Source organism: Vicia villosa, linkage group LG1, assembly GCF_029867415.1.
Source record: "Vicia villosa cultivar HV-30 ecotype Madison, WI linkage group LG1, Vvil1.0, whole genome shotgun sequence".
NCBI classification, from domain to species: domain Eukaryota; kingdom Viridiplantae; phylum Streptophyta; class Magnoliopsida; order Fabales; family Fabaceae; genus Vicia; species Vicia villosa.
In genome coordinates this window covers 80,083,852-80,155,940 of record NC_081180.1, presented here as the reverse complement: position 1 = coordinate 80,155,940, position 72,089 = coordinate 80,083,852, and the positions used below count along the sequence as shown (strand labels likewise).

General features: G+C 33.3%; 2 protein-coding genes across 2 annotated transcripts; both read left to right on the top strand.

The window, feature by feature from the left end:
* Nucleotides 1-36,064: 36,064 nt before the first annotated feature.
* Nucleotides 36,065-37,562, top strand: LOC131643300 (probable ribose-5-phosphate isomerase 2). Its single transcript, XM_058913490.1, has one exon. The coding sequence runs from the start codon at nucleotides 36,409-36,411 to the stop codon at nucleotides 37,213-37,215; it is 807 nt and encodes a 268-aa protein (XP_058769473.1). The 5' UTR covers nucleotides 36,065-36,408; the 3' UTR covers nucleotides 37,216-37,562.
* A 195-nt stretch (nucleotides 37,563-37,757) lies between these two features.
* LOC131643299 (exonuclease V, chloroplastic-like) lies at nucleotides 37,758-42,261 on the top strand. Its single transcript, XM_058913489.1, has 2 exons — nucleotides 37,758-39,776; nucleotides 40,792-42,261. The coding sequence occupies exon 2, from the start codon at nucleotides 40,806-40,808 to the stop codon at nucleotides 42,033-42,035; it is 1,230 nt and encodes a 409-aa protein (XP_058769472.1). The 5' UTR covers nucleotides 37,758-39,776; nucleotides 40,792-40,805; the 3' UTR covers nucleotides 42,036-42,261.
* The last annotated feature ends 29,828 nt before the right edge of the window (nucleotides 42,262-72,089 follow it).

Genomic DNA, 72,089 nt, shown 5'->3' with positions numbered 1-72,089 from the left:
ATATTTAATTAGATTTTTGTTTTCAAGGATTCATGTTAGGTTGGATTGGGCCTAGATCCATTGCGATTTTTAAGCCCTTTACACTTTTCACACCTCCCTCATCTCTTCTTGCATTTCTTAACTTTCTAATTAATTCCTTTTCATTTTGTCGATTTAGTTTTTATTTTTTAGCTTTTTTTTTCAGTTTATTTATTTATTTTCTTCAATCCATTTAATGTATATACTTTAGTTTATTTTAATACTCTTGTAGCTTAACCATTTCATTTTAATCTAAAAATAAATAAATAAAAGACAAAAAAAAACATCCAAAACATCTAAAAAATTCACAAACCTATCAAATCTATTTTTTCATTCCACACGATAATCATATTCTCCTTCACTCTGTGCGATTAAATTCAAACTCAAACACTTTATTTTATAAATTAAAAGCAACCACATAACAAAAGTCCGAGCTACGAAGACTCTGATTTAATCCTTTTATGAATACATAGGCATAAGGTGTGACGCCTTAGTGAGTCCCCTAGCCTAAAACTAACTCTTTTTCCATTTTACCCTTTTGTAAATTCCCTTTTCATTGTAAATAAAGAAAAGCAAGAAATATTAAACAAGCAAACACACTTAACCCTATAGACTAGAGAAGGTTCCCCTTGAGTAGAGAATGTTCTCCTTGAGTAACAAGCAAACACACGCGACCTTTTTAATAACTTTCCAATTTACCCAAATTAGGTTACTCAAATATCGCCCTAAATCATTAAATACAAATGTAATATTATGAGGAGTTTAGAATTCAGCATACATTAAACTAAACTTTAGATCCTCTCCATTAATATTCTCTCCTTCTCTCTCCTTCCTGTATCTCTCTTAATTTCATTTTCTCTCTTGTTTATTTTATGCTTTTTAGTAATAAGTGAGAGTGAAATTAAGAGAGATATAGAAGACATAAATGAAAAGAAATAAGAGAATATTAATGGAGAGGATTCAAGTCCATTAAACTTTCAAATGTTTCTTTATCATTATTAGCACTTTTTGATTTAAAGAGTTTATCACCTTTTTGAATAGACGTAGTCACGGGAAAACCACTTAAGGGTATTTTCAATATATTATCTTTTAGACAATAAAAAAAATATCATGTGACTTACTATGAAATATTTTGATGCTTAAAACAAACTAAACATTCCAAAGGTGCTTCAAATAAAAGTGGTTACTCAACACAAAATATGTCTCACTTAAAAGGTTAATGCAAGTCCTAGATAGAAGAATATTGTGAGTGTATAACAAAAGAATAATTGAATTGCTCTCACTAGTCTTTAGTTAAACTCTCTCTATCTCAAATTATAAAAGAAATTTATTTTTTTATTCATTGAACAATTAATGTATTTGGTCTATATACAGACTAAATACATTAAATATTCAATGAATCTAAAATGTGAATTTCTCTTATAATTTGGGACGGAGGGAGTATATTAATCTTTGATATTTTCATTGAAACAAAAATAAGTGACAATTAGTTTATATTTCAAATACCATTGTCTAGAAGTCTATTATAATTCATGAAGTATTATATTTGCAAAAGATCTAGTAAAGGTGGGAGGGCTATAGTCCTCAGAAGGGTCGATGATTACATGTCGCTATTTTGGTGGCATCATTTATCCCTAAGTATCTCTCATTCGCGAGTCATGGAAAGAATGAGAAAACATGTTCCATGATTAGAGGGAAGTCAGGGTCAACAAATTGATCCATGTTCAATTGGACATGTGACTCAACACACAAAAGGGGAATGAATTATGTGTTTCGGAAAAATAGTATTTTGAAAAACTTTTAGGATCAATTTTCAGAGTTTAAAAATATTTTAGAAAAGTATTAGAAATAAAATTCTGAAATTATAAAGTAAAGAGATAGAGAGCTAACACTTGAAGTTACAGGGGTTCAGTAAAAAAGAAGCAGACTTAGTCCTCTCCCTAAGATTTTTTCTTGAGAGTATCCAATAAATTTATTAGCTTTTATTAGGTTGAACACTCAAATTCCCTTATTCAAAAAAATGAAGTTACTGCTTAACTTCCAACCAAGTAGCGAACAATGGAAAGAAGTGAGTAGTCTTCCTTCCCAACAACAGATTGAAACGCTTAGTATTCTTTCTAAACATCAACTTGAAGTGGTTAATCCCCAAGTTAAACTGAGATTTCATAAAATCTTATCCCAAATCAAGGAGTGCTTTTAAACCGGGTTGAGCTCACAAACTGAGATGGGGTTGTGACGGGATGACCACGAACCTATGAGATGTTATATTGGGATGATCTCCAACCTTAGCAAACTTTTAAAATGGGATGAGATTACAAACTATACCAAGGTTTTACACGGGATAACCACGAACCAACTTAAGATTTTGATATCGGGCTGATCTCGAACCGATGAAAACTTTTGAATATGCTAAGGCTTCGAACCAAACTAGCAACTTAGTAAATAATCCCTAAACCATAACTTTTAAAGGATTTAGCTTCTAACTAAAATAAGTAATCTCTAGTTGGATAAATTATTTAACCAAGGTGAAAAATGTTCCTTGGTGAATTTATAATATTACCCTTCCAATACAAAGATGCCTCACTTGCAAAAGACTTTTCTCGAAAGCACTACAGATGAATCTCTAAGTGAAAAAAGTGATAAAATATTTTAGAGAGAGTAAGTAGTAAGGTATGAGAACTCACATTTATGGATGTGAAAATATGAGGGAACAAACCTCTATTTATAGGCTATAGGATGGCAAAAAAATTAGGCTATAATTGATGAGCCAATCAATTGGTATCATGCTCCAATCGATTGATTGGCCTAAAACTAATCGTTTAGGAGGTTTTATAATGTAAGAAAAGATATATAGTAGTTATCATTCATTAAGACATTTTCCTAAACATTTAGGGCACATTTTTACACTAAACCAATTAATTGGATATAAGTGTCAATTGATTGGCCAGTATAAAGGCCAGTATAAAAAATTGCCCAAAATTTTTCTTACAACTCCCAATTCAACTGACATGGCTTTAAAATGATTTTAGGAATATTTTCTTAAGAAAAATATTATAAAACTCATTTTAGTGTGTGAGTATGGGGTTAGTCGTATAATTTTACGAGAAAGCCATTATGCTTTTACAATATTATTCACTCAGACACGTCAGGGCGAGCTTTCACACACTTCAAGACATGTCAGATACTTCAATCTTGTAGACACTTACTTGGATTTTACTTTGAGATGAGACTTGGGTTATATTCTATTTAGATGTCATCATTAAAGAATCAAAGCTCATCGAACCCTATTGATCTACTTACATGTTTAATCGCTTTATACTTGACTTTAGTTGTTGTCATCATCAAAAGCATGTTCATCTTTAAAAGAGTCTTCTTGGTCAATAACTTGTAAAACATGGTTCCACACGTTCTCCTAGGAACTATGGAGTCAACATTCAACAATTGACAAAGTGGACGGTTACCCATCCCAAAAGAACCTTATGCCTACAAGCCTCTTTAAAAATCATGCTCTCCACAAATAAAAGATGGATCGTAACTTATACATAATATGACATAATACAAACTAAAGGTATTAAGAAAAATTAGGGGTGTTCATTGATTCGGGTAAATCCGAATTAAACCGAAATCCGAATCAAACCATAGTGTTTGGATTGGACATATTTTTCAATCCGGACAAGAATCGAACCAAACCAATGGAATCCAATGACAATTGGTTTGGACATCAGATTTTCAATTTTCTACCCGCAAACCCAACCCAAACCAAGCATAATTAATTACCATAAAAAATACTACCAATCATTGTTAGTGTATTGTATTTGTAGTAATTGAGCATAGAGTTATGAAGCACATTCATTATCATATTAACTCAAATGACTAATTATAGATCCAAAAGTCCTTATGATAGTTTTTTTTTGTTAGATATTTTTGAATCTATTAGAAAAAAATTGCTAGTCTAAAATTTACGACTAAACACTATTAATACTATATTCTTTTACATTATTATGAAAAATTATTTTTCATAAATAAGTTTTTTTTTAATATTCTTGCATTTTTTTATCTACCTGATTAATCCAACCCAAACCAACTCGTTATTTCTCGGTTCGATTTGATTTGGACTTTATCACAAAAATTTGCAAATCTAATTCATATAACTTTAATCGGGTTGGATATTGGATTATCTCAAAACCAAACAAAACCGGTCCGCGAACACCTTAATAAAAATAACAACACTTATTTTAAAAATATTCTTTTTATAATTAAAATATAATGGAGGAGAAAAAATATATTTTTCAATTATAGCAAGTGTCACTTCAAAAATAAATTTTATTTTGAAACAAATATTATTTAAATCTTTTAATGTAAAAATAATTACTATTTTTTAATTATGCACTTATTTTTTGTAAATTTATTTTCAAACTTATAATAAGAATAATTTAATAAAATTATTTCAACTTTTTCAACAATTTCATTAAATTTCTTAATTTATGTTCAAAAATATTAAACTGCATTCATTTTAAAAAGAGGGTTATTTTTTCAAAGAAAATCTAGGAAAATCCAAACGACAGTAGTTGTTTTTGTTTCTGCATGGCAGAAGATGCATATAGACAAACATGACCCACATGAACAAAAGTGTGATTAAAGCTGTGGAGCTAAATCATGAACCTATCCTAAGAAGATGCTGTGCTCGAATGAAATAGTATAAAGTATTTAATTTTAGTGGTAGTATAAAAAATGTCTATTTTTTATCAAAAAGAAAGAAAAAAGAATTATCATCTTAAAAATAAGAACCGGCCAAATTGCATGCATGAGGTCGTTATCAGACAAGTAAGTTTCCATAGGCTCTTCTTGGAGCAACATAGGCAAGTAGGAAAAGAATCTCCTTCAGGAAAACGACGGCTTTTTAAGATGATCATAGCGTGTGTTTGGTTCTGAGGTTGATTTTGAGTTAATTGATTATGTAAAATTGATTCTGGATAAAAGTGAGATAAAGGTAAAGTGATTTATATTCGGAGAAATTTTTGTAAAAGTGAATTGAATAATAAATTTTAGTGTAAAAATCACGTTTGATCAAAAGCTACAAATCTTAGCTTCAAGTAGAATCAATTCTGTAAAGCAAAATCAATTCTGCTCGAGGTCAATCAAACAAGTCAAAATCAATTCTAGATGTCCAGAATCAATTCTAAATGTCTCAAATATGAAACCAAACAGAAATAGTAATGCAATTTATATAAATAAACTTTAGTTTACTATGTTTATTTTTGCAACATTCTTTAAATTAATATGTAAGTTTACTTTTTAGTCAACTTATTTAATTTTTTTCTAGTGAATTTTTTTGGTTATTCACTTTGAAATGATTTTATAAAATAATAATATATTTTATTTATACCAAATTATAATATTATAATATATAAATATTGAATTTTCCCGACAAATAATAGATAATAGATACTGTTTGCATTTTTTTTTTTAAAATTCTGTTATTCCATTTATTTAATAAAGGGGTGTGCTAACCATAAATTAAAAAATTATTAGTAATGATAAAAAAATAAACTAAATTTAGTTTATATTTAGTGTTTTAATGTCACCCTTAAGATGCAACTCAATGTTTCTGTTATACAAAACATACTATATTTTTATTGTTAATATTTAAAGTAAATTTTATTTTAAAAATTATATATATATATATATATATATATATATATATATATATATATATATATATATATATATATATATATATCATAAATGTTTTTAAAAAAATTAGTATTTTATTCGTTTCAAAATAAATGTCATGTTTTAGAAGAAAAATATTTTAAAAATAAATGTCAATTTTAATTATTAATGTGATTTTAAATTTATCTTTTAATTATACCATATAATTTATATTCTAAATTTATTATTTAATTTATTTACTTTTTATTACTAATTAGAATATATCAATAATAAATAAGAAGAGAATGATAAAATTATATTTTCTCTTGTATTTATTCTAACGTAAAGATGACATTTATTTTAAGACGAAAGAAATTATATGATTATGAAAATGCATATCATTGAAACTCAATCAAATGTATCGAAAAAGATAAAGAATTTTCAATAAATATGTTAAGGGAAAAACACTTCTATTGGTTGTATTGGTCAACATCTCTAACAAAAATCGTGTCTAGTAATGGAATTTGTTTTGGTCAACATCTCTAACAAAAATCGTATCTAGTATTGGAATAACTACAAACAACACTTATGTCAATATGAAAATGAGGAGATTTTATTCTGCCACCCCTACTTTGAAATGGCACTCCCACACGAGACTGCAATTACATTTATGCTTTTATTAAAAAAAATCGGATCTTTTAAAAGTATACATAATTTCCTGATTTTTGTTGAAATAATTTTTTTTTACCAATTTTGTCATTTGGATGAAGAAATACCAGAATTTTAGAAAAATTATCGATAATTTCTAAAAGAATCCCATGTATTGTAAAGGACAATAAAATATTCGATAATTTTTCAAAAATTCTGATATTTCTTCATCCAAACGAAAAAATTGGCAAAAAAAATCAAGCGACCGAGTCATTCTGAGTTTTATTGACCACATATGTCAGATGGTATTTGCTTTATGTCATACAATGATTAGCGTGAGACACAACCCTTGGAGGATCCTTATACTCTAGTTGGTTGACATGTGGATCTCGACTTATGTACTCATATCTATTTGAGAGAGTCTTGCAGTAGGTCGGTATATGTACGGTATACCTAGAGACCCAAATGTTGATGCTCTTGCCTCTTTTAGAGATGTTGATGGAATATTTGTAGAGTATTATGATCATATGGTTCTAGAGGATGCATGTCGCGTGTCAATTCCTCGTCCATGGTGTAGCAACCTGCCCTAAAAATTTAATGTATTAGAGTCGCCACCTATTCTACCAAGGCGAATAGGAAACCTACGCAGCTAAGAGATCAGGGTAAGATACTATATTCAGGTCGAGGGAAGGTGTTAGGCACCCTCAACCCTTTCCTAAAGGCTAACATTGCAAAGATAAGGATTTTATGGCAAGGCTTATAAAGAAAGGTGACAAAAAATTGAGATTTTAGGGAGGGGGACTCGCCTTGTTGCCAAGTGCCTACGTACCTCCTTATGGAGGATCAGAGTCTACGTAGTTCGGGGAAGGGTTGTACGCCTTAGGATTAGAATTGAAGGTGTTTGAAATTGTTTGTGCTTTGAAAAGCGTTTTTGAATTGTCTAATTGATAAGGATGAAAATCCGTAGTTTGTTTTGAAGTGTTTTGAATATTTTAGATTTGGGCGTACAACCCTGATTTGATTTGTACTATTAATCGCGATGATCAATAGGTTTAATCACCATAATTAATAGATTAGCAGGGATTGCTAACAATTCTAATCGATAGGTTCGATTATCACTAATAGCAAATAGATGTGTTTTAATAATTAATTATTGATTTTATCATTATCCCTCATAATCGATAGATTCGATTACAAATAATAACGAGTTTTAAAAGGTATGCTAATCATCGTAACCAATAGCTTTGGTTAAAACCATTTAGCAGAATAAATTGTTATTTTAATTTATACTTAAGAATTAAGTAATTGTTTGATTATTACCCACCGCGATCAATTGATTTAATCGAAGCGAATAAAATTCTAAATTGTTTGTCTAAATACCTAGGTCGGTTGAAAAAAAAAACCTAATCCTAATACCCTGGCCACTGGGATTGAGCGAGTCCTAATATCTTAATACATTTATAGAGGTTTTTATGGTTTTTATAATAAAAATTAGATTAAAATTAATTAAGTCGGATGATCGAGAAAATAATCGGGAACAATCCTAGATATTTATAGCCTTAATCTAATCATATTATTTCAATCTAATTCAGAAATTAAATCATATACATAACAAAAATAATTAAAATTAATACAATTCTACACAATATGGAAATAATTAATTAAAACCTGGCTGGGATCGTGTACTACTGCTCTATAGAGGAGTACCGTGGAGTTCTGTGCTCAGGGCCTTTAGATCTCCATGAGATGATGATCCAACGGAAGGAAACTGGGGGCGCATGATATGTTATCACGGAGCATGTGTACCGGATCCGTGAGTAGCCAATTTGGTAAAAATTATTGTGGTACCCAGGGATCGATCCCAGGACCTTCACCTCGCGTTCCGGCCTTGCCAACTCAGCCAAGCGTGCTTTGTGATATCTCTACACGTTCACTTGTTAACATTAAGAATCTGTAGCGCTTGCTGGGAAAAACGCGCGCCATTTTTGAACCCTCCAATAGCGTCACGCCAGCACTTCATCTTCTCCAATAAAACCTGTGAAAATACTTTTACAGCGCCTCTTTAAATGTTAGTTATAAAAAAACTAGGTTTATAACACCTGTTAATTTGTAAACTCTCCATGCAACCGCAAAAATTAAAACGACGCCACAGATAAACTCGTCTTGTTCGTGCGATTTTGATGGCACCATCAATTCAACCGGATCGTCCCTGTATCAAAAAGCCCCAAAACGAAACCCTAACCCCTAGCAATGGCATATCACGATTTACGAATGAAAACAACGATTTAACTGCCCAGAAACGATCTAAACGTCAAACCAATCAGTAATATGAAATCAAATAGTGTTTATACGCTGTGAACCTAAGAAAACGAACGTAAAATGTTTTCGAGCAAACCGTGATTGTTCCGGCCATGATATATGACGCTTTAACCATTGGTAAGGACGGGATTCGCTTCAGAGAATGTCCAGGAGCGTGTTAGAACCATTAAAACCAATTGAATCCCCCTGTAATGACGAAATCGTACTTCATTTTTTCTTTGAATTTTCAATTCGTTTTGTTTTGTTCTTGGAGGCCAAGATCCGAACCCCCACGCCTCTGGAACTGTTGCCTTTTTATAGAGGATGGATTAGGTCAACATATTTGGATCCAAACCTATGTTTTAAGGAAATTGATACTTGATTGAAAATCAATATTCAAACTTTCCAATTTTGGTTTGATTTTATTCTTTTCTCTCCAATCTCCCTTAATCACCAATTTTAATCTAATTATGTTGATATAATCTTGATGTCTTGATCACATAATAGACTTAACCAAATCTTTGATTTTCTTTAATATTTATTTTAAATTAAATTGACTTTAAAAATGAATTAAATCAATATAAATAAAATAAATAATAAAATGGCATGGTATTGGGCCAAGATTCTTAGGATCATGTTTGGATACAAGGATTATGGGCCCATTTGGAAAAATTTCAACTTTAGTCAATACCTTCTTCATGCGTTCCTCCAAAATTTGACCAACTTCTAAGCTTTGTATCTCCTTCAATTTTAATCATATGAACGCATTCTAGGATTTTTAGAAAGCTCGAAGAGTCCTCTAAATGACCTTTTTAGTTTCAACTCAATTGAAGCTTCCATGCTCAAATTATGAGCTTCGACTCAAAAGGTGTTTTTGTTGACCTTTGTGGAGGACCTATAATGTATTGGACTATATCTCTCAAATGAAGCCTTTCTGGCCTTGGCTTGTGAGAGACAAAGTTGTAGAGAATCAAATTTCCTTCAGAATAGGCTTTGAGTGAGGAATTTCTGATACTCCATGTGAAAGTTATGCCCAGTCAAAGTTGGGTTGACTTTCTCCTGAGAAACCCTAATTTGAACCTTTGTGTATTTGTTCATCTCTGAGTTTCTATTAATGGAATCATGATCAATCTTTGATCAAATGATGGTTATACTCTTATTCACTTTCTGTTGACTCAAAATTGAGAATTTCTGACTGTGCTTTGATCATGGTTGACTTTTTTAGGTCAAATCAGCTGACTGTGGATTACCTGAATCATTAAGGGAGCAAAGCTTTGGATTTGAACTTTGAATCATTATGAATGGAATATGGAAGGCAAATTTTGGGGTATGACACATGGAGTACGATATACGACTACATCTAATGGTTTCATATAGTGTTTCATTCTTACATGACATCAAATGTAGAAAGAGAACTCATAGGCTAGCTCATCAGACGATATTATACGAGAAGCAAGCAAGGGCAAACTATGTTGTTTATGTATTGTTGATATGTCACCGTATTGTTGCTATTGGGGATATACCATATCTAGGAGCGAGTTTGTGGAAGGCACTCCTCAGATGGTCACTCTACGTGTCATATTTGAATAGGCACGTCATGCATTATAGTACAAGACATAGATGAGGAACATAGGCGTCATATATACATAATATTGTCCTTTACTTTGTATTTTAATATTAACATTTTAATATTTTGTATATTATGGTTCGTTGTATTTTATGAACACTGATGTATTTACCAACATATTTGTTTGAATATTTGATTTTATTATCGAATGACAAATGTGCACGGTTTATTATGGGATTGATTTATAAATGACTTATAATGTAAAGCTTATTTAAAAAATGTCAAAATTCTTTCAACTTTCTATCTAAAAGTGTAAAATAATGTAATGGAGTTTGTCCAAATTTTAAAATTCAAACCTTTTTTGACACCTCATTGTAAAGAAACACAAAATGCACAGTCGATGCGTATGATAAGTTCGGAGATTAAAATTTGAACTTTTTTTAGACAAAAATGGTGATGTCTATCTGATTTAGTGATTTTGTGAATAGTAGACACGTCGAAATTTTATAATTTGTATGATACAAAAGACATTTTAAAATTTTCATAGAGTGTGTGATAATTACATAAGATGTAATGCGTGTGTGTGTGTGTGTGTGAGAGAGAGAGAGAGAGAGTGTGTGTGTATGATCAGGATTAAATGACCCGTATGTGTCAAACTTAATATTATGACACCTCCTATAATTTTTTATTGCATATTCATATTATAAAATTCAGTGTTAGATTAAAAGTTATTATCATATAGATCATGTATATATAGTAAAACGTGTTACGAAGAAGGATAAAATATTGAGAAAAATAAATGTGAATCATAAGTGTTGAGAATAAATACGAGGATGTCCCACTTTGATTAGAAAAGGGGATATTGAACACTTTATAAGTGAGAGAACTCACTATTCAGTGGTGTTTTTAGCAAATAATCACAAGTTTGATTCACTTAAGAGATTAAACTCAAAATATCTCAAGGACAATTTGTGTAGAAAAACACAACGTAAAGTGTTTGTGACTGTAACTTAGATGTTTGAATGTTGATAGATTTAACGTAAACTCTAATTGAAATAAGCTTTAGGTGAAGATGATAAACAAAAGGTGTGATGAATGTCATTAAAATAAATGCAGCAATCACAAAAGACTTTAAGAAATAAAAGAGATGACGCAGACTCATACATTTTCTCGCAAACTATTTTTGTTTGTGACTTGGATATTTTAGTTTTATATAGAATACTTAATGAATTTTGCGACCGCTAGCCACAACAATGAGATTAACTTGCATACTAATACAATGTTAACGGTTGACGACTGTTACATCTACAGAACTTGACACGTATCCTTTTACGTGTGCTTCAGACTTCCAATTTACTTTCACACATCTTTATTGTTTAAACTACTGCAAACCCACTATCACTTTGAAAACTGTCTCTGAACCCTCTAACCACCTCTATCGAGAGTCTCCAACCGCTTCCTATAGTGTTGTTGAGACATCTTTTGTTTGACTAATTCTTAGACTTTTCGAGATTCAAGACATGTTTTGAAGTGAGTGTGTTATTAATTTTGTGAATCTGTTTCTAAGACTCTTCCAAACCAAGCCTATCACGTCAGTCGAACCTTTTTGGTCGACGTGACTAGTGTATCAAAGACTAGGTCTCTTAATACTTAGTCATTTTTAAAGGTGGTTACCATCATTCTCTGTCAAATCTTTCATCTATAATTTTTTGACTAACACTCACGCATTTATCACCTTAAAATTTTATGTGAATATGCGGTATGTTGCTCATAAAAAGACTTCAATATAAAAATGCTCTCTCATATTAATTCTCGATTTGATTACCTACAAAAATTTACAAATAATTTTATTTATTTATTTAAAATAAGTTGCAAAATTTTATTTTTATTAAATATTTTTAATTCATCATTGTTATTTTATAGTATGATATTATACCGAAACATGTACTTGGCAAAAGAAATATGGTGCATTAATTGTGGACAACTTCAACATCCATTGCCTCTTTAATATATGCTTGGAGAAACGCGTAAAAGTAACAACCAAGTTGGTGATACCGTCATAATAATTGAAACACAATCGTAGATACATGCAAGATTTTATACATCACACTTACTTATGTTTGGTTACGCGTTCACAACCATAGATGCACGTTTAAATTGAAATTTAACGGAAAAAGAAGAAGCAATGAATGGTAGCTTTTGCATTGACAGTGGTTTTATGCCATACGTTTTCGTAACGTGATGCCAAACTAAACATATACTCATTCTCTTCAATTTACTTAGATTTTTTTTTAAGACAAAGCCTTAAGTTTTTGCATTTAAAGCAAGCAATACAATTACAAGTTAATTGTAGTGCAGCAGATTGGAAGTAGGGGTAGGATAAATATCAGATAAATTAATTTAATATTTGATTGATTAATTAGTTTTAAGAGATGAGCCTATTTGCTACTTATGGTATTTGACGAAGCTATTGCACTGAACTTTACGTTTTGATCAACGATGTTCTATCAAATACTTGGACATATTGAGATAACATGACAAAGATTAATTTTATTGTTTCGGTTTTTTTAAGATTTTATTTCATTTTTATTATTAAAAAATAATTTTAGTATTATAAACATTTTGATTTTTATAATTTTTGTTTGAGGGTTTTGCTCTTCAAGATTATCGATGGCCTTTGCCTTAGGTTTATGACACTTTTCATGTTAGAGATTTTACAAAAACAAGTATTATGACAATTTTCTAACGGGTTTACTCAACGCAACTCATGCATTACTATTTTATGAAAATTTTAAAAAAATAATAATTTTAAAAATTGAAATTCGGACGCACTAAAAACACAAACAAATTTTAGAGATTGAAATAATCTTTAAAATAGGCTATTAAAAAATTTTGAAGCTTTTGTTTAAATTAATATGCATCTTTTTCTCTCCCTTCGCATTTCCATTTCTACAAAAGACCAAAAATTGAGAATACAAAGAAAGATTACTCATAAGTCATAAGTGACTACAAAATCATTTCTCTGAATTTTCAAGCATTTTCACAATTGTCCATTGCATTGAAACTCTGCACTACTATATTGCACTTATTTGAATCTAATTTTCATTGCATTGATAAATTCTTCATTCTCTTTTTTATTTTTTATTTTCCATCAATACATTAACATAAGTATGATATTTTATGCTTAAATGCAATAAAAATGTTTGTTGTGCTTGTCGTGAACTACCTAGCTTTGTGTATTTTGAGCATTATGGCTTATAAAGTTCACATGCTTTGTTTTGTCTTCTCTAACTCTAGTTCGCATGCAGTCCAAATTATGCAATCCGGAGCCTTAATCCGAGATTGAAATTTGGATTTTATTGTTATTTGATTTTTGGTTCAGCATGTTGTTTCTATTTTGATGTTATGACATATTTCTGTTGTGCTTGTTTGATTGCAGAAAAATGTCTAACAAACAAGAAAGATTGAAACATAGTAGAGTGTCCTAATATGCTTTTGTTCGCAGGGAGAAAACTAGACCCTCACGACCTGTTGTTGAAGAGATAGAATGTAGAGGGAGATCCCCGAGTCCAGCTCATCAAAAGATCTTAGAGGAAGAAAAGGTGAGAGTGGATTGTGTCTTTGTTGTGTTATCTGCATGTCAAGGCATTGTGGCTATTGGGAGAGAGGTCGTAACTAGGGACGAGTTTGTAGAAGACACCCGCAAATGGCCACTCTATAAACCATTTTAGCATAGGCACGGAATGCATTAAAGTACCGGCGGCAAAAGAGGAACAGGAGCATCTGATATAGTCAGGAGTCAAATTTTATTTTGTATATCCTTTTGTACCCTGGTTTATACTTTGATTGATTATGACACGATGACATCCTGTATTTGACATTTTGTTGTGTGTGTGTGTGTGTGCGCGCGCGCGTGTGCAATAGTTGTTCTATTTTGATCTACCTTACTTGGATTGATTTATAAATGACTTATAATTCAAGTTTATAAAAAATATATCAAATTTCATCTAACTTATTATCAAAATGGGAAAAATACTATCAAAGGGTAAATCTAGATATTGGAATCTAGATCTATGATACGGAGATTAAAATTTTGACTAATTTTATGACAAAAATGGGATGCCTCGATCATGAAGTGATTTAGTTGAAGAGCAAGAGTGTCCAAAAATTGAAATTCATAGTGTAGAAGGGACATTTTAGAGTTTTCATAAGGTGTGTGATCACTACATAGGGTGTAGGGAACACTACCCTAATTTCCATGAGGATACTATCTTTTTATATAATGTTGGACTTAGTGATGACAAAACAGGATTTGTTGAACATATCTGTTTAATCTGCTTTTTTATAGACCGAGTAAAAGTTTCTAATTTGCTTCCTCCATTATGTTCCATTAATATTTTTTTGGTAGATTTTGACGTAATCAGATTTAAAATGAACGGACGTGATCTTTTGTAAGAGTTAAACTACATGGTACTAAGTACTAACATAATAGATCAAATTCCATCGCACATGTCCTTTTTTTTTACGAGTCGAGCCAAAAATATTTGGAAAATTTTACCCCATACTCTTACACTTATCTTTATACCTCTACATTTTATGAAAAATGTCAAATTTAATCCTTGCATGTTTTTAACTAATTTACCATTTTACTTTTACTATTTATTTAAGATTTTCGAAAAATTATACCCCTAAATATGTGTACCGGAACACTTGGCAAAAGAATACTTTTATCGAGATAACATGACAAAGATTAAATTCATTGTTTTGGTTTTTGTAAAAAAAAATCAATTTTATCTTTAAAACGATAATTTTAATAACTCAATATTATAAATATTTTAATTTTTATAATATTTTGTTTTTAGATTTTGCACCTCACGATTATCGATGGCCTTTCATAGAAATCCTTTGAAAAGGTTTGTGACAGTTTTTTTTTTTAAGATTTTGAAAAAAAACAAGTATTATGTCCGTTTTTCAGTGGAGTTTATTTAACACGCAAATTATGTGTTACTCACTTACTCAAAGAATTTTTTTTAAAAAATAATTCTCAATTTTGGAGATTGAAATCCAAACGCATTTAAAATACAAATAAATTTTAGAGATTAAAATAATTCTCAGTGTACGCTGTTAAACAACTTTGAAGATTCGAAGCCTGACACACCTAAAAGATATCAACTACTTTGAATCAAGACCACACAATTTCCAAACTAATTTAGATTCTAAAGTCTGAATTTAATCCGAAGATTGAAATCCGAACGCTTATGTTAAATTTCCATATTTCTTTCTCCCTTCACATTTTTATTTCTACAAAAGAGCAAAAATAGAAAATACAAAGAGAGAGTACTCATAAGAGATTACAAAGCAAATTCTCATCATTTTCAAGCATTCTTATAACTTTTATCCTTTACATAGAAGTCTTACACCACGACATTGCACTTATTTGAATCTCATTTCCATTGCATCGGTAAGTTGTTTTTTTTTTTAATTTCCATTCATGCATTACCGAAAAAAATCATAAGTATGATTGTTTAGGCTTAAATGCAATAGAAATGCATGTTATGTTTGTCTTGAATTTGAAGGATAGAAAAACACTTAGAAAGGGGGGGTTTGAATAAGTGTAGTCTTAAAAACTTGAACGATAAAAACAAATTGCACAGTTATTTTTATCCTGTTTCGTTGTTAACTAAACTACTCCAGTCCACCCCCACGGAGTGATTTACCTCACCTGAGGATTTAATCCACTAATCGCAACAGATTACAATGGTTTTCCACTTAGTCCGCGACTAAGTCTTCTAGAGTATCCTGATCACAACCTGATCACTCCAGGAACAAATGCTTAGACACAAGCTAAGACTTTCTTAGAGTATCCTGACCACCACGTGATCACTCTAATTACAACTGCTTAGACACAAGCTAAGACTTCCTAGAGTATCCTGATCAACACTTGATCACTCTAGTTACTTACAAATTAATGTAATCAATTCTAAGAGTATTACAAATGCTTCTGAAAAGCTATAATCACAACAGTGATATTTCTCTTAACGTTTAAGCTTAATCTCACTAATATATTACAACAGCAATGTAGTGAGCTTTGATGAAGATGAAGTTTCTGAGCTTTTAATTTGAACAGCGTTTCAGCAAGTTTTTCAGAATAATTTCGTTCAGCATTGGTAACCTTGCTTCTCATCAGAACTTCATATTTATAGGCGTTTGAGAAGATGACCGTTGGACGCATTTAATGTTTTGCGTATTCCGTACAGCATTGCATTTAATGTTTCACGCTTTTGTCAACTACCTCGAGCCTTGTTCACGCTGTGTCTACTGACGTTGCCTTTAATAGCTTCCAACGTTCCTTTTGTCAGTCAGCGTAGCCTGCCACCTGTACTTTCTTCTGATCTGATGTTTGTGAATAAAATATTTGAATATCATCAGAGTCAAACAGCTTGGTGCATAGCATCTTCTTGTCTTCTGACCTTGAAGTGCTTTTGAGCGTGATACCATGAGAACTTCAGTGCTTCTGCTTCTGATCTCAAGTTCTTCTGATGCTTCCATAGACCCATGTTCTGATTCTGCCTTGACCATCTTCTGATGTCTTGCCAGACCATGTTCTGATGTTGCATGCTGAACCTTCTGAGACAAAGCTTCTGAGCGCTGATTTGTGCATACTCTTTATATATTTCCTGAAAGGGAAATTGCAATGTATTAGAGTACCACATTATCTCACACAAAATTCATATCCTTGTTATCATCAAAACTAAGAATATTGATCAGAACAAATCTTGTTCTAACAATCTCCCCCTTTTTGATGATGACAAAAACATATATAAATGATATGAATTTGCGATCAGAAAGAGCAGACGGTTAAAGACAAATTACACAGCTATAGCATAAGCATGTGAATATGTCTCCCCCTGAGATTAACAATCTCCCCCTGAGATGAATAATCTCCCCCTGAAATTAATACTAGAAGAATTTTAATAATAAAAGACTTCCCTGATTATTTCGGTAGAGACGTTCACAGTGCTTGATCTTCAGAACATTCATGACTTCTGATTTCTGCTTCCATAGGACAGCTTCAGAACATTGAATTTCTTTAGATTCTCAGAACATTCACAGCTTCTGACTTTTGCTTCCATCGGACAGCTTCAGAACTTGAATTTCTTTGATCTTCAGAACATTCACAGCTTCTGACTTTTGCTTCCATCGGACAGCTTCAGAACTTGAATTTCTTTGATCTTCAGAACATTCACAGCTTCTGATTCTTGCTTCCATTGGGACAGCTTCAGAGCTTGAATTTCTTCTTACATCACTTCATGCTAGATTGTATCAGAACATTGTTGAATGTACCAGAGCTTCATCAGAGCATCTCTACATCCTGAAATGTTACAGAACAAAACTAAACGACAAAAGTCAGCATGAATGAATCAGAACATAAAATATGTTTCAGAACACATAATATGTATCAGAGCCATATAAGCCATATAGAATGTATCAAAACAAATAGACATTTAGAATTAGATCATATTCTATCATCAGAATATCTGAACATTCTTCCTTCTTGCTTCTGATTCTGAAGCTTCATAGCACTCAGCTTGCTTCAAGAATCCAAGAACTTGATTCATCTTGTTGCTTCTAATGTTGATCTTTAAAGAGAATCTTCAATTCAATTCCTGCAACAACACAACTTAAAGCATAGAACTTTGCAAGTTCTGTTAGTAAAGCAACTAATTAAATCAAATCATTTATCACATATTTCTCCCCCTTTTTGTCATATCATCAAAAACATAAAAGATTCAGATAAAAACAAAAAGAAACACACAGAAGAAAAAGGATGATTTTCATTGAAGTTCAAACAGACAAGTTCAGAAGTACACGAAGAGAAGGAAGACAAGATGCACAAAACAGATACAGCAAAAGCAAAAACAAAACAACAAAGACTCAATCTAAGACGACCCTAGCCTTGACAAGATCTTGGCCAGCATCTCTTGAACCCCATTGTTGTGCTCATTCTACTTCTCTATGAAAGCTCTAAACTCAGCATTGACTGAGCTTTGCTCATCCTGGTTCTTCTGAAGAACTTCCAGAGTCCTTGCAAGACGTGAGGGTTCATCAAAAGAAGCTTCACAGCTTCTATCCACAGGGATGGCATTCTGATCCGCGGCTTCCATAGTCAGATCATTTACAGGATTTTCCTCAACAGGAATTGTTTCATTAACATGATCTTCTACATCTGCTTCTTGCATAGAAGCATCTCCATAATCTGCAGCTGGAATCTAAGAATCTCCATTCTCAAGTGCCTGAAGAATGGCAGCTAGATTCCTGGGGGCAGAAGGACCTTCAACTTCTGGTGGGTCAACAACTTTTGGAATGACCAAGCTTGGGTCTTTCTTAGAAGGGTTTTCCCTCAGAAATTCAAAGAGGGTCTTGAAATCCCCGAGCAGAACTGGATATTGAGGTATCCAGACCACAATCTCCCTGCAAGGATTGGCTTCCAATGCAGCAGCCAGTTTTGCTTCTTCCATCTCATCCACAAACTGCTTCTCCTCAGCAGCAACACAATTTCTGAGAGGATGGTAGTATATACCATTATCAGCCTCCAGAAGGTAACCAGGGTAACCAGGGGCAGCAGCCACTAGTCTTTTCTGTACTCCCATTGCTTCTACTTGAAAATCCTTGCAAAATCTTTTCCAGAGATTTCTTGTAGAAACATCATCCAGACCATTTAGAAAGGCATCCTTCAGAAGGTCTAGACTGCTAATCACCTCATGTCTGAAAAGTTCCAGGTAGGTATAGGGTTCAGGATCAGGCGGATTGAAGGTGAATTTGTAGTCAGGGTAGAGAAGACAGTAGGGTTTGGATTTTCTGGTAGGTAAGGGATGGGATATAGAAGGTGAAGGTGTGGTGGATGAGGAAGAATGGATATCTGAGAGAATGATTGATGAGGATGGAATATCATAAAGGATAGGTTGAGAAGAGGATGGAGTATTTGTAAAGGGAATTTGTGAGAAAGATTTATCAGAAGGAGTTGGGGGAAGAATACTTAGAGGTGTGGGGTTTAGAATGGGAGAGGAGAAGGATGATGGAGAAGGATTTGGTAAAGTGAAATTTACTTTTGGTTCAGATGGAGGTGATTGGAGAGATGGTTTAGGGACAGAAGGAGGTGGAGTAAAAACCTGCCTGGAGATTTGTACAAAAGAAGAAGATCTGGTTCTGCGAAAGGAATCTCTAATCCTTTTATCCCTTCGTTCTTCAGAGTCCACCTTGTCAGGATCATAGGTGACTCTCAACTTCTTGGCTTTCTTAGCCTCATCTTCTCGGGCTTTTCTTTTTAGCCTAGCCTTTAGTTCCTTCTGATCCTTCTTCAGAAGATCAGCCTTGGACGGAAGTACTCTGCCACGGATCCAAGCAGGATCAATATCTGATTGCTTCCTAACACAATCTTCCAGGTAAAGCTTGACAACCTGATGCAGTTCTTTTTGAAACAAAGAGGCAAAACCTTCAACAGCAACTCTTCTTGACAGAATGCCAGGAAAGCTTGTGCACACAGAAGGTACATTTTGAATGAATTCTAGTCTGAACAAATCCACACCATTGAAAATGGGACCTTGAACTACTCCAAGAAAATGGGACGCATTGAGTTTTCTGATGGAGTCCAGCACTTTGCTTTCAATCAGGATGTCTGAAATCAAAATTCCAAAAGGAATAGTCGTTCTTGGAATATGAGGGTACTTTGCCCTTTCGTCTTCTCTTGACTCAAAGATAGAAGTCTTCAGATTCTCAAACAGAATATGAGAGATGTTGATCTCAGTCTTTTTGCCAATGCAGAAAAGAGTATACTTGTGATCTGGACTGATGTAGGAGGAGGAGAGCATCCTCTTTCTATGGTGAAGGGAACCCAGAATAATCTCAGCCCATACTTTATAAAACGGCCTTAAGGTGCCTGTGTTATTAGAGTCAATTCCAAAAGTCTGAGAGATTTGTTGTTCAACTTTAGACCAATCAACTGATGCATGTCGAAAACCAGACCAACCTTCTTCATCATTCAGATTGTACAGCTTCCTGATGAGCTTTTCAGTGATAACCACTTCATGCCCTGGCACGAATGAAATGATGGCAGTTGGGGTAACCGTTGCATGTACCCAGAAATCCTTCACAAGTTCAGGATAAATTGGACCAACCAATCTATCAAGATACTTAGACCATCCTTGCTCAAAGATTCTTGCATCACACTTAAAGCCATTTGCTTTTAGGCTGTTGATGTCCACAGCAGATTCACATAGAACTTCCAGTTCTTTCGTGGGTATTAAGCATGTTTTCAATGGAGCATACTCATATTTGCGTAGAAGGATCTGTGTAGAAGTGAGCCTTTCTTTTGAGTTCGATGAACAAGAAGATGAGTTCATGATGATTATGCTTTGAGATCAAATCAAAAACTAGGGTTTGTAAACAAAATGCAACGAAGGGGATGCACAAGAGAGAGAGAGAAAGAGAGAAAAAGAGGGAATGAAGATGAAGCGGGTTATTTAAATGATTTGAAAATAAAGAAATCATTATGCATTTAATGAGAAATGACATTAGGAGAGAGAACACAGTAAATGAAATGATTTAACACAGTTACCTAGGTCGGCGTCTTTTCAACTGCACGCTTTGTACTAACCGTACATACACGTGTTCACTATCAGATAATAGATGACAGCTGTAATTTTCCTGAATAGACTGTACACCTTCTGATTCTGATCACTGCTTCTGATTGTCATTCTTTAGAAATGATCTTGTTCTGATAGGATCATCTTTCTTCCCAAGGATCACATCTTCTGAATGAGCTGAGGCAAGTCTAGGTGATCTTCTGATAGTTGGCTCTTCAGAAATCCTAAGATTCTCTAAAGATGCAGCAACTTGATCTTCTGATCCATTGCTTCTGAGACTGCCAGCTTCTGCAGCTTTGCTTCTTGGTTCTACTGCTTCTGATATATCAATATCACAATCTGCAAAATTCTCAAACTGCTTTGGTTTTTCAACACCAAGCTTATCATCAAACCTGATATTGATTGATTCTTCTACAATCAATGTTTCAGTATTGTATACTCTGTAGCCTTTAGAGCGTTCAGAATATCCAAGAAGGAAACACTTTTGTGCTTTAGAATCAAACTTACCAAGATGATCTTTAGTATTCAGAATAAAACATACACATCCAAAAGGATGGAAATATGAAATGTTGGGCTTTCTGTTCTTCCACAATTCATAAGGAGTCTTATTTAGAATAGGTCTGATAGAGATTCTATTCTGAATATAACATGCAGTGTTTACTGCTTCTGCCCAGAAATGCTTAGCCATATTGGTTTCATTGATCATGGTTCTGGCCATTTCTTGTAGAGTCCTATTCTTTCGCTCTACAACTCCATTTTGCTGTGGAGTTCTAGGACAAGAGAAATCATGGGCAATACCATTTTCTTTGAAGAACTCCTCAAAGAATTTGTTCTCAAATTCACCACCATGATCACTTCTGACCTTTATGATCTTGCACTCCTTCTCAGATTGGATCTGAGTGCAGAATTCAAAGAACACTGAATGAGACTCATCCTTGTGTTTCAAGAACTTTACCCATGTCCAGCGGCTATAATCATCAATGATGACTAATCCATATTTCTTCCCTCTGACAGATGCTGTTTTGACTGGGCCAAACAGATCAATGTGCAAGAGTTCTAACGGCCTTGAGGTAGAAACAACATTCTTAGACTTGAATGCAGGTCTGGAGAACTTGCCCTTCTGACATGCTTCACAAAGAGCATCTGATTTGTATTTCAGATTTGGGAGTCCTCTGACCAGATTTAGTTTGTTAATCTGAGAAATCTTTCTCAAACTAGCATGTCCTAATCTTCTGTGCCAGACCCATTGCTCTTCAGAAACAGACATAAGACAAGTCACCTTCTGCTTCTCAAGATCAGAAAGATCAATCTTATAAATGTTGTTCTTCGTCTTGCTTGTAAATAGGATTGAGCCATCCTTCTGACTTACAGCCTTGCAAGACTTTTGATTGAAGATTATATCATAACCATTGTCACTTAATTGACTTATGGACAATAAGTTATGCGTTAATCCTTCAACAAGAAGTACATTAGTTATGGAAGGAGAGTTACCAAGACTTATGGTTCCAGAGCCAATGATTTTGCCCTTCTGATCTCCTACAAACTTGACTTCTCCACCTGGTTTAAGCACCAGGTCTTGGAATGTAGACCTTCTTCCCGTCATGTGTCGCGAGCACCCAGAGTCCAGGTACCATGACATTTTGCTTTCTGTCCTCTTTGTCGCCAAGGATATCTACAACAGAAATTATCTTCTCCTTAGGTACCCACAATTTCTTGGGTCCTTTCTTGTTAGTTCTCCTCAAGTTCTGATTGAACTTGGGTTTAGCAAAATATTTAACAGGAGGAACAGCATGATATTCTTTAGGTTTGTCAGCATGATATTTCTTAGGATGTGTCACAGGCTTCTTGGTGTGAACAGTGTTAAACTTCTGTGCATGTGAAGTGAGCCTAATATCATGTGCATGGCCATATTTGAACTGATCATACAATGGCTTGTATGTGATCTTCAGATCATCAATAGGTTCAAATTTATGTGAGGTATCACCCTCATAGCCAAAACCAAACCTTCTGTTTCCAGAAACACCATATATCATAGAAGCAAGATGACTTCTGCCAATACTTCTAGATAAGAACTTTCTGAAGCTCGAGTCATATTCTTTCAGAATACGATTCATGCTAGGAATGGATTTTTCTGTTTCAGAAGGAGATCCACTATCTTTGGATAGATTTAAAACTTTTTCCTTCAGTTCAGAATTTTCCAATTCCAGCTTCTTAGTTTCAAATTCAAACTGCTTTTTCAGCTTTTTGTATTTGATACTAAGATGAGCCTTGAGTTCCAGAAGTTCTGTTAAACTGGAAACTAACTCTTCTCTAGATAGTTCAGAAAATACCTCTTTAGAATCTGATTCTGATGTAGATTCTGATCCATCATCTTCTGTAGCCATCAGCGCAAAGTTGGCTTGCTCTCCTTCAGAGTCTGATTCTGATTCTGATTCAGAATCATCCCATGTTGCCATAAGACCTTTCTTCTTATGAAACTTCTTCTTGGGATTCTCCTTCTGAAGTTTTGGACACTCGTTCTTGTAATGTCCAGGCTCATTACACTCATAGCAGACAGCCTTCTTCTTGTCAGATCTTCTGTCACCAGAAGATTCTCCTCGTTCAAATCTCTTTGAACTTATGAAGCCTCTGAACTTCCTTTGCTTGCTCTTCCAGAGTTGATTCACCCTTCTGGAGATCATGGACAGTTCATCTTCTTCTTCAAATTCTGATTCTTCAGGATCTTCTTCTCTAGCCTGAAAAGCGTTAGTGCATTTTTTAACATTAGATTTTAATGCAATAGACTTACCTTTCTTCTGAGGCTCGTTTGCGTCCAGCTCTATTTCATGGCTTCTCAAGGCACTGATAAGCTCTTCCAAAGAAACTTCATTCAGATTCTTGGCAATCTTGAATGCAGTCACCACTGGACCCCATCTTCTGGGTAAGCTTCTGATAATCTTCTTTACATGATCAGCCTTGGTATAGCCTTTATCCAGAACTCTCAATCCAGCAGTTAGAGTTTGAAATCTTGAGAACATCTTCTCAATATCTTCATCATCCTCCATCTTGAAGGCTTCATATTTCTGGATTAGAGCAAGAGCTTTAGTCTCCTTGACTTGAGCATTTCCCTCATGGGTCATTTTCAATGACTCATATATATCATGGGCAGTTTTCCTGTTAGATATCTTCTCATACTCAGCATGAGAGATAGCATTCAGCAAAACAGTCCTGCATTTGTGATGATTTTTGAATTCTTTCTTTTGATCATCAGTCATTTCACTTCTTGTGAGCCTTACACCAGTAGCTTTAACAGGATGTTTGTAACCATCCAACAGAAGATCCCATAGATCAGCATCCAGACCAAGAAAGTAACTTTCCAGTTTATCTTTCCAGTACTCAAAGTTTTCACCATCAAATACTGGTGGTCTAGTATAACCATTGTTACCGTTGTATTGCTCAGCAGAGCCAGATTTAGATGCAGTTGGATTTGTATGAACTTCACCAGCCATCTTTTACTGAAGCGTTTTTCTCTTCCTGAATCTTTTCTAAACACGGTTAAAGGCTTGCACCTTAGAACCGGCGCTCTGATACCAATTGAAGGATAGAAAAACACTTAGAAAGGGGGGGTTTGAATAAGTGTAGTCTTAAAAACTTGAACGATAAAAACAAATTGCACAGTTATTTTTATCCTGGTTCGTTGTTAACTAAACTACTCCAGTCCACCCCCACGGAGTGATTTACCTCACCTGAGGATTTAATCCACTAATCGCAACAGATTACAATGGTTTTCCACTTAGTCCGCGACTAAGTCTTCTAGAGTATCCTGATCACAACCTGATCACTCCAGGAACAAATGCTTAGACACAAGCTAAGACTTTCTTAGAGTATCCTGACCACCACGTGATCACTCTAATTACAACTGCTTAGACACAAGCTAAGACTTCCTAGAGTATCCTGATCAACACTTGATCACTCTAATTACTTACAAATTAATGTAATCAATTCTAAGAGTATTACAAATGCTTCTGAAAAGCTATAATCACAACAGTGATATTTCTCTTAACGTTTAAGCTTAATCTCACTAATATATTACAACAGCAATGTAGTGAGCTTTGATGAAGATGAAGTTTCTGAGCTTTTAATTTGAACAGCGTTTCAGCAAGTTTTTCAGAATAATTTCGTTCAGCATTGGTAACCTTGCTTCTCATCAGAACTTCATATTTATAGGCGTTTGAGAAGATGACCGTTGGGCACATTTAATGCTTTGCGTATTCCGTACAGCATTGCATTTAATGTTTCACGCTTTTGTCAACTACCTCGAGCCTTGTTCGCGCTGTGTCTACTGACGTTGCCTTTAATAGCTTCCAACGTTCCTTTTGTCAGTCAGCGTAGCCTGCCACCTGTACTTTCTTCTGATCTGATGTTTGTGAATAAAATATTTGAATATCATCAGAGTCAAACAGCTTGGTGCATAGCATCTTCTTGTCTTCTGACCTTGAAGTGCTTTTGAGCGTGATACCATGAGAACTTCAGTGCTTCTGCTTCTGATCTCAAGTTCTTCTGATGCTTCCATAGACCTATGTTCTGATTCTGCCTTGACCATCTTCTGATGTCTTGCCAGACCATGTTCTGATGTTGCATGCTGAACCTTCTGAGACAAAGCTTCTGAGCGCTGATTTGTGCATACTCTTTATATATTTCCTGAAAGGGAAATTGCAATGTATTAGAGTACCACATTATCTCACACAAAATTCATATCCTTGTTATCATCAAAACTAAGAATATTGATCAGAACAAATCTTGTTCTAACAATCTCCCCCTTTTTGATGATGACAAAAACATATATAAATGATATGAATTTGCGATCAGAAAGAGCAGACGGTTAAAGACAAATTACACAGCTATAGCATAAGCATGTGAATATGTCTCCCCCTGAGATTAACAATCTCCCCCTGAGATGAATAATCTCCCCCTGAAATTAATACTAGAAGAATTTTAATAATAAAAGACTTCCCTGATTATTTCGGTAGAGACGTTCACAGTGCTTGATCTTCAGAACATTCATGACTTCTGATTTCTGCTTCCATAGGACAGCTTCAGAACATTGAATTTCTTTAGATTCTCAGAACATTCACAGCTTCTGACTTTTGCTTCCATCGGACAGCTTCAGAACTTGAATTTCTTTGATCTTCAGAACATTCACAGCTTCTGACTTTTGCTTCCATCGGACAGCTTCAGAACTTGAATTTCTTTGATCTTCAGAACATTCACAGCTTCTGATTCTTGCTTCCATTGGGACAGCTTCAGAGCTTGAATTTCTTCTTACATCACTTCATGCTAGATTGTATCAGAACATTGTTGAATGTACCAGAGCTTCATCAGAGCATCTCTACATCCTGAAATGTTACAGAACAAAACTAAACGACAAAAGTCAGCATGAATGAATCAGAACATAAAATATGTTTCAGAACACATAATATGTATCAGAGCCATATAAGCCATATAGAATGTATCAAAACAAATAGACATTCAGAATTAGATCATATTCTATCATCAGAATATCTGAACATTCTTCCTTCTTGCTTCTGATTCTGAAGCTTCATAGCACTCAGCTTGCTTCAAGAATCCAAGAACTTGATTCATCTTGTTGCTTCTAATGTTGATCTTTAAAGAGAATCTTCAATTCAATTCCTGCAACAACACAACTTAAAGCATAGAACTTTGCAAGTTCTGTTAGTAAAGCAACTAATTAAATCAAATCATTTATTACATATTTCTCCCCCTTTTTGTCATATCATCAAAAACATAAAAGATTCAGATAAAAACAAAAAGAAACACACAGAAGAAAAAGGATGATTTTCATTGAAGTTCAAACAGACAAGTTCAGAAGTACACGAAGAGAAGGAAGACAAGATGCACAAAACAAATGCAGCAAAAGCAAAAACAAAACAACAAAGACTCAATCTAAGACGACCCTAGCCTTGACAAGATCTTGGCCAGCATCTCTTGAACCCCATTGTTGTGCTCATTCTGCTTCTCTATGAAAGCTCTAAACTCAGCATTGACTGAGCTTTGCTCATCCTGGTTCTTCTGAAGAACTTCCAGAGTCCTTGCAAGACGTGAGGGTTCATCAGAAGAAGCTTCACAGCTTCTATCCACAGGGATGGCATTCTGATCCGCGGCTTCCATAGTCAGATCATTTACAGGATTTTCCTCAACAGGAATTGTTTCATCAACATGATCTTCTACATCTGCTTCTTGCATAGAAGCATCTCCATAATCTGCAGCTGGAATCTCAGAATCTCCATTCTCAAGTGCCTGAAGAATGGCAGCTAGATTCCTGGGGGCAGAAGGACCTTCAACTTCTGGTGGGTCAACAACTTCTGGAATGACCAAGCTTGGGTCTTTCTTAGAAGCATTGCACTACATATTCTATATTTAACCAGGTAAGCATTGCACTACATATTTTTCTTGTTTCTCTGCATTTAAACAGAAGATGTTGCACCCTCTTGACAGAAAACAGGGAATAGAAACTTAGATTCAAGAATGCAAGAAACAATAACTTTGATAGTTATATCATTCACCTGTATTTTTGTAGTAGTTTTGGGATCAAGAAACTTCTGCGCAACAGGCCAAAGCATATTCCTAAAGCCAGTACCAGCATTAACAATATACATTTGATGTAGTGTGTGTAAATACAAATGGAAAACTATAACTACTTTCTTATAATCAATATTTGATTTAACTCTTTGACATTAAAACTCACAAATTCAAAATTAATCATCCATAAACAAACAAAAAAACAGTTGTTGCGAGCTTGACTAGAGTTAATACTTTCACATAAAACATCACTAGTTCCAAAATATAAACAATAAAAAGAAAAAAAATCAAATATAGATAAATTTACCTACTATTTGAAGAAGGTATATATACCTTCGACATTTTTTACTGATTCTTTTCAACCTTGTAAGACAAGGTAAATAAAAGAAAGATATGAAACAAATCAATCATGAAAAGATTAATAATGCAGGGAAGAATACCAAAAGCAAATCCCAGATTTACAATAACATGAAGATCTCCGGAAAAATAAATCTAGATCTGAAAATATTAATAACAACTTCAAGAATAATAACCAATGGAGACCAACTAATCTATAAATTAAACCAGAAATTGATACCTGATACCTACTACGAGAAGGAAGGCAAGAACATCAATAAAAATAACATGTATCATAAATGAGTTCCTTCACCTTAGGTCTTAACTAAATAGAGAATAAAACAAATACTAAAATTAAGTTAGTTCTTAAAATATAAACTAAAACTAATGAGATTATAGTTCCTTCACCTTAGGTTTTAAGTAATGAGATCTCAGTTTTTTAGTCATATTTTAAACTGCAAGACAATAAGATTATGCATATTAGAAATACTTTAAGATAACAATACAAACTTGATATATCAGAACTTCTATAGTACACTTCCATAGCAGTTTAATTGGCATCTACCATGCATCCATTGCATTGAAGAACATCAATGGTACAGTTTTTATCTGAAAAAAATAAAATATTACAAAACAACTTGATAATTAAAGAAAATAATATTAGTCATTGATAGGAATAAGTCTTTACCTATGCATTGTATTTGGAATTTATCTTGAGAAAGTGATATACCTATTCACAGTAGATATAATTTATGAAAACTTTATAATGCCATAGTTAGTGATATACTCTCTACAGCAAAGAAAGGAATTATATCATCCAAACAAGTTAACAATCTAGCAAAAACAAAGTTTTCGTAAAAAGTTTTATATGACTATTCAACTTCACCAGCTAAAGTACTAACACTATCTTAAAAATTCAAGATCCAACACATAGTATTGAAAAAAAATAGTGTCCAAAACTTTCTCCAACAAATAGTAGTTAAAAAAGTCATTAACTCACAAACTACAATGCTTGTTATCAATCAGTCCTCTCTAAGCCATGGACTTTCTCTTTATCTTCCTGCAATATCCGATCAAAAGAACTCTCAAAAGAACATGTTGCATCTCATTATGCATACAAGAAGACCAAGAGCAACTTAAACCAACCATAAATTATTAACCAACTACAACTATAAAAATTAGTGAAATAGAAACTGGAAAACCATAAGTCCACCATTAATACTAATTCTACTGCACACACATGCATCATTGACAACTAACGATCTTTATAAGAAAATATTCAGATTTGATAGTACTTTGTTAGCAAAATAAAGAAATTAATTGGGACATATAGAAAACATAAAAGACAAGTCAAATAAGAGAGGAAAAAGGGTCTGATAACCATTGAAATTATAGATCTGAAAAAATGAGAGGAGGAAAGAAACCATTGAAATCATAGATCAAAAGCCATGGATGAATGGAGAGAGGTAGCATCGAGTGGAAGATTTGTATGAGATACGTTGAATGGCTGCAAAGCGCTTTATGGAAGACGATGAAATTGAGAACAAAAGCCCTAAAATGAGAACCAAGGTTAGAGAACGACAACCCTAGAATGAAATTACAGAGTGCAAGATGACAACCCTAATCCAACTTTATGAATACTCATATTGGGCCAACGATCGAGGGTCAGCTTGGGCCAAAAATAATTGAAGTCCAGCTATCAATGTAGCTTCGGACGGATTCGAATTTCGACGGGCCAAATATCACCAACTGAAACCGACTGAAAGTATCCGACATCACCCTATTTAATGGTCCGCTTGAATCCGTGGCCCGAAACAATCCGACCAGCCGTCCGAAATTCGTTTCGGATTGGACGGATACTTTCGGACGGTGTTAGTTTGTCCACCAGTAGTGTAGATTGTTAATCAAGAGATTGGAATATGGATTTTACTCCTGTTTGATTTTTGGCTTTGCATGTTGTTTCCATTTTCATGTTATGACATTTTTTTGTTGTGCTTGTTTAATTACAGAAAAAATTTCTGGCAACCAGGAAAGATTGAGACATAATAGGCCCAACATGCTTTGGTTTGTAGGGAGAAAGCTAGACCGTTCAACGTGTTGTTGAAGAAATCAAATGCAGAGGGAGATCCCTCGAGGCCATCTCATCATGAGATCTTATATAATAAACACGCGAGGACGAACCATGTCGTTAATGTGTTACGTACATGTCAGCGTATATTATGGCTATTGGGAGAGAGGCCATAGTTAGGGGCGAGTTTGTAGAGGACACCCATCAGATCGCCACTCTACAAATCATCTTAGCAGAGACACAAAATGCATTGCAGTACTAGCTGTAGAGGAGGAATATGGTTGTTCGTTATACTCAGTAGTAGGATTTTATTTTGTATATTTTAATGATTTTGTATTAAGGTTTATACTTGAATTGACTATGACATAGTGACTCCTATATTTTGACATGTGACTTATAATTCAAGTTTATAAAAAAATGTCAAATTTCATCTAACTTATTGTCAAAATGTGAAAAACATTGTCAAAGGGTAAATTCAGCAATTGGAATTCGGATACATGATTTAGAGATTGGAATGCAAACTAATTTTGTTACAAAAATGAGATGTCTCAGTCATGAAGTGATTTAGTAGAAGAATAAGTGCGTCCAAAGATTGGAATTCAGAGCGTAGGAAGGGCATTTTTAGGATTTCCGTAAGATGTGTGATCACTGCATGAACACCTTCCTTTCTAATTTCCATGTGACATGTGAGTGATATCTTTTTATACAACGTTAGACTTAGTGATGACAAAGCGAATCCGATTTGTTGGACATATCTATTTAATATGTTTTTTTATGAAACAAATAAAAAATTTCTGATTTGTTTCCTCCATTGTGTTTCATTACTCTATTTTTGATAAATTTTGAAGCAATCAAATTTAAACAAGACAAACATGATCTTTCGTCATTTTTAAACTTCATGATACTAGTATAATTGATTAAATATTATCGTGTCTTTCCTATTTTTTTAACAGGTTGAGCCAGTAAAATGTGGTCATTTACCTCACTTATTTATCTCATCTTAATTTATTTATTTTTGTGAATTTTAGCATAGGATACATAAATTGGAGGCCATGTTTGTTTGTCATGGTTAAATTAGCCCAAAACTTTATTCATAATATTTTGAGAAAAGATTAATTTATATAGCTATAGTTATAAGCGGATGATATCAAAATAGAAAGAAAAAGAAAATCGGATCCGTAAGATATCATAAAATATGATATCCGTGAAAGAGGAATATGTGGAGATTCGGTCGTAATAAAAGCAAGTATCACGCCTTGTTTGGCACCACATCATTGCTATAAAGAATAATAGTATCAAATTTTTATTCAATGTAAACTATAATTGGACGCCACTCTACAAAGATTCTTGATTTGACTATTAAAAAAATGAACAATACAAGTCATTAGAATTAAGCACATTTATTTTTAACCGATCAATTTTGTGGTCTATGTAAAGGGAGAATTTAGTAAAGGGGCTCTCAAAGACTTTGAATGTTGACTACTAATTGGTAGAATATTTTCAACTTGAAAGTATTGGAGACGGAACTAGGTCGATGATGGCTTTGGGATTAGGCTCTTTAATTTCAATTGTAGAGAGTGTTGGTGTGTTAAAAGTGAATGTTTCTCTAAGTTCGACAATTATAATATACATTTACGCCATTCATAACCATTTTATTTAGGAAAATGTTCGCATAACATACAACATATAGAGGGGTGTAAAAGCGGTTTTATTTTTGGAGATATTTCAATCTATCTTTTGAATCTCTTATCTATTTGACGAAATTTAAATTATGCTTCTCACTTCCGCTTTTGCAGATATACATCAAAAAACATTTTTTTATATATAAAAAATTTGATTTTTTTTTCAGAAGTACATCTACGCTAGCATAAAAAACATAGCGAACGTTGAAAAAATTCAAAGAAATCAAATTCATAAAATCTTTTGTAGACATATCTACGAAAAGTTTAAAAACAGAGTATTCCGTAGATACACTTACGAAACATTCTGTTATATTTTAAATCAACTAAATTTCACTCCAAAATTCATTTTTTATAACAATAATGAAACATCAAATTATAGTACATCAAAATAGTGCAATTTAAAGGCAATAAAATATATCTATGTTGGGTAAGTTGGTTCGGGATCTCCATTGAGATTATGATTTCATATAGATCCAAGTAGAGCTGTCAAAATGGGCTAGCCCATATGGGCCGACCCGTTAGGCCCCAAAAATCTTAGGGCTTGGATCTTAAAATTATAGTCATATTTTTCAGGATCTTTTTAGCCCAGCCCTGAAAAGTCCGCTACCCATTAGGGCTAGCCCATATGAACCGTGGGTAGTCCATTAAACCTGCATAATTATAAAATTTTAAAAAAATATATTAATATTTATATTATCTTACTTCAAAATAGCATATTGATTTTTCTCACTTCACTAAATTTTATCTCTATTTTATTCAATCTTTCTCATTTAAATATTATACATTAATATAATCAACACTTTTTCATCGTATTATATTAATTTTTCTTTTATAATAAATATTCAAGTATTATTTTATACAATTTAGATATATATTGTATTTAGAAACACATTACAGTATTTATAAGAGATAATATAGTACTTACAAATGTATTATGTTTACAATAACATAATTTTTTTATTTTATTTATAATAAATATTATGGAGTTTTTATATTAATTTTTTTAAATAAAAAAACCCATTTAGGGCCGGGTAGTGCGAAATTGATAACGCGAAAACGTATCGTATATTCAGCTTAATTTACATGCATTATAAAATTCTATTTTATTTCGATTTTATTATTTTATTTTGTATTATGCCGGCATTTCTATTTGTTTTCAGGAATTTATTTAATCGGAGCTCACAAAAGAAATAGTCAGAAAAAGGACTTAAAATGGAGAAGAATCGCTTAAAATGCCAATTAAATGAGGAGGTGCAATTAGAAGAAGAAGGAGGCCCAACAAAGGAAGCCCAACGCGCATGACTGGGCAAGCACGTGACGGAAGGCATGTGGAGAAGCCTGCCGATCGGCATTCCCCCCCTACGCCGTTCGGCACCCCCCTAAATATGGTGTGTGACGTTAGTCACACACCCAGGCCCATAAGAGACGCAGTTTTCCACTCTCCGCCATTTTCTCCTCCGAAAGAACAGCAACAGACGAAAACAAACTCCACATCAAGACTCTACACCAACTCTATAAATACCCTTCAAGAATTATTGAGAGGGTTACGAATTTTACCCTAGTGCCATCTTATTTTTCTTCTGCTATTCTCCAAGTTCCGTTCTTATTTCCTACCCACTTCCTGCAATAGATTTCCACACCGGAAATTCTATTGCGATTTAGTTTTCATTGTTAGCTTCATAATTAATTTTAGTTTAGGACTCGGATTTATTTTCAAGAACTCAATTTCAGTATCGTATTCAAGAACCAGTGCTGCTCTATTTCAATTTCAGTTTGCTATATTAAATTCAGGTTCATTTAATTGCTTTAAATTATTATTGTCTGTTTATGTTAGTCATTAGAATTATGTCCGAGATATTTTTTACCTGCTATATTTGTTCTGTTTTATTTATTAAAACAATGTCCGGCTAGATTATTTTTATTGGTATGTAAGGTCACATAACCGAGGGAATCGAGTAACACTGTTGATGTATTTTATTAATTAAATTTATTCATCTGGTATTAATTTCTAATGCTTAATTTAACTGTTTTGTAACGAGAGTTAAAAACAATAGAAGTTAGGATCAATAAAAACGAGAGTTTGAGATTTTAATTGGACATTAGAAATTAAACATTAACTTTAAATACAACGAGAGGGCTTTAAGGTTAATTAGACTTCATCGGTTTTCAAGAATCATCTTTAAACTTTATTTGATACAGCGAGAGCGCTCACTTAGGTTTAATAATGAGATCATAATCAATAAACACGAGAGTGTGAGAGGAAGGTTTTTAAACAAGTGATTTTTACAGAAAGAGTATTTTAAATTACGATTTGCGTCGATAGTTTACTAGATCCCCGACGTCTGACCGTTACATACCGATTATATTCCCGCCTATTTAATTCAATAATATTTCTTTTCAATTCCCCGTCTGATCATAATCAATCAGATATTAGCCTTAGGTTTACGTAGTAACGATTAACTACACTAGGTCGATTCTTAGTCCCTGTGGGTTCGATATCTTTTAAAACTACGCGATAGACTATGCACTTGCAGTCATAATCACAGACATACCCCATTTTGTCGCGATCAGAAATCCATCTATGACCGGGCTCGGGTAGTAAATCTCGAGCCCATATTATACAGGGGCTTTTTGGCCCAGCCCTAAAAAGTCCAGGACCTGCTAGGGCCAGCCCGTTTAGGGTCGGGTAGTCCATACTGACAACTCTAGATACAAGTTTTAAAGCATAAGTACATTGGTGAAGAGCCGTTCCTTAACATGAAAAAGAAACATGTATCAATTTCTTAGAATGCAATTCTGAAAGTCCTCTCCGCTCTTAATGATGACTTTGAATTTATATTGGGAGTGGAAACTCCTCTTTCTGGCTTCCAATTAATATGGGGTAGAGAAATTAGTAGAGTGAGTTCTCTGTGTGGATGTCCATCATATGAAAATGCCAGTAAATGATATTTATTTTGATGGAAATTGAAACTTCAAATCATTATATACTCATATTTCTCCAGGTGTTTGTGATCGTCTGAGAGCGCTCTCAATTTGTTTGAATTCTATGATATCTATACTACTCGGAGTAGTTATAACTGTCTCAACAGACTTGATTTTGTTCAGAATACAACAGACAATAACTCTTGGAAGTGGGTGTGACATATTCATGCTTTTGAGAATGCAAAATTCTTCCTTTGGATGTTTTTACACAAGCCACTTCCTGCGAGATTGATGTTGGGTCATTGTGGTATGTTCTAGATTTATCTCTAACATAAATGCAATCGAGACTTTAAGACGACTCTACACTGCTCGAGAGATTGTAAATTTGCTACATGCTTTTGGAAATTTATTGTCATCGTGGTTAAATATTTTTGAGTTTTTATTGATTTTTTTTAAATATTAATCTACTTAATAAATATGACATAATTTAATTCTTTGACCAAAATAAAAAAATTTAAAATGACATGAATAATATTATGAACATGTGATGTGAAAATAGCTTAGTTAATTTTTTTTATAAAGATAACCAAACTTTTATTAAAATTAAATATTATTTGATCGAATATATATCTTTATTTTAAATATATTAAAAATATTTATTTCGATATGATTTCAATGGCCACAATAAAAAGTAATTTGTATTATTTTAATTTATATATAATTTTACTTTAAAAACAAAGTTTTAATTTTTTAAAATATTTTTAAAATCTTGTCAAAAAAATATTTTTAAAATAAAAAGTAGTTTAAATTAATAAATTTGGCATTAGAATATTTGAAGATTTGAAAAAAACTGATGTCAATTTCCAATCTCATAAATCATTTTCTAAAAATACAAAGCTTCTATAGAATAAATCTTTTATTATAAAATAAGAGATTAAAGATAGTGAACTAATTTTACACATTCAACTAATCAAAATTTTTATACTTAACATGTGGTATTTATTTTGTTAAAAATATTATTTTATAACTAATTTTTTATAATATTTTTAACAAAATAAATTTTAAAAAACCTAAATAAATTACCAATAAAAATACATAGCTACCTTCCATATACAACCTTAGCTTTGTCTTCTACTAGAATAAAGCTTTTATGTCTCTAAAAAAAAGAATAAAGCTTTTATTATTTTAAAAATTATCATTTATACAAAATAAATTTACAAAAACTTAAATAAAATACTAGTATTAAAGAAAAAAATCCATACCTTCCATATGCAACCCTAGCTTTATTTATTATTACTTTCATTTTTTTTATTGAGAAAAATGGGTGATGCGTGTAAAATAGTTTTACACTGTCAACCAATCACAACCATGTATCCAATTAAAACACTCTTTTATTTTTGAAAAAAATTAATGACATGATAAATTGGTGATTGTTTATTGGATGACAGTGTAAAACTATGTTACACTGTCAGTGTATATCCATTAAACCCTTTTTTATTTTACAATAAAAAAATAAAAAAAGTTCCGTGGCGTGTGGTAGAGATTACGACTGAAAATAGAGAGAATCTCTTGTTATCGTAAGTAGATATCCGATACCGCGCGAAACGCGTCAATTTCGCTTCAAACCAAAACGCAGTGTTTGAATCGCTTATTCTCATATCTCATTCCACCACCCTTTTTTCCCTTTATAAATAATCTCTTTTCCCTCCTCCCGCAGCCAAACATTCCTCATCCTCTTCTTCTAACCCCAAAACCCTATTTCATTCATTCCTTCACCACCACACCCTCAAAACCTTACCCTATCAATTATAACTTATAATCATAATCTCTTTCAGAAATTCTTCATTTCTTTCAATTTTTTATTTATTTCTTAGAAACCTAATTCAATTACAATTTGCAATTAAACCTTATTCTTCCATCAATTTCAATCTCTTTAAACACTTAGCTCTCAACAACCACCACAACCACCGCCGCCACCACCGACGATAACCTAAAATGGCCATTCCGTTCCCTCATTTCATCTCCTCCGAGAAAGCCGCCATGGAAGCCGGTCTCCTCGTACCTTCCTCCCCCTCCTCCTCCGTCTCCGTAATCCTTACCCAAGACGATTTGAAGAAAATCGCCGCCTACAAAGCCGTCGAATACGTCGAATCCGGCATGGTTCTCGGCCTCGGAACCGGCTCAACTGCCAAACACGCTGTCAACCGTATCGGTGAGCTTCTCCAGCAAGGGAAACTCAAGAACATCATTGGGATACCAACCTCAACGATCACTCACGAGCAGGCTCTGTCGTTAGGGATTCCTTTATCAGATCTCGATACTCATCCTGTCGTCGATCTCGCCATCGACGGCGCTGATGAAGTTGATCCCTATCTCAATTTGGTGAAAGGACGCGGCGGCTCGCTTTTGAGAGAGAAAATGGTGGAAGGTGCATGCAAGAAATTTGTTTGCATTGTGGATGAGTCAAAATTGGTTAACTATTTGGGTGGGAGCGGTTTGGCTATGCCGGTTGAGGTTATAAAATTTTGTTGGAAATACACTGCTGGGAGGCTTCAGAGTCTGTTTGATGAATCTGGTTGTGTTGTGAAGTTGAGAACTTTTGGTGAGAAGAAAGAGCCTTATGTTACTGATAATGGGAATTACATTGTGGATTTGTATTTTGAGAAGAGTATTGGTGATTTGAAGGTGGCGAGTGACGCGATTCTGAATATTGCTGGTGTTGTAGAGCATGGAATGTTTTTGGATATGGCTACTACTGTTATTGTTGCAGGTGAACTTGGGTTAACTGTGAAGAATAAGTAGTTGAGAATTTGGGGTTTAAGGTTTAGAAGAATAATTTTTTAGCTTTAATTATTGGATTTGAAATGGGTTTCTAACATTTTTATATGGTGTAGTGGTGAAGTATTTATTTAGTGAATCGATTAGAAGAGTTGGTTCTTGTTTTGTTTTCCTTGTTGGGGTTTAGGGTACTTTCATATAATCCTTGTTGGATTAAGTGTCTTGATTCTCTGTTAGTGTAGTTTTGTATTTTGACTTCATTTGAGCAAGAATAAAGGAAATTGAGACTTATGTAAGCTGAATATTAAGCTTAAATAAGTTCTCTTTTGTGTGGTGCACTGAATTAGTTCTCCACATGATTTCTTGTTGAATTGATGGTGTTTATCATATTGAACTTATCTAAATCAAATTTTGTTCATTTTTCTTTTGGTTTGCTACTATTGATAATTGTCCTGTATCATCAAAACTGTTATCAATTCCGAAATCATTTTTGTCATTTACATAAGCTTTATGTAAAGCTGATTGAAAATAGATAACTTGGTTAATATTTGAAGTCTATATCTGAAATCTGAGTGAAAATACTTCTGTCAACAGAGTTTGCAAATATTGGAAGCTTTTTCCGTCTTCCTTCAATTAGTTAGTTTCAGGGGTCACTCTATTGAAGAAGATGACAGCTATCCATTCAGTGGATTTCAGTGTTATCGAATATCTGCCACGACGGTGCTATTGTGTATATACTTGGCAGTATTTGGGCTCGCCACAATGGTAAATATTGGCTGATATTGCGGGTTTTTCCGCCATAATCTGCTTAAACCATGCTGCAAAGCGGCCTATATGGAGGATTTTGGCTCTCCAGCATGGATTGCCATCTGACATTGACAACACTGGTTGATTTTAAAAGGATTGATTAATTGCTGTGTCTTATATTTCATGTTCTCTACATTTATCTTAACCTCTATCAAAAAGATACTCCAACTCTTACTATATACCTATATGGTTCAGCTCAAATAAGGAGAATGATTGTTTTTTATTCTTGTTTTTTTTCCTTCAGAATCTCTCATTTAGGAAGATGTTAAAAAAAGCTACTATTTATTTTCTAAGCTTAACCACATGCGCATCTGTCATTAGACCAATTGTGTTAGTAGTTAGCAATAGTTCTAATCCTTTATCATAAAAACGCAGAAATATGAGATACTTGATTCCACTTATTACTTTATCATAAAACATCAATAGAATGTAAGCTGGTTGGCATTTGGATGGCATTTTCCTCTGTAGAGACAATGCATGCTTTCCTGCATTTGCAACAGGTAGATAAAGTAAAACATTTCATCTTGAAAAACTGAAATATAACTCATTTGAAAAGGCTGAAGTACCAACCATAAAGTAATGCAAGGGTGCAGTATAAGCTGTTGGATTGTTCCCTAATTCCTGTAAATAAGGGTATTAGATTGTTCCTCGAATCACATCAAGTATTATTTCAAAAATTGAAAAGATTCAGGCCAAGCTATATATAATTTTAGAGCTGGTCCTGTCTTTCTCTAAGTATTGCTTAGCAGGTAGATCTTACCTAGTCAGGGCTATTTGTCTGTGACCTCTTGAATTTTTATGCTCCCTTCAGTATATGAGTACCTTCTATGTATGTATTAAGTGCAAATACATGAAATGATGAAACCTTCGTGGTGATCATAATATCCAAACTATATTTGTTTTTTCAGATTCTAGGAACTGATAGGGGTGCCATTTCATATCTGTTGTGTTGCATCTTATTTCTCAGGGCAGTCCCTTTACGGCTGTGAAAACTATGGCATGATGGAAATTTGTTTTGTATAATTGATAATGAATGAATGCCTTCTAATATTGGATCAAATCCTCGTTATTTTACATTTTTTTTCTCGTTTTGATGAATGCCTTCTAATATTGGATCAGTGACAATTTTAAATTGTAATATTTGTTGTTTTTGCATATTTCCGCTGTTTATTCTGGGTTGGATGGTAGGGGTGTTCAGTTCTGATTTTTAAGAGATGTTCATTTGCCCATGGCCTTTTTAATTGACGCATTAAGATTTAAGCTGCAAAACCAGCTTACTGTTAGTTATTGTATAAAAATTAGAGTCATGTTATTATCAAAGCTTATCGACTTGTGTCTCTTTGTGATGGAACCCTGCTAGTGCGTGAAATATTTCATTTGAGTTCAAGATTGTTCTCGATTCCTTCAAAAGGTCTTTGCCCCTAAAGATCAATGTATTTTACTCTAAACCGAAATTAAATTTGATATGAAATTGATTTCATGCTGTTGTGGGTTATATGGAAAATGGAATGTAATATGTTACATATTTCTCATGCGAAAAGCTTGCTATTGAGTTGACATTATCCCATTACGATTTGGCTTTGAAAAATATACACTTAATGGTAAAACTTGTTAGTTCACTATGATATGGCTCGACCTTCATGGGTTTTCCGTCCCAAATTGCAAAACCAGGTTTTGAGGGAGTGTAGTTGATTGATTCTATCAGCAGTTAGCTTGTATATCATGATAAAAACAGATGTTGGATATTTACCTAGTACAAGGTGCCATTTAAGGCTAAGGTATGTTCTTTTAATTTTTTTCAAGTTTATTTTGACATAATTAGTTAGTTCATCCAATTCTGCAAAGATTAGCCTACAAGGCCCTTGAGTCCTTGAGTTGAACAAATAAATTAAATGAAAAGTATTTGCAACACTCTCAAACACACTCTTCTACTGGTTGAAATTCAAATCAGTTCCAATAAATTATTTGGATCCCACGTGAATTTTGCAGTAACCATATAAATTTCAACCAATAGAAGAGTTTGTTTTAGACAGTAAATAATGTTAGCATAGCTCAAATTAAACTGTGATGACTTGATTATTATGATTTTTGTATCATTCTGTTACTAAATTTATGGCTCAATAGACACATGTCATTTTGGTGTCCAAAACATTTGTTTAGTATCCATGTGTTTTCAATTGTGAAGTACATGGTTTAATAGATAGCTTAACAGTGATGGTGTTTATGGGCCATTGTTTGTCCCATCTTGTGACTGGACTACAACTAGTGCAGGGTTTTCTTTACTATGTTATTTGTCTTGCATTAAAAAGTATTTTATGAAAGCTGATACTGTTCTGGAGAAAAAGAAGATTGTTTGTGATTACCCTAGTAGTAATGAAATCCAAGCTAGAAGCTAGAAAAAGCGAATGAAAAAAAAATCTGAAAAACAAAATTGCAAAGGTAGATAAAAATGTTGGTGGTGAAGTGTTCAACAAACAATCTCTTAATGTGAAACGCATCTTTTCTTTCCTGTTAGTATCTTTAATAAGCTAATAACAAATGTGGCCACATTAAAGTGCCCACAACACAAAACTTTTTTTGTTTTTCTATCTTTTATTTTGCTTTTCTCTTTTGTATATGTCTGCTTTCCTTGAAACCTAGTGCTTGTACTAAGATTGTTTCTTTTCTCCTAATGACTTTCCTTTCTTGCTGGTTAAGACTTCCAAAATTTCAATACTTTATCAAATTTACCCTATTTATATGAGCTTGTGTGCAAGTAATGCTGCACTCTAACCCTGATTCTGAAACTAGCAGAATCAACTACAATCATGGCAGGATCATCCTCCAAAATTCCGATTGAGATCATAAGCGATGATGAGATGGCTTTCATTGATGCTGCGTTTACTTCTGCCGCCTGTTCTTCAGTCACTACTGCTGCTGCCGTTCCTGCTTTACATTCACCAGCATCAGCACCTCGGGTTTGCAGAAATAGCACATCTACTCAATCAGTTACAGCTGACTCCAAGAAAGGGCCATTCACTTGTTCTGAACCCGACATTGAAGATATTGGCAGTTTTGTAAGTACTAGTAGGAAGAAGAAGTCTAGAGAAGATGACACGTTACTGCATCAATTTAGGAGCAAGAGGGGATTGTTTGTCACTGATATCACCAAGACAGAATGGTGCGAAAAGCAAATGGAATTTTCTCTCTTTTTTGAAGAATGGAAGAATCATGAAGCCAAACCAAATTCAGCCTTTGTTTATGGAGGAGGAAGCAGGAAGAGTAAAGCGATGAGAGCTGGTAAAGATCGGCACACTCAGCTTGAACAAGAGGTTCTAGAACAAGTGGAAGTAAATGTAAAGTCATGCGAAGATTTTATGGCACTGAAGCTTGTTAATTTCATCAACGGTGTGAATCAACTGTTGTCCGAAGGACTAACTCGTGAGCTTCCTATAATAAGCTTTGATTTTGCACAAGGTATATGGATAGTTGGAAAGATCGATGAAATTCGGATGCCTAATGCGGAAAGTGACCATAATCCGGTACTAGTCGAAACAAAGACTCGTTACCGAGATACAGTTCCTCCAGAATCAAAAAAAAGAAATGGAAGGATTCAACTAATGTGTTACAAGTATTTGTGGGACAGTTTAGTTGCTCATGCAGATCATGATTTCCCTTCTAAACAACTATTCGATTATTTCGAGTTAAATCCTCGACGTTTCTTAAGCAAAGATCTGCAAAGAGCATGTGTTGATTCCGGAATCAAAGCCTCAAGACTTTCTGATTTGGTGGCGTGTTACCAAAATACGTGTAAGATGTTATCCCCTGCTAACGATAGGCTCGTGTTGATATATGAATCTCAGAAGGATCAGTCAGTATTAGAAGAAGTAGAGTTTATGTATGATGATGGTTGGATAAAGAATGAAATTAGGATTTGTGTTGAGTTTTGGACTGGACAAAGAGAAGCTAGTTATGTTAATGAGGAAGATGAATGGAAATGTGGTTTCTGTGATTTTGTTTCTAAGTGTCCTGCTTGTACTGATGATTTTGATTTTTGAGGCACAGAAACCGTTTCAGAAGATGATGACTCAAGTGAGGGATAACATTTAATGGAATAGTCTAAAAGAATGAACTCTCTGAATATCCAACCATGGATTCTTGAAATTTAATATTGATAGTGTGTTATTAAACAATTGTCTCAAAAATATAATAGAAAAGTTTATTTCATCTTGTTTATTATTTTTTTTTGGGCTAAATGTCCTCCTAATTTTTTTCTCCAATAAATTCTTAACTTATATATTAAAAAGTCATGGAGTATGTTAGATCACACCCATATGATATAACTAATGTAAAAATTAATTAATGCTCTAGCATTATGAGAAGAAAATCAATAGTAATTCATTAGGTTTGCTTTTAGCCTCTCAAACACTCGTCGCTCCAAGAATTCTTCGAATTCGACAATAAAAAAAATGTTTGCACAAGGAGTTAATAATGCATGAGACATTTCCATGAGTCAACTACCTAAAGGCGTCTCAAAAGTGATTGTATTGCTATTGCTATTCTCGAGAAGATGAATACCAAGCAGGTGCTTGAAAGCATAACCTCCGCTAAAGAATCATTTGGCCGAAGGGTTTAAGACTATTAAAAGCAAGCTTTTTCTTTAATTTTTTTTTGTCAAAATGGAGTTCGACTTCATTATGTAAGGGGTTTTATGAGTTCTCTTCATTGGAAGATTCTTAGAAGGTTGGGGCGTCTCGTTCGTGGAATCTCAATTCAGAGTTGTTTAAACACTTTGAATGATCAAAATACTTCAACCTAGTGCCCAACAACAATCAAATGCTTATGTATGGGCCGGGTTCGACGGTTTCTCACAAGACTACTAGAAACCTAAAATTCTAGAGGAATGCTCTTTCCACCCTTGGTGTATATTCCACATCTTTGAAAATCTGAAAATGTCCTTCATGTGTTCAGAGATGCATCTCCGGACGTAATAAAATCACACTAAAATGCATTATTATGAGATCTATTCCATTTTACTTTAAAAAGTGTCTAGAGATGCATCTTCATATACACTCAATGCGCACAACACCAATTGTTGGAACTTTTCCAATTGCAAGACTAATGGAGACACAAACGAAGGGAATATACAAAGGAAATTTCTTTACCCACCTCCTAACCTTCTTAGTCACCTCTAACGAATTTACCCAAATACCCCTGGTTTCGGAAATACATTTCCGAAAACGTACTTTTATTGAAAAAAAGGTGTTTTCGGAAATGCACTTCCGAAAACACGAAAAACGGTGTTTTCGGAGATGCATTTCCGAAAACACCCCTTTTTGAGTTTTCGGAGATGCATTTCCGAAAACACCCCATTTTTGGGAGAGGGCCGGAGATGCATATCTGAAATATTCCAAGACCAAATTGGTCTTGGAATGTTTCAGATATACACTTCCGAAAGAATTCAATAATTATTAAAAAATTAAAATCAAGGTGAATCAATACAATTAATAGGTATAAAATCAAGGTGAATCAATAAAATGAAGGTGAATCAATAAAATCAAGGTGAATCAAAATTTCCTAAACAATTTTAAAGTTAAAAATTATTTTACTAACTTATATAAATCAAAAACATTTTAATTTCATAAGTAAATTTTGAATTATATAGAGTTAAATATAAAATTTATTCATTAAATAAAATTAAGACAAAATCTTTTTTTAATTTTTGTAAACTAAATAAAAAATTATAACTCATTTTTAATTATGAATCAGAATAGAAATATATAAATATATAATAGTAATTATTAATTTTGTAAGTGAAATATATAAATATATAATATATAAATATTAATAATTATTATAAATTAAAATACTCATTTTTTTAATTTTTATAATTATTATATAAATAAATAAATATATTTATAATTAATATATAATAATTATTATATAAATATATAAATATATAAATATATAATAATTTTTATAAATATATAATAATTATTATAATTATTATATAAATTAAAACACTCATTTTTTTTAATTTTTTTTGTAAATATATAATAATTATAACTCATTTTGTAAGTGAAATTATTTTAATTTTTTTAATTAAAATCATTTTAAATTTTAAAATATGAATCAGAATATAAATATATAATAATTATTATTCATAACTCATAAATTATATCAAAATATGTAATTATTATTATTCATTACTCATAAATTATATCAAATTTATGATATGTGAATTAATTAATATTCTAAAATTAATTTTTGGGATTTTTAATTTTTTTTTGTTTTTTCGGAGATGTATTTCCGAATTAATCAAAATTCTAATTTTTGGGATTTTTTCAGAAATGCACCTCCAAAGTCTGAAAAATTTAAAAAAAAAAATATTTCGAAAATGCATTTCCAAAGCGGGGTAAAGTGGAGTTTTCACTGGGAATGACCCTCATAGGGAGGTGGGTAAAAAAAAACCATATGCAAATCCTATAATTTTTAGTCCATCAATATGTATCCTCAATTACCATCAACGCGACAATACAAGAATTGCTGATTACCCGTGCACAAAGTTAGTAATTCTACCCAAGGGATCAATAATCCATGTTGGATCATTTGTAAGTTCTGTAGTATAAAAAACAACTGTGGTTTCTTACCCAATGAACTAATAAGTTCACAAATATAAATGAACTTTAAGAAATATAAAAAATGGCACATGACAATAATAGCCACCAATATAAAACGTGATTATATCATTGGAGGAAGATGTGGGTTAATATTATGAGTGGGATAAAGTTAGCGGTGAGCAAAATATCCAGTTTTGATGTTCAAATTCATAACCAAACTTAAACCACTTTTAAATATTCGGATATAATTGAATGGTTATTAACCGGTTTAGTTATTAATGGTTTGGTTATCCATTCATATAATCCGGATATAATTAAATGGTTATTAACCAGTTAAATTATTTTGGATTCGGTTATAATCCGGTTATTATCCAAATCCAAATATTTTAATTCTCAAAATATTAATGTTTTTTTGAAAAAAAAATATTTTCGAAAAAAATAATTTTTAAAATTGGATTTTTTTAAAAAACCGGTTATATAGTCATAACCAAATTTATAACCGGTTTTATAACCAGTTTTGATTAAAATGTGATTATGGTTATGGTTTGGTTTTTGAAAAATAACCAACCATGCACACCCCTAGATAAAGCTGAATTAAATATTAGTTCTTTACATGCTTTATCATTTTTATTTTTAGTTTATGCTGAAATGTGTGGAAAAAAGTGTCTCAAGATGCATCTTCAAACGCTAGGAGTATTTCAGACTTTTTATGGTGGTGGAAGAGAACATATAAGGGTGAAAAGAGCAATTCTCAAATTTTATTTACAATTGCGAGTAGTGTTGGGACTTCCATCTTTACATATGTCACTACTAATAAGTCTAGATTTAATAGCGACTTTAGACATTTAGTTCGGATTTTAGTGGATATTTACCTTAGACACGAACTTTATGTGAGTGTCTGCAAGAAAATCAGTCATGCTAAGGATATGAATGAAGGTACATCCAATCCAAGAATGATCCAAAGCTGAAACAAGTTTATGCGTAAACTAAGGATAATAAACAACTTTGAGTAAGAGACTGAATATCGTAGAGCAAAGGACCTCTTTTATTCCTGTCGTAAGTTGACCAAGGAGAGGTAAACATGACAAACCCTATTTAGGAGAACAAGAACTTAGATGGTGACTCTAGTTCGAAATCCTCAGAATTCGTGGATGCTACGCAGTTCAATGATGTTGACTCTGTCAAGGACATTGACAACATTGGTATGGTTGTTACAATGCTTCAACCAACTACATTCTTAGGAGACATCTAAGGCAAAATCTTGTAACTTTTAATGATCAATACCACATCCCTTGGTTCTTTATTGGAGATTCCAGCTCCATATTAGGGGCTCATGAATACCTTTTCATCAATCCTTATGCTAGAGCTCCTACTAATTACAGTGTTAATTGGGCTCAAGGTAACTAGCTCACCCATATTCCCACCAAAGTCTCATTTTTCACTTGGTCCATTGGTAGAAGTAATCATAATCATACTAGAGGCTTGATAGAACTATATTTCCAACCATTTTTAGATTGACAATAATAATTTTCTCTCCTGTTCCACTTTGGTTAAAACAAAATCTTGACTTTTTCCATTTGCTCCCAGGCTTAAAAATTTTTGAATTAAGTTTCCTTTTAGGTTCCTTAATTTGCTGTCCTCTCCTAGACTGTATTAATGTAGTGAAATCTATTTGGATTACTAGAATTGTAGGTTGTCCTATGTTCATCTTAAATAAGAAGTTGAAGCTCATAAAAGAGAAACTTAAGATTTGGAACCAGAACATCTTTGGGAATGTCATGATCAGGCGAAAGTCTTATGGCCAATCTTGAGGTAGTTTAAGATCAAATCAATTCTCTTGGCCACTTAGAAGATTTGTTTAACTTGGAAAAGCACGTTGAAACCCAATTGAACATTGGTCTTCATATGGAAGAGATTTTTTGGCAAGAGAAAGCTAGGCTCAAATGGAAATTGGAGGGAGACAGGTGCACTGCCTATTTCCACAGGATGACCAAAATTAAAAATGCCTCAAAGTTAACTCATGTAATCACTAACCCCTCAGACATAGCCAACATAATGGTCAACCACTTTACTCACCTTTTCAGTTCAAGGAATAATATGATCAAGAATAACCTTATTGAGCAATCTATCCTAAATATTATCTCTTAATAGTGACGGTGTAGTTGGAAAAACCTAAGGCAATTCATTTTCAACTCTTTGTAGACAAAATTGAGGCTAAACTCTCTGCTTGGAAAAATTCCTTATTATCCATTATTGGCAGGACTCAATTGGTTAGAAGATCCAATGAATGCTCATTCATTCCATATCTATATATTCTTGGCATGTTTCTGTCATCATAGAGTTAGAGAAATTGATGAGAAACTTCATCTGGAATGGTGACCTAAACTCTATAAAATTGATCATTGTGGTTTGGCACCATGTCTGTCAGCCTTTGGATATTCTTGGCACAATGAAGCTACAAATCTCAAGCTTTGTTGGGAATTCTTGAAGTTAGACATCACTTGGGCTAACTCCCTTAGACAAAGGGCCTTAAGAATAGAAACACATATTGCGTATCATGAGTTTTCTTCCATGTGGAGTGGCATCAATGGTCAATTGCTTATTGCACAAGTAAACTCAAGTTGGATATTATTGCTGATGGTGCTAGAATCAATTTTTGGACAGATGATTGGTTGTGAGCTCCTCTTGTGCAACCTCTGAATATTCATGAGGCAACTCATCATCTTTTAGCCGACAAAGTCAGTGATTATCTAGTCAATTCAATTTGGACCTTGCCTGATGATTTGATTGAAACATACCTAACTTTGCCTCATATTATCAACAAAGTGACCATACCTTATGAGCCTCAACCTAACCTTTGTGTTTGGCTACATACAAAAAATAGAGAGCTCCCTTTTAAGGATTCTTCTGCTAGCTAAAAGGTTTGGTGGGAAAAGATTATATGGAATATGGCCATCAAAGTCTCTGTTAGTCTGGAGACATTGTCATAACATATTACCAACAAATGATAACTTCTTGCGGAGAGGTATGAACCTAATTTATATATGCTCTCTACTCACCTCAGAATAAGTCCTCTCTACACCTTTTTTGCCAGTGCACTTTTTCTTAAAAGTTGTGGGCTTGGATCTCAAACACCATTCAAACTACCATAACTTTAAACTCTCCTTCTGATATCCTAATGATGTGGATTAGGAATCGGTATTGTTAGAACAAGAATTGTTCTGATCAATTATCTTAGTTTTGATGATAACAATAATATGAATTTTGCTTAAGATAATATGGTACTCTAATCCAATGCAATTTCCTTTTCAGGAAATATATAAAGAGTATGCATAATTCAGCGCTCAGAAGCTTTGTCTCAAATGGTTCAGCATGCAACATCAGAACATGGTCTGGCAAGACATCAGAAGATGGTCGAAGCAGAATCAGAACATGGGTCTATGGAAGCATCAGAAGAACAAGAGAACAGAAGCACTGAAGTTCTGATGGTATCACGCTCAGAAGCACTTCAAGGTCAGAAGATCAGAAGATGCTATGCACCAAGCTGTTTGACTCTGATGATATTTAAACGTTGTATTCACAAACATCAGATCAGAAGAAAGTACAAGTGGCAAGCTACGCTGACTGACAAAAGGAACGTTAAAAGCTACTAAAGGCTACGTCAGTAGACACAGCGTGAACAAGGCTCGAGGTAGTTGACAAAAGCGTATAACATTAAATGCGATGCTGTACGGAACACGCAAAGCATTAAATGCACTCAACGGTCATCTTCTCCAACGCCTATAAATATGAAGTTCTGATGAGAAGCAAGGTCAATTAATTCTAACGATCCTGAACAAAACAACGCCTATTAACTTGCTGAAACTCTGTTCAAATTCAAAGCTCAGAATCTTCATCTTCATCAAAGCTCATTACATTGCTGTTGTAATATATTAGTGAGATTAAGCTTAAACGTTAAGAGAAATATCACAGTTTGTGATTATCGCTTTTAAGAAGCAATTGTAATACTCTTAGAATTGATTACATTAAGTTGTAAAGAACTAGAGTGATCGTGTGGATCAGAATACTCTAGGAAGTCTTAGAGGTTATCTAAGCAGGTTGTAACTAGAGTGATCGTGTGGATCAGTATACTCTAGAAAAGTCTTAGAGGGTATCTAAGCAGTTGTTCCTGGAGTGATCAGTGTGTGATCAGAAGACTCTGGAAGACTTAGTTGCTGACTAAGTGGAGAACCATTGTAATCCGTGCGATTAGTGGATTAAATCCTCAGTTGAGGTAAATCATCTCTGCGGGGGTGGACTGGAGTAGTTTAGTTAACAACGAACCAGGATAAAAATAACTGTGCAATTTATTTTTATCTGTCAAGTTTTTTAAAGCTACACTTATTCAAACCCCCCCTTTCTAAGTGTTTTTCTATCCTTCAATTGGCATCAGAGCGCCGGTTCTAAGGTGCAAGCACTTAACCGTGTTTAGAAAAGATTCAGGAAGAGAAAAACGCTTCTGTAAAAGATGGTTGATGAAAGTGAAAAGTCTACACTTGCATCTACATCTGGCTCTGCTGAGCAATACAACGGTAACAATGGTTATACTAGACCGCCGGTATTTGATGGTGAAAACTTTGAATACTGGAAAGATAAACTGGAAAGTTACTTTCTTGGTCTAGATGGTGATCTATGGGATCTTCTGATGGATGGTTACAAACATCCAGTAAATGCCAGAGGCGTAAAGCTAACAAGGCAAGAAATGAATGATGATCAGAAAAAGCTTTTCAGGAATCATCATAAATGCAGAACTGTTTTGCTGAATGCTATCTCTCATGCTGAGTATGAGAAGATATCTAACAGGGAAACGGCCTATGACATATATGAGTCCTTGAAAATGACTCATGAAGGAAATGCTCAAGTCAAGGAGACTAAAGCTCTAGCTTTAATCCAGAAGTATGAAGCCTTCAAGATGGAGGATGATGAAGACATTGAAAAGATGTTTTCAAGATTTCAAACTCTTACTGCTGGATTGAGAGTTCTTGACAAGGGATACACCAAGGCTGATCACGTAAAGAAGATCATCAGAAGCTTACCCAGAAGATGGGGTCCTATGGTGACTGCATTCAAGATTGCAAAGAATCTGAATGAAGTTTCTCTGGAAGAGCTTATCAGTGCCTTGAGGAGTCATGAAATAGAGCTGGACGCAAATGAGCCTCAAAAGAAAGGTAAGTCTATTGCATTAAAATCCAATATCAAGAAATGCACTAACGCTTTTCAGGCTAGAGAAGAAGATCCTGAAGAATCAGAATCTGAAGAAGAAGATGAACTGTCCCTGATCTCCAGAAGGCTAAATCAACTCTGGAAGACCAAGCAAAGGAAGTTCAGAGGCTTCAGAAGTTCAAAGAAATTTGAACGTGGAGAATCTTCTGATGACAGAAGATTTGACAAGAAGAAGGTCATGTGCTATGAATGCAATGAGCCTGGACACTTCAAGAATGAATGTCCAAATCTTCAGAAGGAAAATCCCAAAAAGAAGTTTCATAAGAAGAAAGGTCTTATGGCAACCTGGGATGAGTCAGAAGATGATTCAGACTCTGAAGATGAGCAGGCTAATTGTGCGCTGATGGCGACAGAAGATGACGGATCAGAATCTACATCAGAATCAGATTCTGAAGAGGTATTTTCTGAACTTACTAGAGATGAGTTAGTTTCCGGTCTAACTGAACTTCTGGAACTCAAGTCTCAGATTAGTCTCAAATACAAAAAGCTGAAAAAGCTATTTGAATTTGAAACAAAGAAGCTTGAGTTGGAGAATTCTGAATTAAAAGAAAAACTTTTAAAATTATCCAATAATGTTGGATCTCCTTCTAATTCAGAAAAATCCACTCCTAGTCTAAACCATATTCTGAAAGAATATGATTTAAGTTTCAGGAAGTTCTTATCTAGAAGTATTGGCAGAAGTCAGCTAGCTTCTATGATATATGCTGTGTCTGGAAACAAAAGAGTTGGCATTGGTTTTGAGGGTGAAACCCCATACAAACTTGAACCTGTTGATGAAATGAAATTCACATACAAGCCATTGTATGATCAGTTCAAGTATGGCCACTCCCATGATATTAGGCACACTTCACATGCTCAAAGTTTTCACATAACACACACCAAAAGGCATGTGACACAACCTAGGAAATATCATGAAACTCACATTAAAAATTATCATGCTGTTCCTCCTATTGCTTACAATGTTAAACCCAAGTTCAATCAGAACTTGAGAAAATCTAACAAGAAAGGACCCAAGAAAATGTGGGTACCAAAGAAAAAGACTATTTCTTTTGCAGATTCTCTTGGCGACAAAGAAGATAAAAGTCAACATGACATGTCTCCTGGACTCAAGTTGGTCTCAACACTTGAAGGGAAGAAAGATTGTCTTCCAAGTTCTGGTTCTTAAATCTGTTGAAGAAACTATGTTCGTAGGAAATCAGAAAAGAAAGTTTATTAGTCTTGGAACCATCTGTTTTGTTTGTCTCTAAAGCATTGATGTTTCGTTCTTGATTATTCTGAATGCTCTAAATGCTACAGAATATACAATATTGAAACATTGATTGTGGACGAATCAATAAATATCTGATTTGATGATAAACTTGTTTCTAATGAAACAAAGCGCTTAAGAATTTCTGCAGATACAGTTTTGTCTTATCAGAAGCTGCAGAACAAAGAAGTGAACCTCCAGAAGCTGTGTATATCAGAAGTAATGGATCAGAAGATCATTCAGATTTATATCAGCACACTTCAGAAGGAGTGTTTCCTGAAGAGAAACTTGATCAGATCAGAAGCAGTGATCTGAATCTGAAGGCGTAAAGTCTATTGTGAAATTTACAGCTGTCATCTATTATCTGATGGTGAACACGTGTCTGTACGGTTTGTACAAAGCGTGCAGTTGAAAAGACGCCGACCTAGGTAACTATTTTAAATCATTCCATTTACCACGTTCTCTCTCCTCACATCACTCATCATTTAATAAAATTGATTTCCTTTGATTCTGGAACTGTTCAGTTTATATTTCTTATTATTTTCCTTTTTCAAATCCGTCTCTATATATTCTTTTCAAATCATATCTTACATCTTTTTCGCTCCCTTGTCTCTCTCTCTCCTTGCATTCTCTCGTTTGAAAAGTTCTTAGCCGTTTTCTAAAAACCCTAATCGAAAACCCAGTTCGCTTTTCTTGTTCGTTTTTGTTCATTCTGCATCCATGGCTGCCTTCTCATCCCAAAATGCTGAGTCATCTGTTCCTCATCATCTCCAAGAAGAAACTTTGCAACTCACTCCTGTTGTTGCATGCTCCATTCCTAAAGATGAATTGGAAGTTCTGTGTGAACTCATGGTTGACTTTGACAACATTGAAGAAAACCAATTTCACCTTAAAGAAGACATCATCTTTCAAGGATGGACCTCGTTGTTTGCTGAGTTCGTTGGTCCAGTTTATCCGGATCTTGTCAAGGAGTTCTGGGCACATGCTGTGGTTGCTCCAAAATCTATACTTTCTTTCGTCCATGGAAAGTTTGTTGTTATTACTGAAAACATCCTAAGAATGATGTTTGATCTGAAAAACCCTGAAGGGGTTTATGAGTTTGATCAAAGGGCAGATTTGGGAGATGTTCTATCCACTCTCTATCTAAATGTCAAGAAAACAAAACATGTCAAGGATTTGAAAGATGTCTACAAAATCTGGACAAAGATCCTTCTTGGGTGTTTCTACCATAGGAAAGCAACACATGCCTTGGATTTCATCAGTAATGATCAAAGGTATATTCTGTATTGCATTGCCACTCAGAAGAAGGTTGATGCGATTTACATTATCTTCAACCATATGTGGAAAGCAGTAAAGGATTCCAGAAACGCTTTCAGAAAAGAAAATGGTGGAACAATCATTCCTTTTGGTAGAATTATTACAAACCTTCTGGTGCATTCCAAGATTGTTGAGAGTCTGGAGTCTGAAGGTATTATCAAAGACCTTGCTGTCACCTCTGGAGCCTGTCTGAATGCTTTTTCTTTAAAGAAGATGAAAATAATTGACACTATCCTCAAAGTTCCTCAACCTCTAGCTGGAACAAGAATCAGAAGAAAACCAGTACTAGCTGACTTTGAAACCTTCTTCAATAGTGAGGTACCTGAAGTCAGAACTAAGTATCTGAAGTCACAAAAAGAGGATAAGAGTCTTAAAGATCAAGACAAAGGTGCTCCTATTAAAGTGAATCGTAAGAAGGAAGAAAGGACCAAAAGAAAGTTTGATCATCCTGCTGCTATCACCAATAAAGAAGTGGTCCCAGAAGAAGTCATTGCAAAGGTTGCTAAGGCTGTCTCTGCTGATTTTGAGAAGAAAAAGAAGGAAGCTGAGAAAAAGAAGAAGAAGTCAAATAACAATGCTGAGATTGTTGAAGTTGTTGAGAAGAAGAAAATCAGAAAAAGAAAGATGATTCTTCAAGAATCTGATGAAGAAAATATCTCTCAAGAGGCTGAGAATCAACCAGAAGTTCTGGCATATGTCAGAAGGAAAGAAATCGCTAGCGACAAAACAAAGATTATTGAAGAGCCGAAGAGTAAGAAGCAGAAGAAGACTGAGGATGTGGCCAAAGCTTTTCTGAGAGGTTCCAAAGGTATATGCATTTCTGAACCTGATTCTGTTCCTGCTGTTTGTTCAGAAGCTGCACCAATAGAGGTTGTCCCTACACCTGAACCAGAAAAAGCAACATCAGAATCACCTGTCTTTGTCCATGTTCTTACACCTCCATCTTCTCCTATAACCATTCCTTCCTCTCCACCTACCATAAATCCTGTTCTGGATATACCACCCCTTCAAACTCTCTTTCCATCTCAACCTTCTCTCAATGCCACTCTTGAACATACTCCCTCCACCTCTCAAAACAATCTTTGTGATTCTCCTCTTCCAACCTCTGCATCACATGAGCAGCTGCTCCGTGATTGCAACTACACTCCCAAGCCTCGTCCTGAAGCTGAAGTGGTAGTGTTAGATTCTGATACTGAAGCAGAATCTTCTTATAGGTTGGATAGAGAACCTCATCCGTACTTCACTTCCAACCCTGCCTTTTCAAAAACCCAAATAAAATTCCGCCCTGTATATCCTATTGGTGTAGTTTTTGAAAACATAAAGAGGAATCTCAGAAGTACCTTTGATACTCTCAGAATTGCTGAAAGTTCTGGATTGAATGATGTTGCTATGCGGAACTTCTGGAGGATCTTTCGCAGAGAATCAGATGCTCTGTTTTTAGAACTTCAGGAAGCCTGTGTAGCTGCTGCCCCACGGCCTCGTGGAATTCTGAGGAATTATGAAGACTTCTGGTTTGCTAGTCTCAAAGGAAGACATCTGTTGGAAGAGAAGCCCTTCTTGGATGAGATGGAACAATTAAGATTGGCTGCTGAAATGGAAGCAAATCCATGCAGGGATATTGTTATCTTTATTCCTGATTATCCTGTTCTGCTCGGAGATTTCAAGACTCTTTTTGACTATCTGAGGGAAAACCCGTCTGAGAAAGATCCAAGCTTGGTCATTCCAGAAGTTGTTGACCCACCAGAAGTTGAAGGTCCTTCTGCTCCAAGGAATCTAGCTGCCATTCTTCAGGCACTTGAAAATGGAGACTCGGAAATTCCTGCTGCAGAATATGGAGATGCTTCTATGCAAGAAGCAGATGCTGAAGATCATGTTGCTGAATCAGATCCTGTTGAGGAAATCCCTGCAAATGATCTATCCATGGAAGCTACAGATCAAGTTGCTATTCCTGTGGTTGAAAGCGTTGAAGCTTCTTCTGATGAATCTTCTCGTCTTGCAAGGACTCTGGAAGAAATTCAGAAGAGACAGGATGAGCAAAGCTCACTCAATGCTGAGTATAGCGCTTTCATGGTGAGGCAAGAAGGACACAACAATAAGGTTCAAGAGATGCTGACCAAGATCTTGTCAAGACTAGGGCCATCTTAGATTGAGTCTGTGTTGTTTCTTTCTTTTCGTTGCATCTGTCTTTGTGCATCTGATCTTTCTTATCTTCATGTACTTCTGTACCTGCTGTTTGAACTTCAATGAAATCATCTTCTTCCTCCGTGTGTTTCGTTTTGTTTGTCTCTGAATCTTTTTTGCTTTTTGATGATATGAAAAAAAGGGGGAGAAGATAAGTGATAAATGATTTGATTAATCTATCAGTTGCTGGGTAAAGCTCCCACACATTCACTAACAAGAACTGCAAGTTCTATATGGTTTAAGTGTTTTGCAGGTATAAAGAAGTGAAGAGAATCTTCAAAGCAAACACAAGAAGCAAAACCATGGAAACTGAAGCAAGCTGAGTGCTGTCAAGCTTCAGAGATCAGAAGCACTGATAATAGAATTTGATCCATATTTGTCTATTTGTTCTGACAAAATTCTATTTGCTCTGATACATTATTTTAGCCTATATGGCTCTGATACATATCATGTGTTCGAATATATATTTTATGTTCTAACTCGTTCATGCTGACTTTTGTCGTTTAGTTTTTGTTCTGTAACATTCCAGGATGTAGAGATGCTCTGATGATGCTCTGGTACATTCAACAATGTTCTGATACAAATCTAGCATGAAGTGATGTTGGTAGAAATTCAAAGCTCTGAAGCTATCCGAGGGAAGCAGAAATCAGAAGCTGCGAATGTTCTAAAGATCCAGAAAACTCAAGTTCTGAAGCTGTCCTAAATGGAAGCAGAAATCAGAAGCTGTGAATGTTCAGAAGATCAAAGAAATTCAAGTTCTGAAGCTGTCCTAGATGGAAGCAGAAGTCAGAAGCTGTGAATGTTCAGAAGATCAAAGAAATTCAAGATCTGAAGCTGTCCTAGATGGAAGCAGGAATCAGAAGCTGTGAGTGTTCTAGGGATCTAAAGAAATTCTAGTTCTGAAGCTGTCCAATGGAAGCAGAAGTCAGAAGCTATGAATTCTCTGAAGACAGAAGCTTATATGATCGTCTCTACCGAAATAATCAGGGAAGTCTTTTATTAAAAGTTCTTCGAGTATTTATTTCAGGGGGAGATTATTTACCTCAGGGGGAGATTGTTAATCTCAGGGGGAGACATATTCATATGCTATAGCTGTGTAATTTGTCTTTTGCCGTCTGTTCTTTCTGATCGCAAATTCATATCATTTATATATGTTTTTGTCATCATCAAAAAGGGGGAGATTGTTAGAACAAGAATTGTTCTGATCAATTATCTTAGTTTTGATGATAACAATAATATGAATTTTGCTTAAGATAATATGGTACTCTAATCCAATGCAATTTCCTTTTAAGGAAATATATAAAGAGTATGCATAATTCAGCGCTCAGAAGCTTTGTCTCAAATGGTTCAGCATGCAACATCAGAACATGGTCTGGCAAGACATCAGAAGATGGTCGAAGCAGAATCAGAACATGGGTCTATGGAAGCATCAGAAGAACAAGAGAACAGAAGCACTGAAGTTCTGATGGTATCACGCTCAGAAGCACTTCAAGGTCAGAAGATCAGAAGATGCTATGCACCAAGCTGTTTGACTCTGATGATATTTAAACGTTGTATTCACAAACATCAGATCAGAAGAAAGTACAAGTGGCAAGCTACGCTGACTGACAAAAGGAACGTTAAAAGCTACTAAAGGCTACGTCAGTAGACACAGCGTGAACAAGGCTCGAGGTAGTTGACAAAAGCGTATAACATTAAATGCGATGCTGTACGGAACACGCAAAGCATTAAATGCACTCAACGGTCATCTTCTCCAACGCCTATAAATATGAAGTTCTGATGAGAAGCAAGGTCAATTAATTCTAACGATCCTGAACAAAACAACGCCTATTAACTTGCTGAAACTCTGTTCAAATTCAAAGCTCAGAATCTTCATCTTCATCAAAGCTCACTACATTGCTGTTGTAATATATTAGTGAGATTAAGCTTAAACGTTAAGAGAAATATCACAGTTTGTGATTATCGCTTTTAAGAAGCAATTGTAATACTCTTAGAATTGATTACATTAAGTTGTAAGGAACTAGAGTGATCGTGTGGATCAGAATACTCTAGGAAGTCTTAGAGGTTATCTAAGCAGGTTGTAACTAGAGTGATCGTGTGGATCAGTATACTCTAGAAAAGTCTTAGAGGGTATCTAAGCAGTTGTTCCTGGAGTGATCAGTGTGTGATCAGAAGACTCTGGAAGACTTAGTTGCTGACTAAGTGGAGAACCATTGTAATCCGTGCGATTAGTGGATTAAATCCTCAGTTGAGGTAAATCATCTCTGCGGGGGTGGACTGGAGTAGTTTAGTTAACAACGAACCAGGATAAAAATAACTGTGCAATTTATTTTTATCTGTCAAGTTTTTTTAAAGCTACACTTATTCAAACCCCCCCTTTCTAAGTGTTTTTCTATCCTTCAGGTATATCCTAAGTGCAAAGTTTTTATCACCTATAGTATAGTAAACACTTTCAAGACCATTTGGTTATGTAGGAACCAAAGCAAAATAAAAAAAAACAAGGCCATAACCTGGAAGCCTGTCCTCTCCAACATAATTTCCAATGCGTCCTTTTCTAGTAAGCATACAAAACTAGCCTTTGGGTACCCTATATATTGTTTTACAATTCTTAAGGCTTTCTGTGTGCAAACTCATCTTCCTAAAGGGCCCTCTATTAGAGAAGTTATCGGGTACCCTCCTCGTCAATCTTAGGTGAAGTGTAATACTAATAAAGTCTCTTTTGGAAATCCTTGTCCCTCAACTTGTGGTGGGATTTTTAGAGATAAGCAAGGAAATGTTCTAGGTTATTTTGCCTTAAATTCTGGTTGAAATGGTGCGTTTACGACTTAACTTCTTAGAACCATGATTGTAATAAAGATAACTCATAAAAGAAGACAATGCATTTGCTTTGGTTGAAGATGATATTTTGCTTGTCACTTTGCCTTGTAAGCCTACTTCTTCGATTCCTTGAAGATTAAGAAACATGTAATCGAACGACTTTTACTAGTAGCATGAATTTTATGATAACTCACATCTTTAAATCTTTAAAGAGGGAAACCATTCTGCTAATTAGTTTGCTAACCTATGACTTTTCCATTGTTGTTAATATTTGGTATGATAGTTATCCTATTATTGTTAGGAGTGATTTTGTTAGAAATGGACTTGTTTTGCCTTATTTTAATTCTCTTAACATTGGAGATGATTGGTATGTTCCCCTTTTATTGTAACTTTTTTTTTTGTCAAGATTGCAACTCTTTTTCTATTTAGGGTTTGTTTAGTAAAAAATAGCGGTTGATTGGTAAGATAGCTGATAGCTTATAATTTATAGGAGATGGCTGATAACTGATAGTTTATAGTTTATGGCGGATGGTTGAGGCTGATAACTGATAAGCTAATTGAAGTGTTGGGTAAAATTAACGGTTCAAGTAACTTATAAATATAAAACGACATTAAAGATATTTAATATATAATTATTTATTAACATAAATTATAAAAGATAAAAATGAGTTTATACTAAAATAATAAAAGAAAAAATATAAGCTATAAGCTAAAACGCTATTTGAAATAGCATCTAGAAAATAAGCAACAAGCTAGTGAAATAATGCTGTAACATTATAATTTTGTCCCATAAAAAAAAATTATAATTTTTTGTAAAAAATTTAATTTAATTTAGTAAATATTTTTGTTTAGAAAATGCTAATGATTAATTTTAAATTTTTTAAAAATTCTTACGTGTTCTTTTAGATTTTTTTAAAACATTTGTTTTTTATAATATAAGTTAACAATACAATTTTTCTATTATTCTTCGGACAAATTAAAATCAACTATCTCATACTGGAGAATTTAACTTGTCACCCCTAAAATAAAACCCACTAGCCCCAAAGCCATGTTTTTACCATTATACCCTTGTTTAAATTTACGTTTGTACCAGAAATTTAGGAGGCGTACCAAAAATTTTGAAAAATACCAAATTTTAAAAATTCCCGTGAGTTTTTATCGAAAATTTAAAAAAAATTACCGAATTTTTTGAAATTTCCAATATTATTTGAAGAAAAAAAAGTGATGCCCCTAAATTGATTATGTACCGGAATTTTTTTCAACAAGGGTACGTATGTACCGGAAATCTTATCCTCTCCCCTAAATTTTTTCAACAATAATATGTATCGGAAATTTGAAATTTTCAGTATGTATCGGAAATTTTAAATTAACTAAGGTATGATGTACCGGAAATTTCTTTATAATTGAAATTTCTGGTATTTTTTGAAAAAAAACTGGGATAACATAAAATAAATAAAAAAGCTAGTATGTAGCGGAAATGTCAAATTTCCGGTATACCGAAAATTCTTTGTATTTTAATATTTTTCAACAAAGGTAAAATTGGATTAAAAAAATATGGGGGTGCCAAATATAAAAAAAGGGTGGCAAGTCCTCATAAAAAATTGGGCTTGAATAAAACCAGAATATGTACTATACATTGGACATTTGAAATAGGAGGATTTAACCTGTCATCCCAAAAATTAAACTGACACTTCAATAATAGGTATCTTACATAATTTTTTAAAATTTATTTTCGCGTTTATAGGAAATTTCAAGAAAATACTGATTTTTTAAAAAAAAATTGGAAAAAACTATCAACTTTTTCGAAGAGACCAGTAGTTCATTTTCGACAAGTTTTTTTACACTATTGAAAATTTCCAGTAAATTATAGCACTTTTCAAAATTTATCAAAAATTTCAATTTTTCAAAATTTATAAGAAAATTTGAAATTCCGATTGTATAATTTTTTTTTTTGAAAAAACTTATACCGAAAAATTATAAATGAGTTACCAAAAAAATTGATATGTTATCATAAATTTTAAAAAATTTATTGAAAATTTTGTTCTTACCACCTCAAATTTATTCATGGATAATTTCAAAATTAAACAAAAATGAAAGTGTCAAGTTCAACTTAAAAGTGACAAGTTAAATTCTTGAGAAGAGCATTATAGAATTTCTCAACCCACTTCTTAAAATGTTTTTACAAACTATTGTAAGAATCTTTTAAAAATGTATTTTGTATCAGAATATATTATTAATTTTTTAATAATATATTTTAATAAACTTGACTATAATAAATAAAAGGTGAATTGAAAAAAATTAAAATTATTAATTGTAACCTAATAATTAGTATGCTCATATTTTTTAATAAAGTAGTCTAATATATTTTTTCTCAGCACATTATTTTCTTATCTATTTAAAAGTTTAAGTGAATTGAGTTTTGAAGTTTTATTAGGATGAATGTTTATAGATTTATAAATGAAAGTTTATAATCGATGATAGTAGCTGAAGTTTTTATGAAAAATATTTTTTATGACATGGTAATTTTCAAATTTATTGTATTGATAATTCGTATACTCTTGTATAGTATTTTTTTAAGGTAGTCGGAGTGATAATAGTTACTGTAATAAAAACTCATTCAAAATTATGAGTATCAAATTTCAAATTTTGATGATGACGCCAAATTTAATAAAATCAATTTGATCAATTGAATTAAGATCTCTCGACACATTAAGTTGATAATTATATAGAAATATCAGATGTAATGTCTCGAATTCGAATATACAATATTTTTAATTACTCATTTGTAAAAGGTGAATTTCGATTATTAGATTTAAAAAAAAAAATAGTATTGACAACATGTACAATGTGTCAGAAAAAAAAAATCGTTGAAATAATATAAGTAATTAAGATTTATGGTTTATTATGTTGAATTATTGAGTAACAGCAACGTTTAATAGTATTAGACACATACCAATCACGTTTAATAGTGTGCCAAAAAAAACCATGTTTAAGCAGGAAATTACATATATGTACTTATAGATAAATTAATTGAGTTTAAACGATATTTTAAATTCTGTCAAAATAAAAAAAACGATATTTTAAATTCTTCATCAATTATATAAATATAACTTCTAGATTTTTCTTATTTTCTAATGTAGTAATTGAATATATGTTTGATTAACACTTATAAAAGAATTATTTTAAAAATATTTTCATTTCTGTATATTCTGGGCCGGAGTAGGGGTGGAAATAGGTCAGCCCAATAACAAAAGTCTACAGACTAGTCTACACAAGCATAGATCAGGCCACACATTTTTTTAAATAGAAAAGATTTAAATGTTTTTATAAGTTTATTTAATTGAAAATGCTAGGCCTTAGGCCCAAAAAAAACATTTTAGGTCTATCAAATCGGCATATTTAGATAAATATGAATAATTTTTTATTTTCATTATGTTATGATTTGTATTTTGAATTAAAATACATAAATAAAATTGGTTATCTTCAGGACCGGCCCTGCGCTGTGGGCAACAAAATAGGGGCCTCAAAATTAGAGAGATGTAATTAAAAAATAATAATACTGAAATATTATGTTATATATCTTTTAGCGTAATTTAAATGCAATGCGTAGCTCGTGGCCTAGCGGATTTACCAATGCATTGTGGACGTGTAGTTCCGCCCAGTTCGAGCCTCACTCCTTCCAAACTTCCAGTTTATTATTTTTTAGTGGCATACCTAAATTAAATAAACATGCCAATTAAAAAACTATCATTTTAAAAAGACAAATATAATTAATTATGCCTTTGATGGTTATTTATTAGAACTCTTATAATTTTATTTTAATATAAATTTTAGAAATTATTTAAATATTATAATTAAATATTTAAAAGTTTGTCATATAATTATCTAATTTATTATAAATTTTTATGATGAAACTAAATTTATGATCACTTGTGCTTTGATTTATTATTTTTTTATCATAGAAATAAACTTTTTACCAATCAGGTAAACCTGCATATTAGGATCAGGACAAGGTTTACCCTTACTCCTACATTTTTTTGCCATATAATTTAATTTGCCACAATTAAAGCAAGAGAAAACGTCAATTTCATTTCTTTGAGATGGTGGATGTTGTCTAGAAAATAGAGCGATTAAGACAATTAAAAGATTCTCATTCTTAACTCAGTTAATTATATTTCGATTTTGAATTCTTAATGATTTGCATATGGCTACTTATCTACATTGAACAACTAAGACTTCATATTTTTGATTGTCTCCGAGATTCTTCTTCGTTTTGGAGGCGACTTAAACATGTGTTTTTTTATTATGGGTCCATTTATTTATTTGTCCAGGGCCTCTAAAAAGTCGGGACCGGCCCTGGTTATCTTGAAGAACTTGTGAAAATAAGATGAAAATACCTGATGAACATTTTCATAAGTTATCTTAAACAAAGAGTCTCATAGAATTTATGCTAATAGGTAAGTTAAAATAAGTCCATGCAAACAAATTTTTAGTCTTTTGGTCTTTTAGTTAGTTAGTACATTTAAACATTATTTTTATTTGTTTATTTACATATGTCTAAAACAAATAGATTTTTATGTAGGCTAACAAAACTTTCGAAAAGACTAGACTCAGGCCTAAAAATAAGCCTACGACAGACTACAGGTCAGACTTAGGCTTCGATTTGTTTGACAGATTAGATTATGTTTGACAAAATCTAATTCGACCCAGCCTATTTTCACCCCTATCAACAAGAGGAACACTTTAGCACAAATCTAAACGATAAAGCTTTTTTTTTTTTTGCTTTAAACCACCGGTTTAGTCCGGTTCGGAGGCGAGTTCTGGCATCAAGTGGTTCCATCCCCCTCCCGATCGCAGTTGCGGGGGATCGAACCGTGGTTCTCCCTACCAAGTCCAGCGCCAATCACCACTGGACCAACTAACGATTGGTTAAACGATAAAGCTTTAAATGAGAACACGTCTAAACACATTTTATTTAGTTATTTTGATGATATATATTACATATAAGAAGAAGTAAAATGTATAAATAGTACAAATCTATATCATACAGTTATGAAAAAAATGATTGAATAAAGACTAAAAAATACTTCAATCAATCAGAATTAATTTGGTTTTATGTCTAGGAGACCGACAATAGAAATGATATATATACTACGACATATGATGGAGCATCATTAAATGGACCAATAAAATTTGCACTTGATTTGTATTGACTTGGAGAAGGTGTATGTAGGGGTGTAAGTGGATCAGGAAAAATCAATTAAATCGGCAATCCAAACCAAACTAAAATAAAATCGATTGCTTATGGTTTGATTTTAAAACAGAACTGAACTAATAGAAATCGATGTGGTTTGGTTCGATTCTCGATTTTAGTTTTTAAGAACTACCAAACCGATTAATCGAACCAATAGATATAATTACACTCTAAATTTTTTATTACACCCATCATCAAGCCTAAATTTTGTATCAGTCACCAACGATACTTCATCCTTGTTTACAGTTCCTTCCTTTCAGCAAAAGACGTGTCTAGAACCAAACTTCAAAACATAAAAAGTAGAAACCATAAGTCACAAAAATTTGATTTCACTAAATTGTTACTCTTGTTGCCCGCCATAACTGTTACTCTCTCTACCGTCATTCTAATATGTTATGGTCGTCTTCTTTATGTTCAAGTTCTCTTTGCTAATTTTAATTATTATTTTTTTACCTTTTTGTTTCTTCTTCTTCTTCTTCAGTAAAATTCCTTCTAGTCTTGTTACAAAATAGTTTTGATGTATGCTTGAGGTGTGAAACATGTTAATTGATGTGTGTTTTGTTGTGTTATATTTGTTAAGCTTTCAAATTCCTTTTCAACCTTCTGATCCCAAGTGTTAATTTTTATATTTGATAGTGAACCTACTTCATAATGCAATAGAAATGATGTCAGTGTTTCGTATGAATTAAGAGCAACTTGTAATATGTTTGAAAAAATATATCATGAAATAAATTATATGAAACATTATTTTTAAAAAACAATAGCATAAACTACACCAAAAGAGCAAGATAGTGGAAAATATATCGATGGTATAATGTTTGAAAAAAAATTGTAAACTGATCAACCGAACCAAACCAAACCAGTTAGTTTGGTTTGGTTCCATTTTTGAAAGTTATTAATAACAAAACCGATGGATATATAATTTGTTTAGAGCGTTTTTATTAAAATTCGGTCCAAACCGAAGCGACTACACCCCTAGGTGTATGATAAATTGCCTATAGATAATGTAAAGACACAAGGTAAAGAGACAAACAATTTTTACATTACAATATGTTTGCATCAAGGTTTAATCCTAACCCATACATTTTTAATTTAACGTTGGATGTACTTACAAAACACATTTAAGAGCTAACGAGATGCATGCTTTATGCAGATGATGTAGTCCTTCTTGAAAACCGAAAGATGATTTAAATTAGACGTTGAAAACTAGGAGAAGTGCTTTATTACCGGGCTAATCTCGAACCTTATCCAAGCTTTTAATATCGGGCTAAGTTTTAACCTAAACTTGGTTTTAGCACGGGCTAAGCAAGAACCTATGACACTACAACAAATCTTTTGAATAGCAAGGGAAATTAGCCAGGGGTAAAACACCCTACAAATAAAATGACGTTGCTTGGGGCTACCCCCTCGCAAACTACAAATTTGAAAAAAACAAAACAAAATCTGCATAGCGTGGGGTTACCCCTCGCAAAATGAAGAGGAGGGAAATTTTAATTTTTGAAATTATGCATTGCGAGGGGCTACCCCAAGCAAATAAAACTGGCGCCAATATATTTTTTCCTTAGGCAGAAAAAGAGAAAGCGGTGTCATTTCAACTGCTGTTGCAGATTGGCATGCGCAGTTCGCACTTTCCAAGATTCCGTTTTGCAAGGGGTTACCCCAGGCTAGTTTTGACTGTTGCGTTTTCGAGGGGCTTCCCCTCGCTAATGCTTCCATTATTATTCCACCGCACCGCTCACCTGCCTTTGTACTAAATACATGTTTCATTATATATTCATATCATTCAATATATCTCCATCATAAACGAAATTTTTTCAAAAACAACCTCCTCACTTCTTTGGAACCAGTCTTCTTCCTCCTCACTTCTCAGCAATAGGTAAATTTTTTTAATTTATTCCTCTCAACTTCTAAAAAATTTTATTATAAATTATACTTGTTTTAATTACTGATTTAAAGTATATTCTAATTTTTATTTTATTTTTTAGGGTTAAATATATAAAGCCCCCCTGTAATGTTAGCGAATTTTGATTTTAGCCCCTGGTAAAGTTTTTTTTTTAAATCCCCCTTAAAATTTCCAGATTCCTTTTGGATACACCCCTATTTGCCACATTGCAGAAAAGATTCCTTCTAACTGCTTGCATGGCAGTCCACGTGGCATTTTTATTTTTTTTAAATACACGTGGAATTTCCTTAATTTTTTAATTTACTACTTTTTTATTTTTTACGTTTTTTTACATATTATTAATTTTTTAAGAGTAAATTATATTTATTAATATTTTTTAGATATATTTTTTTTAAAATAATCAAAATGTTACAATTGGGCCTTAGTTTATTTAAGTTTTAATTCAGCCCATTTAGTCTCACACTATTCTCAATTCATTATTCAATGTGTTAGATTGATTTATAAACACTAATTCTGTTGTTGAAACAACCAATGTGGGACTATAAAAGCTGGTGAACTGAATCAACTCTCCTCCTTATTCTATCACTCTCTTCTGAAAACAATGGTGATAGGTCTTGCTGCTGAAACATAACAATGATATTGCAGATATAAGCACAACATGTGTGTTGATTTCTTTTTTAAAAATCTAGTATCATTTCATTAATCTTGAAAATCTAGTATCATTAAAAATCTTGAAATTATCTCTACCGTGGCAAAGTGCAACTACGAGAGCTTACTGAAAGTTCCTAGGTAGAGAACTTTGTTGCCTGCAACTCTTCCGATCCTTGCTTGCCATCTACCATGTTGATGATGTCTGCAATCACATCATTCAAATAACAAGAAATGCATGCTTTAGTGTGCATATATATGTTGCTGTTACTTCAATCCATAGCAATTAATAGTGTTATATAAGTGGTGCTGGTGCATGTATACTATCAATCAATAAACAAAGATTCCTGAATCAAATTAGTAGTGGTGCTGGTGCATGTATAGTACCTTCTCAATGATGCAACATACTCTTGCCTTGTCATGTGCTTCATTTCCTCCAATTCTTTTTCATAATGGCTTATCTAAAATACTTTCAGTATTGATTTTTACATTTTAAATCAAAAAATGAATTTAAATAGGCATGTTGCATAAAATGAGGAAAAGATAACTCACTGGATAAACCTATGGAGTTATTGTTGTTGTTATTTGTGCTATCATCATCATCACCACCACCACCGCCGCCACAAGATTGTTCCGGCTGAGTAACCGGAAGTTTTCAGGAGTTGATGAGTGAGAAGTGAGATCAAAGCAGTGATCTCCTTGTTGAACACCAGAACCATCATCGTGAGGGTTAAAACCAAAAAGAGAAGGCATCACCGTTTGATCTTGAGTAGAATATGGGTGTTGTTCTTGTTGTGAGAGAGAAAAACCTAACAAGATCATAGAAGCCATGTATGTGACAATGAGAAAAAGAAGAAGAGAAACCTGGAAGCTGTATAAACATTGTCAGTCATTAGCCTATTATTGGGTGCAACTTGGAAAGCCTTCTGTAAGAAAAAAAAGAAGAAGAGAAACCTTATCATCAAACATTGTACCACCTCCATCATATACTATTTTCAATAAATATTAAAAATGAAATCACTTATAATTATTCTCAACAGAAGTAATTGCTTTCATTCACACACAAGTTTATGGTTTTGCTTTCATTCGCACACAAGTATATGCTTTCATTCACTTATATTATTTTTAGTTAGCCTGACCTCTTTTTTTGGTTGCAGCCACCATGAGGGGTCACATGATCTAACCGTAGATTTATTGTACTCTTCACCAACTTTACATTCCCAAATGGCGGGATAGCAGCCACAAGACTGGGATGCCCTGCTGGGAGGATATAAGCAGGTTTTGAAATAATTTGCAGCACAAATGTGAAAAAATACACAGCTTGCTACTGATGATTCTTCTCTCTTCACGAACTCCATAGTCGGAACTTGAATGAAAGCTTCAGATAAAAAATATTCCAAAATCAGAGTGAAGATATAAAAAGGAAGAAAATAGAAACACGAATGATGAAGGAGAGTGTATGAATTACTGTGGTGTTGTATGGAGAAGAACCTGGAACATGCATGTGTTGTGAACAACATACCTGACATATTGGTTTTGAGTCCCACATCGATTTCCACTAAATAAACATTAGTGTTTATAAAAGAACTGATGCACTAGACTTTTGAATTAAAAACAAGCTGAGTAACTGGGCTGCTCCTCATACATATATGGGCTACGGCCCAAATGTCATATTTTTAAAATTTAAAAATTAAAAAAATAATTCATTACAAATATTAATAAAAATTATTTAAGAAAATCTAAAAAACTATTAGTAAAAAAAAGTTAAATTTAAAAATCCACGTGGAACAAAATAATAAAGAAAGTTAAATTAAAAATAAATACCACGTGGACTGCCACCTGGGCAGTTAGAGAGAATCTTTACTGCCAAATTGCAGTCAGGGGTGTATTTGAGAGAATCTTGAAATTATAAGGGGGTTTTTAAAAAAAAAATTTATAGGGGCTAAAACCTAAACTCGCTAACATTACAGGGGGTTTTGTATATTTAACTCTATTTTTTATTTTTGATATAACAATTGATTCATAGAAGACAACAAGATCTTGGAAGAAAACTATATTAGAGTTATCTCTTCTTCAAATTCAAATTTTTTGAAGTAATATACATTATTAAATTTTAATACTTATTTTATGTTTAGATTTAGGCTATAAAATTAATTTTGTTCTGATTGGTATTTTTTTTTGTAATTTTAAAAACAGTATAATATTTCATTAGAAAATAAGAAGTAAATATAATTAAAAAAGTTTATAACTTATATATATTTTGAATCAGTATAATATATAAAATGTAGTTAGTATTTTTTAAGTGTATTTATAATATAAATTTTGTATAGTTTAAAACAGTATAACAAGTATATATAAATTTTTGTATAGTTTTAAGTGTGTTTAAAACAGTATAACAAAACAGTATATATAAATTTGAATATGTAGTTTTATTTTAATTTGTATGGAATAATTTATGTGTGGACAACTATTTTAAACTTTTTATTTTAATTTTGTATGGAGTTTTATTTTATTTTTGTATGGAGTTTTATTTTAATTTTTATTATATTTGATTAAATATTAATTATTTATATGTATTGTTTTTTAATTTAAGTTATATTAAATATTAAGTTAAATTAAATTATAATTATATTTTTATTATAATTTTGATTTGAAAAATTATATATTTTTTTCACATATTGAACATTTTGCGAGGGGCTACCCCCCGGGTAATAATTCTTACGGATTCTAAACCTACCTCTGTTACTAGCTGTTGGCTATGCCTGCGTGTTGCAGGGCTGAAACATGTACTTGACATTTAGCGAGGGGCTTTTCCCCTGGGTAATTAGCGAGGGGCTTTCCCCTTGGGTAATAATTTTACGACCCCCTGTTTTTCTAGGGGAGCGGTTCCCTCGCAAATTTTATATTTGTGAGGGGTTTTTGCCATTTGTGAGGTGCTTAGTCCCTGGCAAATGCAACTTTTCTTGTAGTGTGAGATTTTAATATGGGTTGATCTCGAACCTAAACAAGGGTATTATCACACAATCCTCAAATCAAAGCATTTATGAGGTATATATAAATTGATATAATGTTCAACCAAGGTATAAAATAATAGTTTCTTGGCGGACTTACGAATCTACCCTTCCAGAATTACAACTTATTCTCACTCACATAAGAACTTTCTCGAAGAAACACTTTGTTAGTTTGAGAAATTAAAAGAAAAGTTCAGAGAGAGTGTGTGTGAGAGTGATAAGTGTCAAAACACGATTCTGGATTATTTGAAATGAGGTAAGAAACCTCTATTTATCGGAAAGAGGTTGACTCAAAAAGGAAATTGATTTTAATGAACTTTAATATTTGCTAATCGATTATCACTCAATGTCAATCGATTCGATACCTCAGAAGTAATCAATTATAAGTTCAAAATATGAAAGAAAAGATATCTAGCAATTGCACATCTTTAAGGTGTTGTCCTAATCGCTTAGAGCTCAATTTTGAACTGAGTCAATCGATTAGGTGAATATGTCAATCGATTGGCAAAGCCAAAACTTTTCCAGAGGTATTTGGACAGCTCCCAACTCATCTGCCCTACAAAAAAGTGCATGATTTGCTGGGGGTTATTATTCAAATTTGTGAGGGTTTTTTACCTACACAAGTTATTTTGCGAGAGTTATAAAAATTTGTGCTTATACGATTCTCATAATTTATCTGCGGGAGTTCTGAATGATCGCTGTTATTGAGATGAATAAATCGAGACAATTAGTTTGTAGAGGTTGATAACCCCGCAAAATGTTATAAATATATAAAAAAAGTCATATTAGTCAAACTTTTATATAAAAAGAACAGAATAATTATATTAATAAAATATATTCACACATTATAAATACGATATAGTAAACAACATGATTACATGCATATCAAAATACTCCACTTATAACAAAACTAACCAACTATACTAATTTAAGAAAAATAAAAACTACTCCACTTATAACTATGCATCAAAATAGCTAGGAAATTCTTTATGAGATCACGTGTATAAAATAATGAAAGATTTATCACATTCGCACATTGACTGGTATGGCAGCCCCATGTCCAAAGTGTCCCATAAATGGTGTCAAGATAAAGTTTGTCCATGATAAAAAGTATAGTTAATAAACTTCATTAAAAAAGAATAATACAAAAATAAATCATACAATTTCCTTCAAGAAGAATTAATACAAAAAGAAATCATACAATTTCCTAGAAGTACATTCGCGATAAAAAACTTAGTTAAGAGAAGCAAGAGAGAAGGAGGGAGGAGAAGAAAGGAAAAGATTAAAAGGCTTGGAAGTAAAGATCAAAAGCTTGAATCATCAAGAACTCATCTCCATCTTTCATCATCTTCATCTTCTGTAGGTGGGTTCCTAGTTAGACCTAGCTTTGGGGGAAAAGTTCATGAAATGGGAATTAGGTTTTGTGAATTTTTCCTATATGTGAAATTAATGTTGATGCATGATCATCGTGTTGTTTTTCATGCTTATTTGTGTCAAACCATGATATTTGGTGTTATGGGATGCAATATGATGATACATGATGATGTGTGTGGCTTATTTCCATTCCTGTTATGTTTTCTTACTAGATGTGTTATGCAATTCTTGTTAAGCGAGAGAACTGCTTGCTAGGCGAGCTTATCAGTTCTTGTGCAGAAGTTGTTCTGCTATACTCGTTAGGCGATGATATGTTTCGCTAAGCGAGACAATGAATTTTGAGAAAAATGTCATTCTGTTTAACCTCGCTTAAGCCTCACTATGAGCTCGCTAGGCAAAAGCTCGCTTTGAAATATCACTAGGGCTCTCTAGGTGAGAGTTATGAAACTTTGGGAAATTACTTGTTTACCTATTTCCACCATAAAATGGGATTTTTATCCCGATTGATGTGAGGTCAAACACAATTGAAAGCTAATCAAATTCTCTACCTTTTGGTAAAGAAAAACCATGCTTGTGTTTCAGTTATTACTTGGATAATGGTAATGAACTATTATGTGTGCTTCATGTATTCTATTATGATGTTTATGTATTGAATGAATAATGGATGAAGTAAATTCCATGGTTATGAGTGAGAATAAACCTAGAGTTATAGCTAGGTGGATGGAATTAGTAAAGATAACTTAGGTTATGATAAATAACGTAGGTTATGATACTTGAATGTAAGAGGTACCTCGGTGTGTACCCATGAGTGCGTAGTCTCGTGAGATGAGTCACCAAATCCACGAGAATTCTGAAGGCATGGATGGGGAACGATGTCATAGTTACAATTCAATGAGCTTGGATGGAAATAGATTATGTCATATTGTGATTGTGATATAATCACATGGAAATTGTGTAAAACCCATGATGGTTGTGATATAATCACATGGTGATTGATGAGAATAATCGTGTATTCCAGAATAATCCCTTTTTGCGTGTATCCCGAGTTCGAGACTTATATAAAGTAGTAACCGAGAAGATGAAACATTAATTTGGATGCTAAGACCTGTGTCCATCGTCCCTGGATTTGGATAGGCCGGGAGAAGTAATCCAACTATAGTAAGTCTGTGGTCAGTGTCCATAGTCCTTAGATTGGGATAGGTTGAGGAGAAGACGTTCCTTATTGAGCATAAATTGTGATTCGTGTCTGTAGTCCATGGATTTGGATTAGCCAGGGAGAAGTTGTCTGAGGTAGCAGAGATACGCGTCCCCTGTCCATAGTCCTAGACATGGGATCTATCAGGAAAAGATACTTTGTTGTTTGCATTTCTGAATAATAGTTCATTGAGTTATGTGAACTCATGTTGAGTGTTTCCATACGAGTAAAACCCCATAAACGCTTAAGTCTTTGTTACATTTGTATGAGAGATACACAAGTAACATAAAGATGAAAGGCTTAAGTCAAGAATTGATAAGAGTCCCTTTAGAGTTGAGTGGACCCATAAGATAGGAGAACTCACTGAGATTATTATCTCACCCCACTATTATTTTTGTTTTTAGGTAGTTCTGTGCAGATAAAAGGCAAGGACAAGTTTGCTTGATGATCTTTGGCGATTTGACTTTTTAGTGATGATCTTTCGTTGTGGATGTTGTACATATATCTTAGTTTTTGTTTAGGCACTCTTGTATATCATGTGTCATATATTGTATATTATTGTTTTGGACATGTATATATCACAATGCCTATAGGCTCTTATGCTGTATTAGCACCAGTTACACTATGTATAATGTATTTTCTAGATGTATATTATATGTGAGTGCTACAGGCCTAAACGGGGCGGACATGTTCGTTTGTCACCTCTACTTCTATCTAACTAGAACTAATAAATACTAATAGTAATTTCTTTTTTTACGAGAAACAAAACTATGTCATAAATTTATTGTGAGAGATGATAATGACTAGATCTAAGGCTCAACAATCAGGAGTATCAACAAGATGTCACAAACTAATTATTAGAAAATATCTCTTGAAGTTTATAAGGATATCTTTTTTTTTTTAATTTAATTTATGATACAATTTCTCATCATCTGAATATATGAGTCACACAAACTCAATTTATTCAGAATTTTTGTTTCTAACCTTTATATACCTCAACATATCTTTTAATTACTAGGAATATAAATCCATAAGAAGATCTTTCTTATTCTTTCAAGTTTCTCTCTCTAGAAAACAACTTTTTCTACAAAAGAGGATAGAGAAAACCCTAAGTATTGTACTAGTTTCGAGATAAAACATCCCACATTTATGCCAGACACCTCGTATATCTATTCCAAACAATTTGTATTTCACATCAGAGGTAGATTCGAAATCCTTTAAGAATGTACGTGCAAAATACCTCATTTTGAGACAAAATGAAAATCAACGAATATGTTGATTTTT

What these genes read in the sequence shown, in the direction of transcription:
- LOC131643300 (XM_058913490.1), top strand. Translation starts at nt 36,409, where the DNA reads ATGGCCATTCCGTTCCCTCATTTCATCTCCTCCGAGAAAGCCGCCATG.
- LOC131643299 (XM_058913489.1), top strand. Translation starts at nt 40,806, where the DNA reads ATGGCAGGATCATCCTCCAAAATTCCGATTGAGATCATAAGCGATGAT.